General features: G+C 45.3%; 1 protein-coding gene across 1 annotated transcript; it reads right to left on the reverse strand.

Annotated features, from left to right (window-relative positions):
• Positions 1 to 20,739: 20,739 nt before the first annotated feature.
• OPRL1 (opioid related nociceptin receptor 1) lies at positions 20,740 to 59,221 on the reverse strand. The gene is made up of 3 exons (XM_054980805.1): positions 59,001 to 59,221; positions 26,520 to 26,875; positions 20,740 to 21,263 (listed from the first exon to the last, which is right to left on the reverse strand). Exons 1-3 carry the CDS (start codon positions 59,219 to 59,221, stop codon positions 20,740 to 20,742), a joined length of 1,101 nt encoding a protein of 366 aa, XP_054836780.1.
• Positions 59,222 to 72,089: the final 12,868 nt, after the last annotated feature.

Raw genomic sequence — 72,089 nt, forward strand, 5'->3', positions numbered from 1 at the left:
ACTCTGACCGTGAAAAAGTTCTTCCTAATATCCAGCCGGTACCTTTGTGCATGTAATTTAAGCCCATTGTTTCGGGTCCTACCCTGTGCTGCCAACTGGAACAGCTCCTTGTCGTCCTCCAAATGACAGCCTTTCAAATGGGTGGTAGCAAAAGGCCTTTTATATATATATATATATATATATATACTCTAGTCTTTGTTGATAAGTAGCTAAAAGATCTGTCCTGGTTCCATTCCTCAGTTCCTCTTGCTTGAAGATTTTCACCAGGGGCTATTAGAAATGTAGTGACCAGGATGCTGTCCAAATATACTGAATAATTCTCCAATATACTGAATAATTCTCCAATTGGAATTTAACAGTCTTAAGTTGGTGGGACAATACGAAATGAGCCAGATATTCTGACCTCTCTTCCATAATCTCTCTAACGTTCTGTGGTGCTCAGAGGTGGCAGCTGGACACCCAATGAACCCTGCTGAGAACTGATATCTTTTGAAATGGTTTCTTAAATAAATAATTTCCATGTCAGTTACTTTGAGTGATATATACATGTTTTATGCAGACCGGCTTTGATTTTGTTCTTCAAGGAACATTCCGCGGACTTTTAGATACTTTATACTTTTTGATGCATATTTTATTAGGAAAACGAGATTTTTTTTCACTCATTAAGAATTTTTCAGGGTGATTATATGAATATATCAGTATATGCACTTGAACGGATTTTTTTAAAAAATGGGAGGTGAGTGCTGAGCTTTTGAAAAATTAAATGCTGTTTGTGTTGACTCATTTGCACATTTGTTTGTACATTCTTTTATTGATCTCCTGATGAAAAGCAATAAAATAAGGAGATGGATAATCTTCTGCTAAGTATAAAGCTGTATTGTATTGCTTTTGCTTTTTGTATTTTGCTCTTGCCCTGGCAACAGGAATGAATCAATTCCATTGCAAGGAAGTTTTCATAACATGTTTTCAGCTGGCGTAGGTTTGCAGTCCTCATGCTTTGGAAACCAACTCCTTTGGCACTCCAGACAGAATAAAGCAACAGACAAGTTACTCGGGAAATAAAGGGCCGTTTTATTCAGCAACGATATTAACAGCAACATTAATCCAAACACTGCAAGGGCCTAACTAGAAGTACAGGTCAAGCCCTGGGGTCACCTCTGGACCTCTGCTTTGACCGGTCTGGGCGAGCCCCACTGCCCTGGCCACAAGCCATCCATAGGCATGACTGGGACCTGGCCGGCCAGGCAAAATGGTTCCCTCCTACATGCTCCTACCACCCCCTCCCCCCCCACCATCAAGCCTGGGGAAGGACTTGTACAGGGGGTCCCACCCAGCAGTCTGCCCTCATAGCTAGCAGCCGAAAACATGCCAGCTGATCCTGACAGATTCCAATTTCCCCCACAATGGGGATGTGCCAAGGGTGCCCATCTGCCCATTCACTTAATCCATACTCTATCCTTCCAAGTGAGAACCTATTTAAGGCTCCACCGAAAGCCACAACCCATGTACACAGTGCAAGGTAGCTGAAAAACCACTTCTCCCTATCAGTTGGGGGAAAGGGGGGGAAATTCCTACCTGGCCCTGATAATCAGTCAACAGCTAGACCTGCACTATTACAGGGCGGACGGGTGGGCTGAGCCCGAGGTGACCTGCGGAGTCTTGGAGGCAGAGCTGCCTTTTAAGGCTCAAAGGCCCAGATGGCCGGGAAGAGGCGTCCTGCCTCTTCCTCCACCGGGCTGGCAAAGGTGGACTCCAGCTGAGACTGCTGACACTGCTGGCTGGGATGGGGCAAATTATCTTACCATTGCAAGACATTTCGATCACCCTCCACCCTACTACATGTGATTCCAATCCCGAGCAAATGGGTTCAAAGGTGGTTGAAGCTTGGCTGAAATAGCAGCATGATGGGTAACTCTAGGAGGAACTCTGCGGACCAGTTATTATTCTGGGAGAGCTCCAGTCCCTACCTAGACATGGGTAACCCTAATTTATGTGGGAACCAGCACAGAAAAGGCCATGTTTCTGCTTCCCACGTGTACTGTTTCAAAAGGTGTGGGAACATTCAGCAGGGCGTCTGTAACTGAGAGCCAAGCTACAAGTGATGCCTGACACAGGTTGGACACTTGTCAGCTTCCCTCAAGTTTTGATGGGAAATGTAGGCATCCTGGTCTTGCAGCTGTAATGGAGAGCCAAGCTGTAAAACCAGGACGCCTACATTTCCCATCAAAACTTGAGGGAAGCTGACAAGTGTCCAACCTGTGTCAGGCGTCACTTGTAGCTCGGCTCTGAGTGTCCCCATCAACAAAGATTAGGTGAGTGTTGATTGGCAAGAGGGGCCTTTTTACTGGTGGTGCCATTTCTGCAACATTTTTCACATCCTGGTCTTGCAGCTGTAATGGAGAGCCAGAAACAAGAAAAAGTCACAGAGCTAAGGGAAGAGGTGATTCCAGTCCAATCCAAGTTACAGTAATATCCAAGAATGTGCCAACGGGATTATGCAGGCATCCTATACAATTCCCGTTTCGTGTATAGCACACTTCTTCTGGGCACAATTAAAGCTGGAAAATCACCATTTTACTAGTTGCTCTAAAGTGACTGCCATCAATGCTCCTTTTTATCAATCCATAACGAACATATATCAAATGACATGTCATCACTGGAATCACCTCTTCCCTTAGCTCTGTGACTTTTAGGAGTGAGCCCATTGCGGCGTTCACTACAGTTTTGCTGGATATAAGTGTTTACCATAACGACTTGGACATAGGAAAAGGACTTTGATTAATTGTATTTATTGAAACTGTATATTTATTAAGACACTTTTTGCACTTTTGCACCTTGCACTTACTTAAAAAAGAATATTATACAATTTATTTGCTGGCTAATGGTTTATTCCCGGACTTGTTGTTTCTAGCCATCACTATCCGGGTTTCTCCCTGCTGTTTTTGCGTAATGGAGAGCCAAGCTGTAAAACAAGGACGCCTACATTTCCCATCAGAACTTGAGGGAAGCTGACAAGTGCCCAACCTGTGTAAGGCGTCACTTGTAGCTTGGCTCTGATTTTGACAGTTGGGCAGGGTCATATGGGAGCAGGCAGTCTTTTGCTCAGTAGAATGATTCAATGCATGCTGCTGTGTATATTTCAGCCCTGAAAGTGTTGTGAAAGCATCATCACAAAGCTTTTCAGCTGCGTTTTTTTTCCGGACAGAAATGTATAGAGGTAAAGCAGCATTCTCGAAGTCGGGCTATTCACCTTTTCCCTAATCTCTCAGGGACAACAATTATCTCGTGAAACCCATTCTTCGTTTACCCAAGGCAAATAAGTTTGAAACAGCAAGATCAAAGGAAATCCAAAATGTCCAACAAATCAGTTGTATTAAATCCCCGGGAGGTTCCAGTTTTAATATAAAGCTCAATGTTAAGCAAGCTTCCAGGTAGCAAAGTCTATGAGTCATGCTGCAACACAGGAATTTTTCTTTCTTTTTATTTTTTGCAGGGCTGACAATAAAACAAAGAAGCTGTGAGCCTTGCTTTGGCTGCGGGCACAATTTATGCATGGGCTGAACGGCTCTCCTCTGCCAATTGTTGACTGTGGCGCTGAGCTAGGATAATATGTATTTCCAAAAATCTATCAGGAGAAAATCAGAGAAGGTAAGAAATCTCTTGCAGGATGAGATCAAACGTCCATCTCGTCTGGCATCCTGATTCAAACAGCCTCCGGCCAGATGCTCCACAAAGCTCACGAGCCAGGCAAGAAAACAAGAACCTTCTGATTTGTTGTTCCCGGCATGTGATTCTCAGAGGTACATTGCCTTTAAACACAGAGAATGCGAACCTGTCAGATCAACAGGAAGCTAATCCTGTGAGCTGGCACTGAACATCAGCCAGCTCCCAACCATCCCCAAGCCGTCACTTCTTCAAATTGGGGATTAACTCCTCCAAATAACAGAAACAGCACCTGCAGCTTTAAGAAGCGAATGCTCTCAATGGCCGTTGCTAGGCAACCACAACAGTATTGCCAGCCTTCAGCCTGGAACTTTGGTTGTCACCAGTGGTATTCATTCTGTGGGTTGCCAAGAACCACATTTATTTATTTATCTATTTATGTAATTTATAGTCTGCCTTTCTCACTGAGACTCAAGGCGGATTACATAGCGTGAGATTAGTACAATCAGTATCGAGGACGTTTCCATACAGTGTCAAGGACATTTCCACAACAATGTCATAGGATTTTACAAAGACACAGCATTAGCAAGGATCCAATACAGAGTTGAAGAATTGCTGAAATAGAACATATTCAATTCTAGGACTGACATTCGATAACATGAAGCACAGGTAGTATAAGAGTACATATTCGAGCAACAGATAATATGCAAGGCAACATAGTGGTGAAGTCTATGGTCCCTAACTCATTAGCGAAGCATTTGAGACCCCCTACCAACAATACTTCCCTCCCTCGCCCAAAAAAGCCACGTTTATTCCCCTTCTCGGTGTGAGGCCTGCACCTCTTCAAGGAGCCCCACAGCCTTTACTGGTTCCTCTGATAGCAGCTCTGTTCCAAGGTGGGACCCAACCGCTAATCACAAGCCCTACCTGGCAAGAGCCGTGTCCACTTTCCTGAAACATGTGGCAGGCACCACACCAGGGACCAGTGCTCAGAAGAGCCACAGGTGACCGCTGAGTCACCGAATATCACTGGCTTACACCATCAACTGTCAGGGGCCAGAAGAGTGTGCAGGCCAATGGTGAGTTTCCTCTTTTGTATTAGCTGGCCCTTGAGTCTGCTTTTCTTCTTCTTCTGGCTACTGCTGGATCCTCACCTTTCCCAGTTTCCTTCTCTTCTTTCCACCCACCTTTTATCTTCTCCTAAAGGTAAAGAACATCCTCTTGCAAGCACCAAGTCATTACTGATCCATGGGGGGTGGGGAGATGTTGCATCATCACGACGTTTTCTTGGCAGACTTTTTGTAACGGGGTGGTTTGCCATTGCGTTCCCCAGACATCTGCACTTAACCCCCAGGAAACTGGGTACTCATTTTACCGACCTCGGAAGGATGGAAGGCTGAGTCAACCTTGAGCTGGCTACCTGAACCCCGCTTCTGCCAGGATCAAACTCAGGTTGTGAGCAGAGCTTAGGCTGCAGTACTGCAGCTTACCACTCTGTGCCACGGGGCTCTTTATCTACTCCTATCTTCTGCTATATTTATTATTTATTGCATTTATACCCAACCTTATTCAATTTTATCAATGAGCTGTTGCTGTAGCATAGTGGTTAAGTGGTTGGGTTGCGAATCAGCACTCTACTGGTTTGAATCCCACTCCTGACATGAGCTCAGCAGATAGCCTTGGGTAAGCCACTCCCATTATCCTCAGCTCCCCAGCTATATTGTGGGGATAATAATAACACTGAGTTTGTTCACCGCTCTGAGTTGAACTCTCATTTGTCTAGAAGGGTGGTATATAAGTACACTGTTGTTCTAATTATTGTCAGGAGTCATTTTGTAGAAAAAGAGCTGGAGGAACTCATTAGCATAACTCATTAGCATAACTCATTAGCATATGCCACACCTTTTGCCATCACTGGAAGTGTGTCATTAGTGTAACTGCTTTGCATATGCCACACCCCCTGACATCACTTATTCTGGCTGTTTTGGACCCAATCCTGGCCATTCAGGGCCAAAATTGGGGCCAAAATGGCAAAAGGGGGCTGAAAATGTCTGAAAAGGGTCCCAAAATGGTCAGGATCAAGCTCCTGCTGAGCGGGAGAGTGATCCACCACCCATCAGAGGCCCGATCCAGGCCATTTCAGCCCCAATCCAGGCCAAAACGGGCCCAAAATGGCCGAGAGTCAGGTGGGTGGGGCCACCTGACATGTGACCTCTTTGGGGAACTGCTGGAATTGCATTCCTGTGCGTTCCCCTCAAAATGAGCCCTAATTACTATTAATTTGATGCTTGCTAAAATAAGGATGTCTTTGCCTTGCACTGACAAATAGTCGGGGGATGGGGATGGAGGAAGGGTTTTCAGTAGCTGGAAAGCTACCACTGAAAAAGCCATATCCGGTCTGACCACTCATCGTATCTCTGAAGTCAGGGGAACATGAAGAAGAGCCTGAGATGATAAGTGTAATGTCTCAGCATGTGTCTAGCAGAATAGGTAACCCTTCAAATACTCAGGACTTAGGCTTTATGGGGACCTGACCTGGATTGCCCAAGTGAGTGTGATCTTGTCAGATCTCAGAAGCTAAGCAGGGTCGGCCTTGGTTAGCAATTGGATGGGAGGCCTTCAATGAAGACCAGGGTTGCAGAGACAGACAATGGCAAACCATGTCTGTTAGTCTCCTGCCATGAAAACCCCTCTAGAGGTCACCGTAAGTCAACTCTAATTTGAGAGCACCACACATACACTTGAAAGGTCAAAAGCAGCCTCTTCATCTGAACTGAGATGCCAGAAGATCCATGAGGAAGTTACTAACATTTTACCCCCTCTAATAATTGCAGGACCCAACAAAGATCAAGACTGTGACGTGAGGGGAAGGGAAACAGTGTGGTTGTGAGTGACCCCCTCTTCCCACGCACCAATCTGATGTGGGCCCCTGCATGCCTGACTTAAAAAAAAAACAACGGAGCATTTCATTCATGACATTCAGAGAGCCTGATCCGTTTGGACTGAAAACTGTTTTCCTATTCTGAGTCCACCACTTTGTGACTCTAGAGGTGAAATTAAGCAGCTTCATGCTCCTGGGAGGGCAGGAGGAGCATTTCTTGCTCATAAGAGGGGGTGCTTTCTGAGACATCTTCTTATAGATGAAAATCTTGTTTGTCTCTGAGGTGCCACTGAACTCAAATCCTGCTGTTCTACTGTTCTTCCAACATGAATACCCTCCTAAACTTTCATTTCTAAGGTGCCACTGGGCTGAAATCCTGCTGATTTTATAAATTAAGACAAGGTTGCCAAATGCCAGCTAGAAGCAGGGCATCCTCCATCTTCCACCAGTGCTTAATGGAGTGGTGATGGTGAAGAGTGCCCTCAAGTCATAGCTGACTTATGGCGACCCCTGGTGGGGTTTTCACAGCAAGAGACTAACAGAGGTGAGTTGCCATTGCCTGCCTCTGCGACCCTGATCTTTGTTGGAGGTCTCCCATCCAATTGCTAACCAAGACCGCCCCTGCTTAGCTTCTGGGATCTGACGAGATCAGGCTCACCTGGGCTATCCAGGTCAAGGCTCCTGGCAGGTGGTTTACCATTGTTTGCCTCTTGCAACCGTGGTCTTCGTTGGAGGTCTCCCATCCAATTATTAACCAATGCCAATCCTGCTTAGCTTCTGAGATCTGACCAGCTCACCTGGGCTATCCAGGTCAGGGCTGCTCAATGGAGAGGCAGGGAGACAAACAAGGAAATGGAGTTGTTTAATGCTGTGATGTCACTTCCAGCTACAAGCCTTCAAGTGACCTCACCACAATCCCAATTTCTATGGTTTTGGAGAAATTCTAGAGCATCGTGTGATATGGTGACATCACTTCTGGTTATGCAGTCAGAACTGGCATCATGCAATGCCATTGCACCAGGTCTCTGCCCCTCTCCTAGTCTCCTGCCCATTGCCTGCTCTGGGCTGGCAATCCCAGATGAAGAACCAATAACCCACAATGCCAGTGGCATAGCGTGGGTTTGGAGTGCCCAGGGTAATTCTCAGGCTCCACTCCCAGGACTGTGCAATGATGTAACTGGAAGTGACATCATCACACAGGGCAGGGGAGTGCTCCCATGATTAGGGCCACTTGCCTCCCCGTGCCCATCAGGCAGCCCTCCAAGGGAGCCACCCATGCCACCGCCACTGGGTCGGCGTGCTCCTCAGATGCAGTATGGCTACCCTGTCGTCGTGGCAGGTGGCCAGGGCGCAGCAGGTAGCCTCTCATGGAGCACAGGCTGTCCTTGGCATGGCGCCCCATGGCACCCCCAAAAAATTATGCACCCGTCCTTCTTGCCCCTCCACGCTACGCCACTGCACGATGCAGATTGCCAGCACTGCAAAATGAACAGTGGCTCTTTCTCATAGACCAGTGAATTATTTGTTAGCTTGAGGAGGGGGGGGTGCTGCAGGAAGAGTAGTTTCTCAGTTGCTCTCTGGATGCAAAGGAAGGTCATGGAAAGCCCTATGAATCCTTTAATTAATACCGAGGGTGTGCAAACTGGGTCAACACTAATTCATTTGCCACAAATATTTTATGTAGATCATTGGCCTTTCCGGGGCTCAGTGCTTAGAGGAGGATCCTCTTATAGAACCCTAAAATAATAGCTCAACACATTTTAATGTAAAAGGCCCCTTTTTAGTCTTTTCACTTCAAAGGAGCAAGGCTGTGGTCATGTGGCCATCATATGGATGAATCAGTTTGATTTAGATAATCACACAATTGTTATGAGAGGCATTTACATTAGTGTACGGAAGCATCTTTCTGCATAATGCTATACTCTTACATGCTGTTGATGTGCTGTAATTTTTGTTATTTTATCTCCCCTTTTGTAGCTGATGGCACTGGGATAATTCCAATGCACTTTCGAAGGAAAACAACCTCCACATTTTTGCACCTTTTATGGGTTTCCTTTACCAATGGGTAAAGGCTTCAAAATTGGGCCCAACTAACCAAATGATTTCCCCTTCCAAATCAGAAAGTAGCTCATATTTTCCCCACAAGCCTGTTCTGAAACTGAGGATCAAACTCCGTGTTTGTTTTTCTTCCATATTCATTTTAACATACTGTCTTTTTGCCTTTTTCAAATGCAGGAGAAGAGAAAGACAGAGGGGGAAATAGCTCAAGGAGAAAGACAGAGGGGGGAAATAGTTCTTCAATAGATATGGGCACGAACCAGAAAAAAAACGAACCATGCAGTTCGTGGTTCATCACGTTTCACCAACCATGAACTTTCATGAACCTGCTCCGGTTCATGAACCGGTTCTTTCAGTTCGTGAAAACGTCACTTCCGGGCCAGCAAATCACCACTTCTGGGTCAGCAGAAGGTCTGCAGAAAGCCCATCCCTCGTTGCCTAGGAAACTGATTGATCGGCGCCAAGCTATCTGCAGTGACAAACTGAAAAATGAACGAAACGATCCACCGTAAAGTTCGTGACAGCTCATCAGAAATGGGCTCTGATGAACTGCCAGTTCACGAAGCATGAACCAGCCTGGTTCGTGATGAACTTTGGTTCGTATTTCAGTTTGTGCCCATTTCTACTCTTCAACCTTTTGGATTCAAAGGACCTACCCATCACGATTGATGCTTAGGTTGAATTACTGTAACGCTCTCTACCTGAGCCACCCTTTGAAGGTATCTGACATGGAAGCAGGGGGCACCTGGAGTTGGGGGGGGGATAAGCTGAAGAGCCTTTTTTTAGGTGGCAGACTAGCCTGCCCCTTACCCCTCTGTGCTTCCTTGCCACCCACCCTGATGAACCCTGGATGATGGTGGTTGGAAAACACTGCTACCTCCTGGCTTTGAGGGTTATTTCTCTGGAGGTAAGCTGTTCCCATTTTAATTCCCTTGGCAGCACCCCTTTTATTGCAGGGGGGAGCTGCAGGGATCAGCCACTGAGTCTGCAACATACTGGGGGGGGGGAAACAGAAAAAAAATGTCTTCCTGGGAGGTTTATAGATTTTCCAAAGTCTTTGCCTTTGTATGTGAAAACAGGCACGTATGTTCAACTGGTCAGGCAAAGAGTCAATCTAGAAAAACCTCTGGCGCTCTCCTCCCTATGTTCTTTTACCTCCTGCTTAGCTGGGTGGCAGGGGAGAAATACTGTGTAGTGGTTAAGAGCAGCAGGACTCTAATCTCGAGAACCAGGTTTGATTCCCAACTCCTTTGCTTGAAGCCAACTGGGTGATCTTGGGTCAGTCACAGCTCTCTCAGAACACTCTCAGCCCCACCCACCTCACAGGGTGATTGTTGTGAGGATAATAATAACACACTTTGTAAACTGCTCTGTGTGGGTGTTAAGTTGTCCTGAAGGGCTACATATAAATGGAATGTTGTTGTTGTTGTTGTTGTTGTTATGTGTCACTCTCATTGCAACCCAGGAATGACATCATTATGTTGGGCAACACTCATGCAAACCAAAGCATTTTAGGCAAATCCTAGAGTGTCACCCAAGTGTGGCCAAGTTGCTTTCAGGTCATGCTGGAAGTGACATGGTGTAATAGACACGACCATACTTGACTAAAAGGTTCATGGAGGATGTTTTTGTGCACCACAAACAGAACTGGTCTAGCTTCCCAGCTAAACATGCCAAAAGGGAATTTAGAGACCCAGAATAGAGCAGCCGTGGACAAAGTCAAGAAACAAAGAGGTAACACAAAGTTCTGTGAACCTGGGCAGATCACAAGAGGGAGGGCAGAATGGGTACATCAGTGCTTAGTTCTTGTGGCCTTCTTATATGCTCAGGGTAAGGCCTTGTATAAATTTGTGTAAATTTGAAGCTGTCTAACCCATATCAGTGGATATTATGTGTTGAGGCCTAGGTGCAAAAGTATCTGAGAATAGCAAGAATGTCCAACTCCGCAGAAGCTAACATGAGATGCACTGGGTTGAGAGCCAAAAGCTATCCATATTTATGAGAAAGTTGTAGTCACTATTTTTAAATAGACATCGTTATGATAAAAAGCAGCAAGGAAGAACTAACTTCTTTTCTATATTTTAAGAAGATATTCAAGTATACAGAAGTTTGTATGGAGTTTGAAATTAGCTAACCAAGAAATTGCACCCTTATCAAGTAAATTGCAAGATTTGAGTCCAGTGACGTCATCATGCAGGCGTGGGAGTGCACACGTGCAAAGCACCCACCGGGAGGGGAAGGGTACCTGTCAGCCCTATGTACATGCGATCACTCTGTGGTGGCCCCCACTTTATGGAAGAAATATCTCATAAGAAATAGCTCAGAAAGATGCCTTGATAAGGACAGGGGTACTAATCATAATAACAGTCCTTCTGGACAGGCTGGGCTCTCCTTCTTTGGAGGTTTTTAAGCAGAGGCAAGATGGCCATCTGACAGCAATGCTGATTCTGTGAACTTGGGCAGATCACGAGAGGGAGGGCAGGAAAGGTTACATCAGTGCTTAGTTCTTGTGGCCTTCTTATATGCTCAGGGTAAGGCCAATCGCCACCTTGGAGTCAGGTAGCAATTTTCCCTGGGCCAGTTTGGCTAGGGGTCCTGGAGGTGTTTTGCCATCTTCTGGGCATCTTCTGGGCATGAAGCAGGGGTCACTGGGCAGTTGGTGGCGGTCATTGTGAATTTCCTGCATTGTGCAGGGGGTGGACTAGATGACCCTAGAGATCCCTTCCAACCCTATGATTCTATGATATTAGGTGAGTGCCCCCTCAAAGTGGTGAACTAAGTCAGTGTTTTCGTTATCCCCACAATGCATCTGGGGAGCTGTGGCTGAGAGGAGTGGCTTCCCCAAGGCCACCTGCAGAGCTCATGGCAGGAGAGGGAGTCAAACCAGCAGAGTGCTGATTCACAGCCCAATCGCTTAACCACTGTGCTACAGCAGCTCTTCTAGACAGGTGAGTTCCCTACTCAGAGAGGTGATCTAAGTCAGTGTTATCATTATCCCCACAATACATCTGGGAACTGCTGCTGAGAGGAGTGGCTTCCCCACGGCCACCTGTTGAGCTCATGGCAGGAGCGGATGTCAAACCAGCAGAGTGCTAATTAGCAGCCCAACCACTTAACCACTATAATACTGTATTGTCTACGGATGTAGATATGATCCTCCGGGGTAGTTTCCATGTTGCTCATAGACATCATGTAATTACATACACTTTGCATCAGAAAGGTTTCATCTCTGTGTTTTGGCTTTATGCTAGTTTTCAAATTTTCTGCAACCATACTCTATTGTATCTGTCCACTGAATGTCCGGACTGTCGATCATATTGTATTTTGTATTGTCGAAGGCTTTCACAGCCGGAGAACGATGGTTGTTGTGGGTTTTCCAGGCTGTATTGCTGTGGTCTTGGCTAAGACCACGGCAATACAGCCCGGAAAACCCACAACAACCATCATATTGTATTTTGCTCCATGAATGCCGTAGCTGTTGATCATATTGTATTCACTTGCACTGTGTAATCCACCTTGGGTTGCAACAGTAAAAACAGAATATAAATAAACAAAACCATAAATAAATATTCTCCAGGGAAACTGATTTTTGCTGTCTAGCGGTCAGCTGTAATTCCAGGAGATCTCCAGGGCACAACCAGAGGCTGGCAATCCTAGCTTCCTCCCAAAGAATCCTGGAATTTTGTATTTCACTGAGTGTGTTGAGAATCCCTTTGTTCTCTCCACATTAAAGCCAGTTAAGTTTATGCATTGTAGCTTTAGAGCTGGTATAATGATACTTGTTAATGATAATAATGCCGCTATTGTAATAATCCATAATACCACCGCTTTCCAAGTACAGAATTTTATTTCTCTTAAAGCACAAGTATCTGCCTAGGAAAACGGCCATTTTGCACAGCAACAGGCACAAAGCTCAATCATATCAATGTCACAAACATTTTGGTAAGTAAGAAGATTGCATTTCTACCAGCCAGCCAGCCGTGGCCCTTTTCATTTCATAGGCACAGAGCAATAAAGCTATATAATTATTCTCATCTTCTTTATATTCCTTCTCTAAAAACATCCGGAGCTCAGCAGTCCTTCCCGCTTGTCCATGGTAAATACAACCTAAAAGCCACTAAAGCTGTGGATAGAAATTCAAATGGAGCATTTGAACATTCAAGCAGTATGAATTGAAACATACATATTACCAAATGCTCCCATCTCTGTTTTGTGTGTGTGTGTGTGTGTGTGTGTGTGTGTGTGTATACAGGGCTTTTTTTCTGGGGAAAGAGGTGGTGGAACTCAGTGGGTTGCCGTCAGTGAAAATAGTCACTTGGCTGGTGGCCCCGCCCCTGATCTCCAGGCAGAGGGGAGTTTAGATTGCCCTCCGCACCACTGGCGCGGAGGGCAATGTAAACTCCCCACTGTCTGGAGATCAGGGGGCGGGGCCACCAGCCATGTGACCATTCTCAAGAGGTTTCGGAGATTTGGACTCGAACTCACATCTCACTAATCGAAGTCCATCTCTGAGTTCAACATCAGTATAGTATTCCAGCTCTCTAAAGGTTTAAAGCAAGACTGAGAGTCTCTCTACACAAGACTTCTTACACATGTTCTTCACATGTTGGGAGATGTAATGTTAGCCGATAAATGATAGAGCTGGCAGAGATCACTCCGGAGGGAATGGATTCTCTCACAGCCCTCCATTGCCTCTGGCATGCCAAACTCTCTGCCCTTCTGGAGCCTTTGCCCTGCTGAGGTTCAGTTAATTCAAAGTTTTAAGCAGCAAGAGAGGTAAGGCAAAGGCTCCGGAAGGGAAGACAGTATGTCATGCCAGAGGCAATGGAGGGTTGTGAGAGAATCTGTCCTCTCTGGAGCAATCTCCGCCGGCTCTGTCTTTCAAAACTACACTTCCCAGCTAACATTGCATCTCCCGGCACTTGACGAATACGCACCCAGGTGTCTTGTGTAGAGAGTCTGAATTAGTTGTTTCTATAGCTCAGGTCCTCTTCATTAGACTTAGAATACATTTACGTGTAAAGTACATCATTGAATTCTCCTAAAATCAAATCTATACTGCTTCCAATCCTGCCAAAGCTTGGCGACATTAATTACTAAATCTAGTGCCTAACTTTCTCAATGAACTCATAGGGATCTGAAAGCACTTAACTTTGAACTAAAAACTACCTTGATTTTGAGATCCTCATAGGTTTAGAAGCTTGAGAAAGAGGTGAAAAAAATTGATTTGACAAGTTATTGCTTATTATTGACTTTAGACCACATCTACAGGATCAGAATTCGGTATTTTTAGAAGCGGGCCTCAATATTAAAAGGCAAAATTAAAAATAAAAAGTTTTGAAAGTGAAATACCTTCACATCCTGTGAAAGCATGAACCGATGTGTCCCACGGATTGTTGTCATGAGGAAAGCAGTTTTAGGTTACACCCTGTGGGAAAAACCTAAAGCAGCAGCCATTTTTCAAATTGTGCAGAGTTACAGATTACCATCGCTTGAGCTGTGAAATTCCTGGAAGTTTGGTGTGGAAGCTGGGGAGGGCAGGTTTTTGGGCAGGGAAGAGTGACTTAGATAGGGTATAACCAGGGCTTTTTTTCTGGGAAAAGAGGTGGTGGAACTCAGTGGGTTGCCCTTTGAGAAAATGGTCACATGGCTGGTGGCCCCGCCCCCTGATCTCCAGACAGAGGGGAGTTTAGATTGCCCTGCTGCCAAGCAGCGCATAGGGCAATCTAAACTCCCCTCTGTCTGGAGATCAGGGGGCGGGGCCACCAGCCATGTGACCATTTTCAAGAGGTGCCAGAACTCCGTTCCCCCGCGTTCCCCCTGAAAAAAAGCCCTGGATATAATACGGTAGAGTCTACCCTCAGGTTGGCAGCCCTAGTTAAGAATAAAATTCCTTTGTTCGGTCCAGGGCTTCTCTATCAGATCATTTTCTAGACCCGTTTATTTTCATTTGGCCTTTCGATAATAGAGTTATGCTTGCTAGCACAATAAGGATGAGAATGTTGTTGCCATTTTAGAAATTTTAGAAATTCATAAACAACTGTGAAGTTTACTAGGTTTACAGATGTGATGGAGAGCATGGATCTCTACTAAACAGTATAAGGTAACTTATGGATCTAAGTATCTGTGATTTGGATTAGAAATCCATGGGGGGCTAGAGGGGGCCAAACTTTTCAACCCACATTCAGTTTTGCTAATCAGCACCAGAACTTTATGCACAGCTATTAGCATTTTCAAGGGAGGGGAGAAGAGAGACATTAGAAGTGCACATTTCTTTTTCTTTTAAAGCTGATTATTCCAATGGAGAATGTAGTTTGCATTAACAAAGCAAAGCAGGCTTGTAGGGTTAAATCCCCTCATCCCGTCCTGCAAGGCCCCAATCAAAATTGTTTGCTTAAAAATATACTTTGCTATTAGGTGGGTACCTGAATGGCAGAGCAATTGCATGCATGATAAGTAATTTCTACACAGTAGGGCTGATGGGTAGATGATTTTGCATGTCTTTCTTTCCATCTGCCTGAGAGATAGGGCTCCCAGGTACCCTCTACTAATCAGTGGATGTTGCGGAGGTCACTCTCCTATCTTCTCCTTGCACACGCTCATCACTGCATGATGTACTAGTGAGAACCCACCCAAGACTCAGGGCCAAGCTACACATGACAAATGACACTTGAATGGCAAGTGGATTGAGTGGAGGGCAAGTGAACAGAGAGAAATACAATTGCTGTTCAAGTGTCATTCGTCATGTGTAGCTTGGCCCTCAGTCCTGGTGTGATACTGCTGTTTCTGGGTCGCCCTGGAAGTGGTGCCATCAGCTGAGGGCACGTTTGAAGCCACTTTCAAAGCCTCTTTGCCAGGTTCCCACTAATGGCATGCAATAGCTTGGCTGCTCCCTCCAGTTGGTCGCAAGCGATCGGTGGGCAGAAGCTACAATCACTGAGAGATGGCCCACCATCAGCAGGAACTTGGCAAGCCTATAATCAAGAATCTGTTATCAGTAATGATAAGGTAACGCAGCACATTTCCAGACTTTCTACCAATCGCTTTTTTGAAAATTTTGGCAACTTTTGAAAGACTTTCGAAGCTTCCATGGGTATGTTGTGCTGGCATATGGATGGAGTGTTATATTATGTTTTCCTCTGGAACAGAGATTAGAGATGGGCACAAACAGTCTGGCACCTGCAATCAATTCCCTTGGCAACTTAGGCAGGGTTTGTCTGAACTCTGAACTCCTGCTGTTGCCCTGGAAACCCCAATCTAAGCCCAATTTAGCTTGATAGGCAGGTCTTCCTTTCAAGTGTAGCGCTCCAAATTTGTTACAACAAGGGAGCAAAGAGCTGGGGGGAGGGGGGCTCCCAGCTCTGACTTTGCAGACAGTAGAGAGTGAGAGACAGTTGCTCTTGGCATTTTGATAGAGTGCATTGGAGCTTGAATTTTCTTTGTGTGTGGCAGGATAGGCATCTACCCCTTCAAGTTCCAGGGCTGCTGCCAGGCTCTGGGCCAAGCTATTATTTATTATTGGTACTTTTCCTGGTGCCTGCTCAGGTCAGGTTTCTGGGAGTGGTGCAGTAGGGATCTTGACCAAACTTGGATGATGGCTGGAGGAGAGCCTGCTGGCCCCCACAAACAGCCAACCACAAACATGTTCGTGAACAGGGCTATGTTCATGGTTGTTCGTGAGTCCCTGTTTGTGGATGGCAACAAACAATGAACATCATGTTAATTTTTTTTTCTGTCCATGCCCATCTCTAACATAGATCCAAACAACTTATGCAGACATCCACCCACCGGGCCAGTAAGGAGTGGGTCCACAAACAGTCTGATTTTCAATTCTGGAGATTTGCAGCACAGAACAATTCTGGTCTAAATCCACTGATTTCAAAAAAATCAAAGACAAGCATTTTGGTTAGGACTAGGGGTGTGCACTTCAGGTTTCCAATTTGAGTTAAAAACTCGATTAGGAATGATTCGGTATTTCCGATCGGCTACAGCATTGTTGAGCCAATTTGTAAATACCGAAGCAAAGCTTTCCGAAAGCTTCAGAATATTTTAGAAAGCTTCGGAGAAAGTGGCAGCAGCCACAGCACTTTTCTTGCTATTTGCAAACATCAAGGAAAGTGCTACTTTGTGCTTCTCGCTGCCTTTTTTAACCAATGGGATGAGGAGGAGGGGCAGGAGGGGATTGTAGTGAGCTGCTTCAGGATTCGGGTTTTTGCTGAATCTTTTTCCCACTTCGGTAAACCCAAACTGGGAAAACCAAATCTTTTTGGGGTGCAGACCCCTAGTTAGGACTACTCAAGCAGGGTCTTAAATTTGAAGCAGTATGACAGTTGATAATATCAATGATGGGATTCTTGGGGTTGTTATGAGAACCATTGAGAAAGGAGAGCCAGAAATGCATTCAAATCCCTATTGAGCCATGAATCTTGAGAGCCAGTTGCTGCCTTTCCAACTTCACAAGGTTGTTGCGAGGGGGGAAGTAAGATTGCCCTATGAAGGCTGTTTGGACAGAAAGCCCATTGGCAGGGCTGAACCTATTTTTAATAGCCGTATAGCATCTAGCAGTTTTAAGTGTGTTGTTGTAGATGTTACACAGCTGATCCATTCCACTAAGTGTGGTATATTACTCCGACACAAAAAGCCTTAAGACTCTTGCCATTACTAGCAAAACAAATTGATGGGCTCCAATCTAGATGATGATGATGATTATGATGATGTTGATGATAATAATGTTGTTGATGATGATGGTGGTGGTAGTGGTGGTGGTGGTGATTATGGTGATGATGTTTTTGAGGTTGATGATGATGTCGGTGATGATGTTGATGATGATGTTAATGATGATGTTGATGATGATTATGATGATATTGATGTGCTGAAGTTGATGGTGGTGGTGGCAGTGGTGGTGATTATGATGATGATGTTTCTGAGGTTGATGATGGTGATGGTGATGATGATGATGATGTTAATGATGAGGTTGATGATAATGGTGATGATGATTATGATGATAATGATGGTGTTGAAGTTGATGAGGTTGATGATGGTGGCAGTGGTGGTGATTATGATGATGTTTTTGAGGTTGATGATGATGATGTTGGTGATGATGATGATGTTGGTGATGATGTTAATGATGAGGTTGATGATGATTATGATAATAATGATGGTGTTGAAGTTGATGAGGTTGATGATGATGCAAATGATGATGCGACTGATGTTGCTGATGATTATGATGATAATGATGGTGTTGGTGTTGATGAGGTCGATGATGATCGTGTTGATGTTGTTGGTGGTGGTGGTGATGTTGCTCTGAGCTCCCAGGAGAAAGAACAAGAAATAAACAATTATTATCATTAATTTTGAGTCTATTCTCTAGGAAGGAAATTGCTCAGTTGCAGTTTGTTACCACATGTTTGTTACAGCTTTGCCTTTTGCTTCACAAATTAACAAGGAAACATAACAGTTTACTGGCAGCATGCCGATTCAGCCATTCTCAAAACAAGCTATTCCTTCCTTTTCTCAGCATATCTCACATAAACATCAAGGATTTAGCATCTGTGGCACAGTCACCACTTCCGAAGCCCCACCGGAAGAGACAAGGTCTACAAAACATAGCAAGATAGCAGCTTAGACTGTCACATGGCAGGTAAGAAAGTGCTTCAACAACCAGAAGGCCAACACATGAAGTAAGTTACATCATCTCATTGCACCAGTGATCAGAAAGTTTTCTACAAGGAGTCTGTACAATCGCTGTAGGAGGAAAACGAAGAGTCATTGTTCCTTTGGGACCCAATTCCTCAGGATCGGCTTCTTTTAAAAAAGACTGATCCAACGGCTCCTTTGCTACTGCAATTAAAAGAAAGAAAAGGTCCCATTTTCTCAGGCACAATAACGAAAGATCCCGTGGCCTCAGGCACACCTCGTACACAAGAATGCATGTCAAAAAACCACTTTTCATAAAAGAACAATACGGAGAGGGGGCAACTTCACCTTTCTTTCACCTGCTGTTCTTCTCCTGAAACTTCCTCGGGTGAACTTGTGGTAAAAGGTCATGAAGCTGAGTGAGGGATTCACGGCAGAGAAGTGGGGGGTGGGGAAAGAGGTTAGGTGTGGCTACCTCCAGCAGGTGTAACGGGGAGGGAAGTGTCAGATAGGTTGGGTCCCATTAATCAGCTCCTCAAAGATCTTTGTGCCAAAGGAAAGAACCACCCAAAGAGGGAACTAATCTGTGGAATTCGGCCCACTAAGCTGCAATCCAGAGGTTAGGGTCATGTGCCCTTACCAAGGGGTGCTATTGGCTGGAGCGGGTGTGTTGCTGGTGAATGACCTCTACATAAGGCATAGTTGCCAACTCACCAGGAGATTACCTTGCCTGCCTCCCCCAAACATTTGTCTGTAAGGTTGTGAGTTTCCTATACCTCTCATTTGTAGCAGCGTCATCGGGCTGCTTTCCGCCTCTGCTACCCAGAACACAAATGCCCCCCTCCTGCAAAGAAAGCAAAGCAAATGAATAGGCTACCATCATAAATCATTATCTTTCCCGATGATTTTTAAAAAAATGCATGTTGCATAATCTCACTCGAGGCTCTTCTGACCGCCCCCCCTCCCATAAATCTATTTAACTGTACGTCCATATATAAACTGTTTTTCATTGGGGTTTTCCTTTGAACTCTTGGTGGAAAAGCAAACCACTTCACTCGCGATTCCTTCTTTAACATTATTAAAACAACACACACACCCCCCAAGCGCACAATATATTCATTACAGCAAGCTAGCAGGGTATCTACTGTATCTCGGAATATTTGAAGTTGGGGAGAAACAGCAGGAGAAAGCCGCCAGGTTCGTATTCCTTAATGAACAGATTGGTTTCTGTTAAAAGCAAACACTGGCCGGATCAAATGGAATCAAGTCTCATTCACCAAAGCAACGCTCCTTCCGCAGGAGCGCAAGACCTTTGGATCCCCTGTCGCAACCTGCCCGCGATAAAAACAGAAACATTTGTTCTGTGCATATTAAGACATTTGAATTGGCTTAATTGACTAAATATTTCATGTCAGGTTTCCGTGAGCAAACCTGCTTGGTTTCTGCATTGCAATATGAAACAGCAATTAGACTTAAATGGCGATCCACAGCCCTCTCCTTGGAGACACATTAATCAAGCGCACATCTGCCACAGTTTGTCGTAGGAGAGAACAGAAAAAGTAACACTCGACTCTCCGTTTCTCATTCTTGCTGTAGCCACTGAAGAAATGCAGTTTCGTCGCCCGGATTTGATCCCTTTGTTTTATTCTGGTCATGTTCACCCACGACTGTCCCTGCTGCATTGCGTAAAAACCTTCCAATGAGCATTAATCAAAGGGTTCATATTTGTCACTCTGGTCTCTGCAGATGCTCTGGGTAAACCTTTGCATCACTGAAGTGAGGATGCGTTGGCACACGTGCATGTTTTTTTTTAACGCAACAGGAGATTATGTTCCCCAACCCCCGTTGCCGCCTTCTGGTTCACCCATCCAACAAAGGACGCACACTTTGAAGAGTCGAAAGCATGAAAGAACGTTTTCAGGCCTCATTGTTGGTAGGAAGAAACATAGTTGATTTCTTCTCCTCCTCATGAATAATTTGGGGGATTGTTCTCTCTTACTGCCATTCTCTCCTTCAGATCCAATGATGCTCAGTTTTGGAGCGCATCTCCAATTCCCAAGCAGCTACTTGTCAACCAGCAGCGTCTGAAGTAACTCGGGCTGCACGGAGCGATTAATGTTCTCTTCTCTCTGCCTCTTCCCCCCTGCCACAGCAGTGGCAACAAAACCCAGAAACAGCCAAGCTTGGCATTAACTCTTTCATTTCAAGTGCTTTGTAAACAAGAAGAAAGCGCACAGCTTCCCCGGCGCTATAGAATCCAAGAGTCACACGGCGGCACAGTATTTAAAGAGAAGGAAACCTGTCATTTTTTAATGTCTATTGGCTCCCTTCTCTGTACCGCAAGAGTGAAGCTTTAATGGGTTCTTCTCCCCAAGTGCCTGTAAGTCTCCATTTCGTGGTCAAATGCTCTGGTTTCAGAGAGCCGTTATCTGGGTTAGCTCCGACGTGGGCGTCGTCGGGCTCTGCTGACTGACAGGCACCATGGGGATTTCCACGCCTAGTCATGCCGGATTGTTAGTCCCGTCTGAATTCTTGCAGGCATAAGCCACATCCTTGGCAATGCTGCACATCCTGTTAGACATCTGGAGCTCTTTCCTGAAGGCCGACGGGAAGCAGAACTTCTTAAAGCATGTCTTAAAGTTCTCATCCAGGAAAGCGTAGAGAACTGGGTTCAGGCTGCTGTTGGCATAACCCAGCGCAGTGCAGAAGCACAAGATGGCCAACTTGACCTCGTTGTCGGCCTTGGCTCCAAGGCATCGAACCAGGACAAAAATCTGAACCGGTGTCCAGCAGATAATGAAGACGGCCACAACCACGAGCACCATCCGAGTGATGCGTCGGAGATTCCTGTCTTTCTCTTTGGATCCGGAGAGGACACGGACGTTCTTCAGGCGCCGGATCATAAGGCTGTAGCAAACTGTGATGATCGTAACGGGGATCATAAAGGAGAACAGGAAGATACAGATTCCGAACACTGGATCCCAATAATCCACTGGGTCCGGGAGCCTTATCAGGCAGTCGATCTCTGCAGAAGCAAGAAATACAGAAAACATTTGGCCTCAGAAAGGATGTTGCTGTTTTTCAAGCATGTAACATACCTCCCTTTCTGGCCGTAGCAAAGATTCAAGACTCTCTATGATAATATACGTCTTTATCATTTAGCATGAGGGTGTCAGTGACTGCAAAGATTATCATTCCAATGTATGATACAGAATTATTTGTGGCACTCGTGGAAGCTTTTAATTTGGGGGGAGTTTCTTTTCCCCTTAAAGAGCAAGATTCTAACTCACATAGTTGTGAAAGTAAGCAAGAAACGGGAATCTTCAAAAGAGTTCAGAGCTTTTAAGAAATGGCGATGCAGTTTCTAGTGGTCTAACAACATGACCTTTCCACCCTCTCTAACTCCCTTCCACATCTAATTCCTCCCTGCCACTTTTCTATACATATTCCCAGTGACATTGGGAGACAGTGTTATACAGTGGTTAGAGTGTGTCCAGGGGGGGGGAGGGGGTAGAACCTAGAGACCCGGCCTCAGGAGCCTAAGACTATCCTGTTGAAAAGTCTATCCTAAAAATCAGCACTAAAAATCCTCCTTCCATAAGTGGCTCACGGTTTTTCTGGAAATCCAACATGTTCACACCAATATATTTAATTCTCAACCATAGCTCCATCTGCAGATAATTATATCCATGGATTGGACCATGGAGACAGAAGAGAGATATATCAACAACCTTGGAGGAACCCTTCAAGTTTGCAGGGAAAAAACTGAAATGATTTTAAAAGGTTGTGTGTGTGGGGGGGGGGGGTTACAAACTCTCAAAACAGAGGGACGTGATCTGCACAAGCACACATGCCAATTTAGCCCAGGTGAGCCTGATCTCGTCAGATCTCAGAAGCTAAGTAGGGTCAGCTCTGGTTAGTAATTGGATGGGAGACCTCTAATGAAGATCAGGGCTGCAGAGGCAAGCAACGGCAAACCACTTCTGTTACTCTCTTGCCATGAAAACCCAGCAAAGGGACACCATATGTCAGCTATGACTTGAAGACACTCCATATCAGTCCTGATCTTATTGCATTGCTCACCGGATGGCTTAAGCTGTCTGATTCTGTTGTTATTATATTATGTCAACCACCCTGAATCTCAGCAAGTAAGGCGGGCTACGGATTACAAAATTAAATGAAGTTATTCTCACTCGGCCATGAAGTTCACTGTGTTACCTTGGGCTAGTCTTTCTCTGTCTTGCTCACTGGTTCTCTTTTTGCAACCTAACCAGTTCCACAAGGTTGTTGCAACAATAAACCCATATATCCTGTCCTGAGCAACTAGGTTTGCTATAAATGTGCTAGATACATAGACTGTAACATCTCTGTGCGTGTGTGTGCACATGTGCGTGCTCCCATGTGTGTATTTCAGTCTATGTGAAACACTCACTCACATATGTATATGTGGGAGAGACAGACAAATAGCTATTCATGCTTATGAATGAATTTTAGCCATCAGATTGATAAAATTGTACTTGCCCTAATCCCCTGGCAGGCTGTGGTAAATGAATCATTGGGCTTCACAGCACCACAGAGAGTCTTCCTTTTCTCTTTAATTCCCCAGATTGTTTGGGAAGCTTGAGTCATATGTCAGCATTCGTATTAAACCCAGCCAAACCCATGTAAGCCCAAGATTAGCCAGAGTTATTTCACACTTGGCAAGCAGTCAGGAAAGAAAACATGGGGCCCTGGAGTCTTGTAGGGAAGCACTGAAAGCATGCTGGAGGTAATTCTGCTATTGTCACTCGTGTAGTGACAAGAGTTGGGGGATGTGGGCTGGGAGGGTTTTTTCCCTTTGCTGTGGCATGGTGGAGGTAGTTAATAATAATTATGTGGCCTGATGTTTTATGGTTCAGCTAGGGTTGCCAGGCCAAGCCTGCAAATTTGCAGGATGGTTGGGGGCCAGGACATGGTAGAAGGGATGATGTTGTGAGTATGACAACTTCTCTTCTGGGGGAAATCTGGAAGTGACAATGGGTAGCTCTAGGAAACACCAGAAGCTCTATGGTAAAACCATAGACTTTCTGACAATTCCTAGAGCTACCCATTCTCATGTATGGGCTTTCCCTGGAAGCGATGTTGTCATGCTTGCATCACCACCATTAAAAAAAATCCCCCCTCCACCACCACTTGGAGCGGTAGTGGGCAGCAAGAGCTTGGGGTACAGAATCCCCCACCCCACTGGTAGCTTGGCAGCCCTAGCCCAAGCTGCAGGCTACATGGAGTGGTTTACACTACTGATCTGAGATGAAATTAGAGAAAGTTCCAAATTGAGACAGATTCTCCTCCAGCTCAGCTCATATAATCAGCTAACTTTTAGGAAGGCCAGGACTCCAGGTTTGTCAGGAAACATCTTGCTCACTGCGGGCTTTCCTACCAGCAGGGAAATGGGGGGGGGGGGGAATCAGCATCAGCAGCAACACTGTGATGTGATTTCTGGCCCAACCCAGACGTGATGTCATCATGTTGGGCAATACTGTAGCATTCATCTAAACCTCTATGGTTAAACCACAGAGTTTGGAACAAAAGATAGAGCATCTCTCCCTATGCAATACTATCACTTCCAGGTCACGCAAGAAGTGACATCATGATATCACCAGCTAGGCCTCCCCATGGAAGTCTCCCACCCCATTAACTTTCTAGTACTTTCCATGATAACATGGAGGCTTCTGAACATGCTCAGAAGACTCAATCAGTGCCAGAAATGCCTAGAAGGGATTAAAACTTCTTAGCAGGGTTGCCAGATACTGACAGTCACTGTCCCCATTGCCACCTGGTAGGCCAGCAGGGGGAAAACTAAAGTGGCATCCTGTTGCTCTAGGATTCAGCAGAATCACTATAGTAAAAGCATAGAATTTCCACTGAATCCTAGAGTGACATGATGTCATTTCTGGATTTGCCCCAGAAGTGACATCATAACGATGCAACACCCCCACCCATATTCTAAGCGCCTGGCCACTCAACAGAGGCTTCTGAGCATGCTTGGTGGACTCTATTTTAAAGGAGCCTTGTGCTGTGCCAGCTGTCCTTGCCAGCAGTTTTCTTCCTCTTCACTGCTGATATAAGTTTGAAAAAAGAAGGAGAGGAAAGAAACTGGAAACAGAGGAGGGAAGGACTGGGAAGGACTGGAAGGGAGAAAAGGTAAGGTTGCCAAAACTAGCTTGGAAAATTCCTGATGAACTAGGATGGAGTTTGGGGAGGAGAGGTAGGTCAGCATGGACATGATGTGATGTGATGCCATAGAGTCTACCCTCCAATGCTGCTATTTCCTCCAGGGGAACTGATCTCAGTAGGCTGTAATGCTAAGTTGTAATTCAGTTGTAATTCCAGGAGAACTCTAGCTCCTGCCTGAAGCTTAGTAACTATAAGCAAAGGGCCTGGTTATCATCTCCAGCTTGGGAAATTCCTGGTGATTTGGAGTAGTTCATGGAGAAGATAGGGTTTGGGGACGAGAGGGAACTCAGCTGGGATGTGATGCCATAAAGTTTGCTTTCTGATGGAGCCATTTCCTCTTGGGGAACAAATTAATATGGATATATTGTCAAAAGCTTTCACGGCCGGAGAACAATGGTTGTTGTGGATTTTCTGGGCTGTATAGCCATGGTCTTGGCATTGTAGTTCCTGATGTTTTGCCAGCAGCTGTGACTGGCATCTTAAGAGGCGTAGCACCAAAAGACAAGAGATCTCTCAGTATCACAATGTGGAGAAGATGTTGGCAGGTAATTTATATCTACTCAGGAAGGTGGGTTTGGGCTGAGTCATCCTGTAAGTTTCCCAGGGTGTGGAATGCTAATGGAGGAAGGCTTCACTGTATCCTGAGGAGGTTCTTTTGCATATGGATTGGCGCTTGATATGCAAAAGAACCTTGCCAGGTTTACTAATTTTGCACAACAGGTCATATATTTATTGAGGACATTTTCATCTGGCCCTTTCTCCAAGGAGCTCAGGAAAATGTATGCGGATCTTTCCTCCCTCATTTTCTCCTCATGGCAACCTTTTGAGGTGGATCGGCCAAAAGAGTGTAATTGGCTCAAGGTCACCCAGCCAGCTTCATGGATCTCCTAAATCCTAATCCAGCACTCCACATCATACCGGTTCTATTCTGCTTTTGCCAATCAAGTTCTATGGTGTGTTTCGAAGTGCCATTTCTATTACTAGAAATAATATTCCTTATCTTTTCATTTCTGGATAGAACCCTGCTTAGCGTTATATCTTCTCTGACATTTATATGTAACAGGGTTAGCCCAAAACCTGGTATGTTTCCTACTGTGAATTTAAACCACAGTGTTACCCTGTGTGTAGCAAAAATGATGGTTCAGGCACCATACTTGACCTTCATTAAGCCTCGATTTGATTTCTTAACCATTTTCTTTAAGTAGCACCTATTAAATTATCCAGATTCTTTAATCATGGCTTTCATTTTGCTTCCTGTATAACAGCTCTTCACCAAAATCTCTCTTTCTTACGAGAATTTTTAAAAATTAATTGCTTATTCTAAAATAGTCCAAAATTCAACAACCACATAAAGTGTAAGACTTTATACATAGATATATAGATTGTGTCTGTAGCAGATTACAAATTATTTATTTAATAGTTTTTGTTCTCCTGTCCTTCCTCCAAGGTACCCAGAGCAGCACACACTGGTCTCCCCTCCTTAGCGTTTACAGGCCAGAGCGTCAAATCCTTGGGAGAAATTGAGGGATGGGACCTGACACACCAGCACACTTACGTAACTTCGGATAAAAATGGTGAAATGACATAGTGGACCTTCTAGCATTTTGCAAAAACTCTATGGTTTTACCATTGAGTTTTTGTGAAATGCTAGAGAGTCTGCTATGTAACATCTGTTTTTTTACCTGAAGTAATGTGAGTGTGCTGGTGCAACACTAGCACACATTTATTGCCCCCTTCCATTTCAAAAAAAAATCATTTGTGATAAGTTAGGTTGAGCTACAAAGTGACTGGCACAAGGCCACCCAGCACATTTAATGGCTGAGTGGTGATTTAAAACTGGGTCTCCAAAGTCCTAATCAGACAATTTAATTGCTACTGCATCCCACTTTACTCCCTATGCTGTCCCAAGGAATAGAATTTTGGAGAGATCAGTAGCTACAGCTGCTGTAGCGCTCTGCTTAGAAATTATCCTGCAGTCAGGTTTTTAAAGGAGATAACTGTAGACCAAGTTAAGAACAAAGTTTGTGTTCCGCCAAGAAGTCTTGGTTAATTGCATCACACTAACCATCATTTTCATTCTCGGTAGATCCCATCACCATCACGGGGATACCAAAGACCGAAGCCAACGCCCAGATGCAGACATTGACTACTTTGGCCTTGTGTGGGGTACGGATGTCCAGTGCTTTGATGGGGTGGCATATGGCGATATACCGGTCCACACTCATCATTGTCAGGGTGAAGGTACTAGTGAACATGTTATAGTAGTCGATGGCAATGGCGATCTTGCAGAGCACATTCCCGAACGGCCAAGACCCCAAGAAGGTGTCAGTCCCTTGGAAAGGCAATGTCATCAGGCACAGAGTATCAGCCAAGGCCAAGTTGAAGATGTAAATGTTGGTGGCAGTCTTCATCTTGGTGAATCTAAAACAAAGGGAAAGCAAGAAAGTAGGGCTAGATGAAAAGGCAGCATTGATCTGATATACCAATTATCTTTCTGGTTTTCTGTGATTGTCTCCAACAGGGATGTCAGATCAACGGGAGCAACGATTCCCTTGGTTCCTGATGTCCTCAACGCTGCCATGCATGGTCAAAACAACTTCTGGACAATGCTATTCATCTTCCCTGCTGACATTACCAAGTAAGACCTGAGCTTCACATGAAGCAGAAGGAGTGGGAAGAATTCTGACATGGTAGACTGGGCAGTACCACTTCTGGCTCAAGGTTGAGGATGACATTTTGGAATTCCACCCCACACATACAAAACTGCCTGAAAACGAAAATGCAAACAAAATGAAAATGCAAACGGAAGTACAAATAAAACGAAAACGAAAATGAAATGAAATTAAAACGAAACAAACCCCCCCCCAAACTAGAAACAAAATGAAAAACAGAAAAATGAAAACAAAACCAAAAACCCAACCTAGTACAGTAGATAGAACCCTTAGTCCAAGCCATTCCTTACTCTGCTAATTTTCTATAAGCAGTGAGCTTTTCCTATACAGCAACTTACAAACTGTGAGTCTCCACCTGGAAGGGGATTATCCCTCTCAGAAACCCTATCCACTAATTCCCATCTCACTGTGCTGTATGGGTAGACCAGGCTGACTGTGTGTCAACGGGAAGGGAAGGGGGGTCATAATGGTAGTCAAAAAGGGTTTGCATGAAGGCCGACCAACTTCATGTTGAGTCTAAACTGGGAGAGATGTGGGTCCAGTTTATGGAACTGAACTGGGGTAGTTCATTTTCAGACACACAATTTTGACCTTCACTAAGATCATGGTTAGCCATTCCATTAGCCTTCTAATTTGTTTCCATCCCTCTGATAAAAGTTGGCAGGGAAGCAGATTCCAGGGGATTTCAATTTCAGTATGATGCGAGGAATTCTGTGTGAATCTGTCCCAGAACCTCAGACCACAAGGTTCCTTAAAAAAAGAGGGAAGATTGATTGTTTTTAATGGCATTTCTTCCTACTCAAGATAATTATCTGGTAGGTAGCCATGTTAGTCTGCAGTATCTGAAGGAGGGAGTTTTAATGCTCAAAAGCTTATATCCTGAAAATCTTGTTAGTCTCTAAGGGCCACTCTAAATGTTACATCTTTCACGAATTCTCCATGAAGCTCTGCACAGTCACACAGCAGCTTTGGGGAATGTTTTAAATTTAAAAAAAGGAAACCCCAAATGAGATCAGAAAGCTGCCACTGGGGGAGGGAGAACTTCTGCGTTTCTCTCAATCTTTCTTCTCGGTGCAAAACCAGTGTGGGGGAGGGGGAGGGTTTTCCCATTTCTACGGCCACACATGCACAAAAGACCTTCATATGGAGCAGACAAAATGGGAACCGCCCCTCTGAGGGAAAAAGGTTGGGAGAAAGGCAGGAACTCTTCCTCCCGCAGCAGGAGCTTTGGACTCTCCTTTTTTAATATAAACCATCCCCCAAAGTCACTATACGAATGCACAGAGCAAGGGTTGGCTTCATGGAGAACTCTTGAAAGAAGAGTCAGTTTGGTGTAGTGGTTAAGAGCAACGGGACTCTTATCTGGAGAACCGGGTTAGATTCCCCACTCCTCCACTTGTAGCCAGCTGGGTGACCTTGGGTCAGTCACAGCTCTGTCAGAGCTCTCTCAGCCCCACCCACCCACAGGGTGATTGTTGTGGGAATAACAACATACTTTGTAAACCGCTCTGAGTGGGTGTTAAATTGTCCTGAAGGGCGGTATATAAATCGAATATTGTTATTGTTGTTGTTGTTGCTACTATTGTTATTGTTATTATTATTAAGTAATGTTTAGTGACCCAAAGATGCCACAGGAATCAAATAATGCTCTTCCCTCTCAATGCAATGTTTCCAAGCATTACAGGAACATAACACAGCCAATGCATTACAATAAAATATTGTAGTTATTGAAGAAAGGCAGGATACACTTCTTCAAATTCAGTAAATAAGGATGCTCTTGGCTGGCTCGTTTTCACCAGCTCTCTGTTCAAACATACCCAATATACTACACAGGATGCAGATATGAGGTCTTATGAGAGTCATTTTGGTGTAGTGGTGAAGAGCGGCAGGACTCTAATCTGGAGAGCCAGGTTTGATTCCCCACTCCTCCGCTTGAAGCCAGCTGAGTGACCTTGGGTCAGTCACAGCTCTCTCAGAGCTCTCTCAGCCCCACCCACCTCACAGGGTGATTGTTGTGAGGGTAATAATAGCATACTTTGTAAACCGCTGAGTGGGAATTAAGTTGTCCTGAAAGGTGGTGTTTCCAAGCATTACAAGCATTACAGGAAAATAACACAACCAATACATTGCAATAAAATAATGTTACAGAACAATCAATGAAATACTAAAACCAGTGGAAAATATAGAACAGTGAGGAATACTGTATGCTGAACACACCATTACCTGTACATGAGTCAAGAGAGCAAGGAAACTGGGGGAGGGGGTGTTACCAATTTACAGCTTAATACCAACCTAGCTTCTTTCACCAAGTTATGCCTCACCAGATAGTGTTCATCTGGCACTTAAAACTCAAAAGTGCAGCTCTGGAGCAAGCAAAAATGGTGAAAGAACTCCTATTATTAATGCTGTATGACTTTAATCTAACCATCAGCACAATGCTAGAGTATTCTGTCTGCATTTCCCTTCAATCACCATTCCCTTTCAGCTTCCAGAAAACAATATCTAGATATCTCAGAGCCAAGCTACAAGTGATGCCTGATAGCGGTTGGACACAGCTTCCCTCAAGTTTTGATGGTAAATGTAGGCATCCTGGTCTTGCAGCTTGGCTCTCCATTTAATTGAAGTTTACAGAGTGGCAGTCTATGTGAGGGAGAACATGCGGTTGGGAGGGGATTGCAGGCATCGGGCTCTCACCAGGCGCCCCCCTTCCCCTCTGCTGGGTGTGTGTGTGGGGGGGGGAGTTCTGTAAACTTCAGTTAAATGGAGAGCCAAGCTGTAAGACCAGGATGCCTACATTTCCCATCAAAACTTGAGGGAAGCTGACAAGTGTCCAACCTGTGTAAGGCGTCGCTTGTTGCTTGGCTCTCAGTGTTCATGTGGACAAAATAGGAATGAGTCCAGTAGCACCTTAAGATTAACCAACTTTATTGAAGAGAGCTGTGGATCTCGAAAGCTCATGCTACAATAAAGTTGGTTAGCCTTAAAGGTGCTACTGGACTCTTTGCTATTTTGCTACTGCAGAGTAACACGGCTAACTCCTCTGAACCTATGACCATGCAGACAAAACCCCCCACATGAATAGAAAGGGAGGATGAAGAGAGAGAAGAGAGCCCAAACCCTCCTTCTTCCCTTTTCCTTGGGGGTTGCTAAAGGGGGTGAGGAGACTTTATCCAGGAATCACCATTCTGAGGGTTGAGGGGACTGCAATGGGGAAGAGGAAAACGGGGGCAGAGCTGAATATCCTCCAGCTCCTTCAGTTGGTGATTAGTTGGATCCAGCTCATAGTTTAGATATTCCAATAAAATTCACCTGCCCTACATTTCCTTTTGTGACATTGCTATGAAGGCCTGGAGGCTTCAGTGGGGAACTTTAATTTTGTCTGCCAAGATGATCTGGGTAAAAAAAAGAAAAGAAATCCCTTTGTGGATATCTGTGCAATCTCATAGCTGAATAAATAAAGAACCTGAGTTTGCATCAAAAACCTACAGAAAGTGTAGAAGAACATAGATTTAAAAAAAACAAAAAATCTCGTTTCATGTCTTAGGACAAAAAAAGGGGAGAAACTGTTCCAGGTTGGAAACAGAAGCAGGCTGAATCCAAAATAAGAGCCAGCCTCTTCACTCTAACATCAGGGCACGGAGAACAGGATGAGTCATGAAGCAAATTTCACAATCTCAACAGGTCAGCTGTATTTGGCTGGGAGAAAAGTACACTTCAGCGGTAACGAACATGTTCTGCATGTACAAGACCCCAGGTTTAGATGCCAGTGCCTCCAGTTAAAAGGATGTCAGGTAGCAGGGCTGGCTGGATGTTTACGTGCAGCTCTGTGTATTCATTTGCAAGAGTCTTTACGCCTTATTTCTTTAGCAGAACCTTTATTAACATGCCAGGTACCCAGATCTTAACTACTCATCTTCCACACCCATTCATTGGCCATCCCTCACCTTTGCACTCTGCACTTTGCACAAACTTTTGCAAACCAAAAAAGGCAGGGAGTTTCAAGGCTGGGAGGAATTGCTACAAATGCATCATCAAATCCGATCCACAGCTTCCAAAAGTAAAGATAAAAGGTTTTTATATCTTCATTCTCATGACCTACTGCAAAGTGACACGTGCAACAAACCAGAATAATGATAAACACATAAAGTCATAAGTATTCAAAAGCTCAAGTCAACATTGATCAAGGTGATGTACACTCAAAGAATCCACACTCCACACAACGATTCCAAAATCAAAAAGTTGAAATAGCCAACAATTAAAAGTCCATTGTAAACAAGCCAGTCATAGTCAGGAGTCATTTTGAAGAAAAAGAGCTGGAGGAACTCATTAGCATAACTCATTAGCATAATTCATTAGCATTAGCATATGCCACACCTCTTGCCATCACCGGAAGTGTGTCATAGGTATAGATTATTTGCACCCCCCCCGACATCACCTATTCTGCCTGTTTTGGACCCAATCCTGGCCATTCAGGGCCGAAATTGGGCCCAAAATGGCAAAAAGGGGCTAAAAATGGCTGAAAAGGGTCTCAAAATGGTCAGGATCAAGCTGTTGCTGAGTGGGAGAGTGATCCACCACCCATCAGAGGCCCGATCTAGGCTGTTTTGGTCCCAATCCAGGCCGAAACGGGCCCAAAATGGCTGAGAGTCAGGTGGGTGGGGCCACCTGACATGTGACCTCTTTGGGGAACTGCTGGAACTGCATTCCTGTGCGTCCCCCCTCGAAATGAGCCCTGGTCATAGTCCATAAAGTGTTGTACGCAGAAGGAAGCTTTTTTTTTTTAAAAAAAAAAATCTTTTTCATTTTTCTTTTTGCAAAAAACCTTCCAGTACTGCAGATGGTGTTTCTATGGTTCACCAAATGAGGGGGCCAGCTTGTTCGAAACCTTGTTTCAACCATCTTCCTCAGGAACGTACCGCACCAGTACCACTTCAAAGGATGTACGGTTCCGTTCGGAAGTATTTTCTGCAAAGTGCATATCTCAAGGACCACCTGGGGCATCCCTTTTAGACATCATGTAGATTATATAAAAAAGGCTTGTTTGGGTACAATTGGGCCGACAATCATGTCACAGCTGTTTTGTGGTACTTTGTTCATGTGTTTGTGCACATCAATAATTGAGAGGGGAGGGGAGATAGGCAAACAAAGGGAAGGGATGAATGCTTTAGCAATCCAAATAGGCAAGGTGGTTCGTGCAACGTTTGGAAATAAACAGAATTGCAGCACCTGGTTTTGCTCCGGAAATGAGGGTTTTGATTCTGGAGGTTCTGGTGAACGTACTTTCCTCTGGTCCAAAGAGGCTTCTGAGGTTGCAAGAGATTCTGAAGAGCCATTAGACAGTGAGACTAGGACCCTCTCTACACAAGACGTCTGACACGTGAAGAACATGTGTTGGGAGATGCAATGGTAGCTGGGAAGGGTAGTTTCAAAAGACAGAGCCGGCAGCAGGGCAAAGGCTTTGCTATATACTGGAGCTGCGTGAAGGGGCTGTGAAATGCCAGAAGGGAAACTTCAGCCCATGAGAACCTCTCCAGGTTCAAGTCTGGCTCTGGAAGGCAGCTCCAGCCCATTCCCATTCCTCGTGGCCCTCTGGTTGAGAACCCACACTGTTTTAGATGGGAGAGATGAAATTGACAGAGCCTTGGGAGAGGCGAAGATTAAATTGACAAACCCTCTGAGGAGCGATCTCTGCCAGCTCTGTCCTTTAAAACTACGCTTCCCAGATAACGTTGCATCTCCCTACACTTGATGAACAAAAGTCGAGGCGTCTTGTGTAGAGAGACTCATTGTCTTGGAGGCAGGGTCGACAATTTTGGGTTGGAAAATTCCTGGAGATTGGGCGGAGGGGGGGGGAGCCTGGGGAAGGCATGGTTTGAGAAGGAGAGGAACCTCAGCATGGCATAATGGTATCAAGTTCATCCTCCAAAGCAGCCATTTTCTCCAGGGGAACAGATCTCTGCTATTCCCTTCTAGCTTTACCTATTGACAACTCAGTCTTTTTCCAACAGCTGCAGCCCAAACAATAGCAGAGTCTATTTCCAACCAACCTTGCCTAGACACGTGTGCGCATGCTGACTTCTCACTTAGCGATTAGTGTAAACCTGCTCCATTGTGCAGGGGGAGTCTGAAGGAGTTAAGACTGCCTGAATAGAACAGGCATGGTATAAAGCACAGCTTGGACCACTGACTATAACATTAACCACGTACATTAATGTTATCTGCCAGGAGAAACATTTGGAAAACAAACACTCCTTCTCCCCCAACGAACTCTCACGGGGAAGCAAGCTCATAAAACCAGAGCTGAGGTTGAATTGGAAATGTGGTTAAATTTTCTTCAGCTCACTTCGTAACTAGGCTAAGCAAATTGAGCGGTTGTATCGCTGTGCCTGTAAAAATACATATTCTCCAGTTCTGAAATGTGGACCTCCCTCCAGGTTGCCAGGTCTAGGATGGGAAATTCTTGGGCGTGAGCTAGCTGATGCGACGGAGGCTGTATAAAACTCCTTCTTCACAGCCTTCACCACCATCTCATAGGCGTTCATAAATGTCCTATAAGATGATCTTGCCTCTTCGTCGCGAGATCGCCGCCACACTCGCTCAAGCCGTCTTAGCCCCCGCTTCTTTTCTCGAAGCTCCTCTGTATACCAGGGAGCCCGTCTTACATGGGGGCAAAGAGGGTGACGGAGCGATTTCGTCGATGGCTTCAGAGAGCCGGCATTGCCAGTCCTCCACCAGCTCATCTAACAAACCGCCGTGGAGCATAGGATCCCGCAGAGCATTCTGCAAACCAATTGGATCCATAAGTCTCCGCGGGCGAGCATAAATCAGCTCACCACCCTTGCAAGGGGGGGGTGGCATCTCCAATCGAGCCCTCAAAACCAAGTGGTCTGAACATGGCACTGGTTCTATTGCCTCTAGATCCACATCAAGCCCCATCCCGAAGATCGAGTCTAGCACGTGGCCCGCTCTGTGTGTGGGGGTCGATACAAATTGGGAGAGTCCCAGTGCTGCCATGGAAGCTACCAGGTCCGCAGCCTGCGCAGAGGCGGCGTCTTCAGTGTGGACGTTGAAGTCCCCCAAGACCAACACTCTGGAGAACTCCAAGGCCCACCTCGCCGCCACCTCTAGCAGGCGCAACAGGGTATCTGCTGGTGTGCTAGGCGGACGGTACACCAGACAGATGGCCAAACTCTCCTCGGCACCCCACACCAGGCCTACACATTCAATGCCAGAGATCTAAGGGGTGGGGAGCGGCTTGAAGAAGAAAGACTCTCGAGCGAGGATTGCCACACACACACACCCTCCTATTCGGGACTGACGAAGGACCGAATACCCTGAGGAGGGGGGGTCAGTTCCCCCAGGGCAACCGTTTTGCCCTCTCTCACCCAGGTCTCAGTCTATCTAGATAAATGGGGAGGGGCTTTGCATAAATCAGGCAGAGCTTGGGGAAGCTAATTTGGGATTTGATCATTTATCGCCAGCTGCCATCGCGCCCTTGAAAGCTTTATAAGCTGATCTATCTGTAAGGCATCCAGGTGCTAAACTGTTTGACCACATCTCATTATTGCGTTCAGCAGTATTAGATCCAGTCTGTGATGAATGCCAGGAGAAATCGAAACATCTTTTATCCTGATAGGGAAGAAAGATCTGGGTTATGGGCCAGCAGTCGAACGTTTTCTTTGCATGAGACAGGCGGGGGGGGGGGGGGGCGGGATTTTTCATGAAATAATTAAGGAGTCGAATACAGCTTACTCATCCCCTCATTTATTTTAAATAATGATTTTTTTTCCTTTCCCAAATTTCACTGACCACTTTGCTTTATTATTAAGCGCAACAGGATTGGGAGAGAAGGAAAGGTTTACGGTTTTCTGCTTAGCTGGGAAAAAACTCCACTCGTGTTTTTATGGCTGCTGGGGGGGGGGGGGAATTATGTGTACCTCTAAGCTTTCCGTGGCGCAGAGTGGTAAGCTGCAGTATTGCAGTCCAAGCTCTGCTCATGACTTGAGTTCGATTCTGGCGGAAGCTGGGTTCAGGTAGCCGGCTCAAGGTTGACTCAAGTGACGCCTTACACAGGTTGCACCCTTGTCAGCTTACCTCAAGTTTTGATGGGAAATGTAGGCATCCTGGTTTTACAGCTTGGCTCTCCATTAAAGCTGCAAGACCACGATGCCTACATTTCCCATCAAAACTTGAAGGAAGCTGACAAGTATCCAACCTGTGTCATGTGTCACTTGTAGCTTGACTCTCAGCCTTCCATCCTTCCGAGGTCGGTAAAATGAGGACCCAGTTTCCTGGGGGTAAAGTGTAGATGACTGGGGAAGGCAATGGCAAACCACCCTGTAAAAAGTCTGCCAAGAAAATGTTGTGATGCGACGTCCCCCCCATGGGTCAGTAATGACTCGGTACTTGCACAGGGGACTATGTTTATCTTTTTTTAAAGCTTTCTGTATCAGCCATAAAAGCAACTTTGGAGTGGCTTTTTCTGGCAAGAATGTAACAGAGGAGAAAGCTTGTGTTTCCATCTCTCACCTCATATCATTTTCTTCCTTGATAAATCCGTCCTGTAAGCTAAAATTGTCTCCTCCCCTCCTGCCTCCCCATAATTTAAAATAAACTTGAAAGGAAGCATAATACATAGTTGGAGTGCAGCTGCCAATCTGAGTGGACAATACCGGTCTTGATGGACCCAAAGGTCTGGTTCAGACGAAAATAGCATTTTCTGTGTTCATCTCTCTGTTCAAGGGTATTGGGGGGGGGATCCACTGAAACCTCACCTTTCATGGCACAGGACAAGCCTCCCTCTCTCTCAGCCTCGGTCCCTATCAAGTTTCAAATTTATTTATTTATTTATAGTCTGCCTTTCTCACTGAGACTCATGGTGGATTACATGCTGTGAGCCAGTACAATCAACCACAAAGACATTTCAATAAACAATGTAATAGGGTATATAAATGCAAATATGGAAAGATTTGAAAACGAGCAGAAATCCAATATAGAGCTGAGGAAATGCTGAAACAGAGCATAAGCAAATTCTGAGCCTGACATATTAAACACAGAATCTATCTAGTAGGATCAAAGTTACTGTAATAGAAAGTATGTAGGAGTATAGTCTATAGTTCCTAACTCTTTACTAATGCATCTCTTTGTGATTACCTCCTTACAGTATAGTTCTTCTATCTTGGAAAAAGCCCTCTTGAATAATTTGCTTTTGCATATTTTGTGGAAAGTTAAATGAGAATCATATTGTCCTACCTTACAGGGCTGTTGTGAAGACTAATAGAAGAGAATGCCCATGAAGATCGGGAATACAGATGATATCCTCAGTTATTCTACTTTGCAGATGTCAGTAGGCAAAGCTGCCACTGAGAAAGAGTTTCTGTCCCTTGGTCAACGGTTGTTTGTTTCAAGAAATTATTTCTTGGCAAGGTCGCCTCTTTTGCTTTCTCTATTGAGCAATGCTGCCCTAACTCCTTTCTTTCTTATGAAGGATTTTACATGGCTGAAACTCATAGGTAGAGTTGCCAGACCCTCAGTCAGAATATGGGCCTACCAAGGGTAGTGTTGCCTACTCTGACTGGTACCTGGGGACTGATTCTGGCATTTCTGCTATGTTTTCATCAAGTGCAGGCCAGCATAGTTTAATATAGTTGAGCCAGAATAAGCATAGAAACACAGAGCGGGAATGCATCCCCAAAGATCATCTAGTCCAACCCCCTGCACATATGCAGGAAATTCACAGCTATCTCCTCACCTCCCCCAGTAACCCCCAGTAACCTCCCCTGAACTATGCACAGAAGAAGGCCAAAAAAAAAGCTTCCAGGATCCCCAACTGATCTAGCTTGGAGGAAAATTCCTTCCTGACCCCAAAGGGGCGATCAGCAATAATGTAAGAAAGGGCCATGAGAGCTTAGCACTGGCAAATTTCTTCATGCCCTCCCTCTTCGGATCTGCATACATTCATACCGAGTCATAGAATCATCATAGCCATGAGGCGGCCATCTAGCTCCTTCTTAAATACGTCCAAAGAAGCAAAGCCCATGACCTCCCAAGGAAGCCTGTTCCGCTGAGGAAACCACTCTGTCAGGAAGTTCTTCCTAATGTTTACATAAAAATTCTTCTGCTTTAATTTTAACAATTTATTTCTGGTCCAGCCCTCCAGGGCAACAGACAACATCTCCTCTCCATCCTCTATGTGACCTGAAGAGGGCTATCCTATCACCTCTAAGATGAGCAGCCATGTTAGTCTACCACTAATTTTGTTAGTCTTATAGAGGCTACTGGACTCTTGCTCTTTTCCATAGCACCTCTCAGTCACCTCCTTTCCAGGCTAAACATACCCAGCTCTTTCAACCTTGCCTTGTAGGACGTGGTCTTCAGAAATTTCACCATCTTTGTTGGCCTCCTTTGGACACATTTCAAGTTGTCCTTCTTAAACTGTGGTGCCCAAAACTGTACACAGTACTCCAAGTGAGGTCTAACCAGAGCAGAGTAGAGTGATACCATCACTTCGCATGATCTGGACACTACATGTCTGTTGATATAGCCTAAAATCACATATGCCTTGGCTACTGCATCACACTGCTGACTCATTTTCAGTGTATAATCTCCTATGACCCCTGGATCCTTTTTGCACATACTACTGCTAAGACACATTTCCCCCATCCTATAATTACTGCTGTGAGAAGACAGTGGAAAATACAATAACGTTAGGAAAAGTTAATCAGTAGGAAAAGAGGAATGAGATGGCTTGACTCAAGATCTGAACAAGACTGCGCATGATAGGATATTTTGGAGGCCGTTAATGTATAAGTTGGAAGCAACTTGACGGCGCATGACATGCACACACCAAGTCTCTAGTGATGATTGACTCAGTTGCTGCTGTCCTTATAGACAGCTCTCTGAGCCCAATGGAAATACCTCCTGTGCTGCCAAGCAGATGAGCGCCTGCACAGTTCTCCATTTAGTGAGGTTGGCGCAGCCAAGGTTATCAAATTACAGTCACCTTTGAAACATCAGCGAAACTCCAACAAATGTACATCTTTTTATAGAAAGTTCTGAGCAACTGTTTTGAAACCTGAAGCAAAGCCAGGATTCAGAAAGAACATGGGTAAAGACTGGGAATCTTTGCAGGGCTTTTTTTCAGCGGGGACGTGGTGGAACGGAGTTCCGGCACCTCTTAAAAATGGTCACATGGCTGGTGGCCCCGCCCCCTGATCTCCGGACAGAGGGGAGTTTAGATTGTCCTCCGCACCACCGAGTGGCACGGAGGGCAATCTAAAGTCCCCTTTGTCTGGAGATCAAGGGGCGGGGCCACTGGCCATGCGACCATTTTTGCCGAGGGCAATTTAAACTTTAAAAAATTCCCCCCTTTTCCCAGCTGACCCAAAGTGACATCATTGTGCGGTCTTGAGTTCCACCACCTCTTTTCATAGAAAAAAGCCCTGTTTGTATGTATCTTCTGTCAAACAATATATGTAAGAGTCTCTCATACCTTCACTGAATCGTGGCCTGGGCAGCTGTTTGGTTGCTGCAGATTTCTCTCTTCTGCCAGTGTTCCTCATTACAAAATGGCTTTTGATTACTTTTCATAGAGATGACAGCTCAATGTTAATTGCATTTGAATCGGATTTGCTCCAATTGCAAATGCAAAAGAAGATACGAACATGGGACAAGTTCAGGGCGGGTGGACAGGCTTCTCCTAGTCCCTGCATTTGCCTTGCATTAAAATCAAATTTAATTTAATTTAATCCCTGAAACACACATCTTGTTAAGCCATTTTTTACCATTAGTGAGCCTCTTATTGAGCATCAGATTATTACAAGAATATTAACTTCATTTGTCTGTGTCTTTCGGCTGCCTGCATCCCTCAACCTCTATCCTCAAAGGGTCAATGAATAAGGAAGAAAGAAAAAAAACTATGACACAATAATGGAATAAGGTCACAGTCCAATATTCTCCTTTGTGCAGCAGCCAGGGCCACATTAAGTATTATGCCAAGTGCTTTACAGAGGGAGACACATCCAAACCGGAGTGCTGGCTGTGGTCTAATTATCTGAAATCTATTGTGGGGAGAAAAAAAAACTTTTAAAGATCTTGCTTCCAGTACTGGTCTATGCAAAAACTCCCTGCAGTGTACAAAAGTAGGAGACAGATTCTCAGCTGGAAAAAAATGATAGAATAGCGGTAGTCTGTTTAACCAGAGAAACAGAATACTGCAGAGGAATTTCAGTGCAGAAATATTTTTTACATTTCTTCTGGCTGGTATCGTGACCTGAAAAATTCCAATTGGATTTTGGCAACATGAACATGTAGACATGGACCCCAGTAGTAATATTTATCTATAGAAAAGGTCCTTAAAGACAGGGGTCATTTCGTAGAAAAAGAGCTGAAGGAACTCATTAGCACAACTCATTAGCATATGCCACACCCCTTGCCATTACTGGACATGTGTCATTAGTATAACTGATTTGCATATGCCACACCCCCTGACATCACCTATCCTGGCTGTTTTGGACCCAATGCTGGCCATTCAGGGCCGAAATTGGGCCCAAAATGGCAAAAAGGGGCAGAAAATGGCTGAAAGGGGGCCCAAAATGGTCAGGATCAGGCCGCTGCTGAGTGGGAGAGTGATCCACCCCCCCCCAATCCAGGCTGAAATGGGCCCAAAATGGCCGAGAGTCAGGTGGGCGGGGCCACCTGACATGTGACTTCTTTGGAGAACTGCCGGAACTGTGTTCCTGTGCATTCCCCCTCGAAATGAGCCCTGCTTAAAGATAAAGATGTCTCTCTGGGAACCGAGATCAAGATAATCCAAACAATGGTATTCCCCATTGCTATGTATGGACGAGAAAGCTGGACAGTGAAGAAAGCTGACGGGAAGAAAATGGATTCATTTGAAATGTGGTGCTGGAGGAGAGTTTTGCGGATACCGTGGACAGCCAAAAAGACAAATAAGTGTGTACTAGATCAAATCAAGTCTGAATTCTCCCTAGAAGCTAAACTGACAAAACTGAGGCTATCGTACTTTGGACACATCATGAGAAGACAAGATCCTCTGGAAAGGTCAATAATGATAGGAGAAGTGGAAGGCAGTAGGAAAAGAGGAAGACCTAAAACAAGATGGCTCGACTCAATCAAAGAAGCCCTGTCCTCCAGTCTGCAGGATCTGAGCAAGTCTGTTAATGATAGGACATTTTGGAGGTCTTTCATTCTTAGGGTCGCCATAGGTCAGAGGCGACTTGATGGCACATAATACACACATAGGGCAGATAATATATGCTTACGCACCATGCAAGTTGCCTATGAAAACCATGCAACATAGGCAATCATATTCATAGCACAAGTACATTGATAAAACTAACAGTGAACTGCAGAGCAGCAACAGATAAATGCACAAAATGGGGGGAATTCTTCCCAATTTTAATGGTACAGTGAGGACGGATAGAGATCTAGTTTAAACAAACAACAGATATGAAGACAACAGTAGTATAGATAGGATGGGGCCATTTGGGGCCCTTCCATTGGTGCATCCTGGAGAGGAACAGGAAGTAAATTGCTTCAAAGGCCATTCAAAATCCATTGGTGGGTCTTAAATGAACTTAACATGGTGTGATGTTTTCTTTTCAGTATGTAATAAGAACAGGTATAACTGTTGCACAGGTATAACTGTCCTTGGTCTATATCTTCTGATTAATGAAAGCGCTGCTCAGCCACCGTCTGATTTTTGAGATTTCATTCAACTCTACTCCCATGTTCCAAACTGTTTCCTACCACCATCAGGTTTAGAAACATGCTTCTTCATATAAAAGCCGGCCTTCGCAGAACTCATCCCGTATAAATGCCTGCATCCCAGCAAGCGGCAAACTTGTCATTCTGCTCAAAGTCGAAAGAGAGGAATGAGATTGCTTAATTTCAACATTTCATGTACAAAGATTGCAGGATTCTTTCTTCCTTGTGCCAGATGAAACTCCCTAAAACTAGCCAACAGTCTTGCCCAAGCATCAAGTTTAAATGGCAGCAAGGAAACAGTGGACAGAATTCTCTGAAGCTACTCAACATGTAACCGCCTCGTCTTGGAGATTCTGATGAAGCTACCTTACATTGAATCAGTCCATTGGTCCATCAAGGTCAGTCTTACCAGAGAACTTTCACATCATCTGCTGCCTGGTCCTTTAACTGGAGATGCCAGGAATTGAACCTGGGACCTTCTGTGTGCCAAGCAGATGCTCTACCCCTGAGCCACAGCCTGCTGAACATTGTTTCATCCCCTGCAAACTGGCCAATAAAGGATGAAAGTGAATGATGGATGACCTACCATTAGAGATGGGGAAAATTCTTCCCAATTTCAATGGCACAGCGAGGACGGATAGAAATCTAGTTTAAACAAACAACAGATATGAAGACAACAGTAGTCTAGCTGGGATGTGGCCATTCAAGGTGCTTCCTTTAGTGCATCCTTGAGAGAAGTAGTAAGTAATTTGCTTCAAAGGCCATTCAAAATCCATTGGTGGGTCTTAAATGAGCTTAACATGGTGTGATGTTTTCTTTTCAGTATGTAATAAGAAGACGCAATTTTGAAGGCTGCAGAGGAATTATGATGGAATAAATGTGTGTCTAATTGCACTTATCTATCAGCATTGGCAAGGCATGTGAGTGCATCTGGGAATCTTTTGCTGGGTCAGGAGGGATTCGCTATAAAAGCTAGACCACAGCTGAACAGCTTCTCAGCTTGCAGAACTTCTTTTGTTCTGTTCTGGTCCATAGGGCAGGGAGATAGTGCAGCAGAAGCAAACATAAGTGAAGCATTCAACCCTCTTACCAATGGCACAAGACCTGACAGGGGCAACAATTATATCCCCCACCATTGCAGGGCACCGTTTTTTTCCTTTGGCAACACCACATCAAAGTAAGGTCCAAAAGCAATGCCCTCGCTCTGGTTTGGCTTCATGATGACTAGACAGCCAATCAGATTACGCCAGAATGATAACAACACTAGAGATGGGCACGAACCGGGTAAAAACCGAACTGTGCGGTTCGTGGTTCGTCACATTTCATGAACCACGAATCACAAACTTTCACAAACCTGCCCCAGTTCATGAATCGGTTTGTTTTGGTTCATGAAAATGTGACTTCCGGGCCAGCAAACCACCACTTCCAGGTCAGCAGAAGGTCTGCAGGAAGTCCATCCCCTGTTGCCTAGGAAACTGATTGATCAGCGCCAGGCTGTCTGCAGTGACGAACAGAAAAATGAACCAAACGAACCGCCCTAAAGTTCATGGTGGTAACTCAGAAATGGGCTCTGATGAACCGCTGGTTCGCAAACCATGAGCCGGCCTGGTTTGTGCTAAATTTTGGTTCGTATTTCGGTTCGTGCCCATCTCTAAGCAACACATGGCTTCCTGTTCTCACTCAAGGTAGCTGATAGAGAGAAAAAATGCACATAGCACAGCCTGTGTCTCTGTCAGGGCTACAAACAAGTGGCAGGAAGGGGATCAGCAAGATGGGCCGAGGGATTTTTTTTTTTTTTTGCAACCTTTCAAACGCTCCCTCTCCTATGCATAATGTATGCTCATTATAAAACAGATGGTTCGAACCTAGTAAATACAGAAAACTGATGTCGAAACTATAAACAAAGAGAAATCTTAACCAGACATCAAAAGCTAAGCGGTTGGGTCGCCAGGTGGGCCTTCCTGGGGAAGTTGTTCTAGACACAATTGAAAATTTTGGTTTTATATTTTAAAGCCCCCAAAGGGAACCAGGCTGCTTTAAGGGCCAACTTCTCTACGGTGAACCAGTCTGCATATTGAGCTCCTCATCTGAGTGTGGAAATACACATTACAAAGTACCTAAGGACCCTCAGGTGAAGCTCATTCTGTGTGTCCCCCTCCAATTTCCCATGCCCTTGCTCACACAGTCACACTTCAATTTGCTCCGTATGAATACATTCAAGTGTTCAATATCAGTTCCTCCTTAACTGCTAAAAGAATCCAAGTCCCCCCCCCCACCTCCCACATCCATTCATTGAAATGCTGACTCTTCTTGACTCTTTCTCACACCTTAAAGAAATGCAAATTGGCAAGTCAACTGATCCTACAGTAATTGTTCTCGACAGCGAAAACAGAGCTGAATTGGTGCTTTGCTGAATTGGTGCTCTGCCCTCCAGACAGAGGGCCAAGCTACAAGTGACGAATGACACAGGTTGGACACTTGTCAGCTTCCCTCAAGTTTTGATGGGGAATGTAGGCGTCCTGGTCTTGCAGCGTGGCTCCCCGACTGCTGTCCAATGGATTTTTCAACTGTCACTTGTCCAACATTCTGCCAAGCTGCCTACATTTCCCATCAAAACGTGAGGGAAGCTGACAAGTGTCCAACCTGTGCCAGGCGTCACTTTAAGTTTGGCTCTCACTTGCAGATGCAACCGTACAAAGGGAGCTCCTGTGAAAGCAGCATGCACATGTGCCCAGCAAGAGACAGGCTGCACGTGAATTGAGGATCACACATAAAATCCTGCACTTGAGCATCCCGAGGTAATTTGCAATGTGTATTTTCACTGTGTGAGAAGGCCTTTTTGGGGATGGCACCCCAAATTTGTCAAATGCCATTCCCAGGTATATCTCTGAATCATATGCGAGCCAGTTTGGTGTAGGGGTTAAGAGCGTGGGACTCTAATCTGGAGAACTGAATTTGATTCCCCACTCCTCCACTTGAAGCCAGCTGAGTGACCTTGGGTCAGTCACAGCTCTCTCAGAGCTCTCTCAGCCCCACCCACCTCACAGGGTGATTGTTGTGGGGATAATAATAGCATACTTTGTAAACTGCTCTGAGTGGGTGCCACACCATCATGAAGGGTGGTATATAAATCGATGACGATGATGATGATGATGATGATGATGATGATGATATTGACATCATTCTGGTACCAAATTAAGATTTTAAAACCTATCCCTCTAGTATTTTAATGATGATGTCTGCTGTCTTTCCACCAATGAACATTGCATCGGTTTTGTTTTAAATTATTGCATTGTTTTGTTTTAAATTATTTTTGAATGCCTTTTGGGAGGCTCATAAAGCAGAAAGGCTTTATACTGAAGAGGTCCAGTAGATCAGATCGGCATCTCGTTCCGCCTCCTCTTTCCCCCAGAGACCAAGCAGATGTCCTCAGAAGGGGGGCAGAGGACAACGTTTATTATTTTTTAAATCTTCAGCCACTATCACACAGAGGCATTGCTACCTCTGAACATGGAGGTTCCCCATTTAAAAATGAAGTCTAATAGCCACTGCTGGACCTAAACAACACACACCGTCTAATTCCTTGTAAAAAAACATCTAAACTAGCCATCTAGCCTCTGCTTAAATACCTCCAAAGAAGGAGAGCCCACCACCTCCCGAGGAAGCCTGTTCCACTGAGAGACTGCTCTAACATTCAGGAGGTTAATATCTTCCTAAATCTTGGAACCTTCTACAAGGATGACTCAATTTTTAGCCAGGAATCTAGAGCACAGTATTAATCAAATGGGAGGGGGGGTTACAATTATGGCGCTAGTTTCTTCTTCTCTTTGAATCCTGGGAAGAGGATATTAGCTCAAGTCCTTTGCTTCATCGGCTCAAACATCGTCTGATTCCACACACGTTGGATAATGCACTTTCGATGCACTTTATCCATCGTTTGAGGTGGATTTTTTGTTCCGCACACAAAAAAATCCGTTCCAAATGATCTATAAAGAGGATTGGAAGTGCATTATCCAACGTGTGCGGAATCACTCATCCAGTTGTCCCCAGAGCAGAGCCCCCCTCACCTACATTCTCCAACCAAAAGATTTTACACATGAAGCTGCCATATGCTGAATCAGACCTTGGGCTTAGCTTCCAAGAGCTGATGAAATTGGGCTATACCACGGACCCACTTTTGCCATGTGGGTCCAACAAGCTACTTGGGACAAAGGGTGCAGTAGGGAAAGGAATTCAGCAAGTGAAGAAACTGTCAGGATACAACCCACAATTGTTTTAGATAAGTAGGTAAATTGATTGTATGTGGCCACTGGCCTTTACAAAACAAAACATATAACTCACAATTATTTTTAAAATACTCACAGAAAAGGGATCGAGAACTATGGCTCCTTTATTCAGTACAAAGCCTCCTCTCTTCCTCTGTAGAAGATTTCCCTGATTCTAGCAAATGTTTTCTTCAATGCCAAAAGCTTCTCCCCCTTTTTCAGTTTTTCAGCACCCCGTTAGTTATATTCTCCTAGTCTAATTCCTTGTATAAACCATCTAAACTAGTGGCCACTGCTGCATCCTGTGGCATTGAGTTCCACATGTATCTGAAGTACTTCTTTTTTTCTCTCTCTCCTTAATTTACATCTCAGCAACCCCACTGGATGTCCCTGACTTTTAGCACAATGAGAGCAGAACAAAATGTTTGGCGTTGACACATCATTGTTAGGACAGCCCTGCCTCAGAAATCATACGTTTAATTCTAAAGCTTCCTCAGGGGAATTCATATAGGAGATATACTGAGGAACAGATGCATTGCAATCCACAATGTAAAACAATTAACTCAATTGCCAACACACAGCTGTACGTACTACAAACCCACCCAATTATCTTTCATTTTGACGCGCTTCGAGTTAAAAGAGGATGGGACTGGGCTGTATTCCATTGCAGGAGGCAGAGGAAAACGGTTTATGCATCCATCCGTCCAAATTCCGTTACCTAATGGGCCAGCTGAGAAATGAGGGTAGTAGCGAAGACGCAAGCCATTGCCTAGTTACCCAGCACGTCATTGCAGAATCGTTTCTGAACTGCCCTTCGGAGCAGGAAGCATTCGTCTAGATGGCTGCTTTTATGGCCCGTCTCAAATAAAGATATGAAACAGAAAACACCGGGAGAAAATGAAACCAGGAACCTCAGCGATGCAGATGAACGGATAATGGTTTGTGAGAAGTTGAAACCATTTTTTAAAATCCCCCCCCCCGATATGAATTTTACCTTTTCGATTTAAGAATACACTTCTCCCCCCCCCCCATTAGATGACTGCATTTAAGTCTCTTGGATGAATGGCACAACCCGTATGGAGCTCAACCACGAGATAATAAGATGTATTGTCGAAGGCTTTCACGGCCGGAGAACGATGGTTGTTGTGGGTTTTCCGGGCTGTATTGCCGTGGTCTTGGCATTGTAGTTCCTGACGTTTCGCCAGCAGCTGTGGCTGGCATCTTCAGAGGTGTAGCACCAAAAGACAGAGATCTCTCAGTGTCACAGTGTGGAAAAGATGTAGGTCATTTGTATCTACTCAGGAGGGGTGGGGCTGAGCTGAGTCATCCTGTAAGAGTTTCCCAGGGTGTGGAATGCTAATGGCGGGAGGCTTCACTGTATCCTGAGGAGGTTCTTTTGCATATGGATTGGTACTTGATGTGCTAATCTTCTCTGCAGGGCTATTGTCGGGGATAGAATGTTTTGTTAGCCTGGTGTTGCAGATCCTGCAAACTGGAGAATGTGGCTTCTTTTACTGAGCGAAGCCATCTCATTTTAGGTCTTCCTCTTTTCCTACTGCCTTCCACTTTTCCTAGCGTTCTTGCCTATATAGTTACTGCAAGATGTTTGCTGGTGATGGAAACTCAGATGTGCAAATCAGTTATTAATTAATTAAACATTAATATCAGTCATCAGTGGACTTTTAAGATTGCTCCCAGTTTACGAACCTTTTGCATTTTATTAATTTCATTAATACCTGTCAACAGAAAATTAGTTTTAAATAATTTATGGTATGTATCCCCTGTTCAGTCCAAACGATCTCTTTTCCTTCTCTTCAATACAGGGCCAAGCTACAAGTGACAAATGACACTTTAACGGCAAGTGTATTTCTCCCTGTTCACTTGCCCTCCACTCAATCCACTTGCCAGGCAAGTGTCTTTCGTCATGTGTAGCTTGGCCCAGTCTTTGGCAATTCCAGATCATTTGCAGAAGTTTATCTCATTAAAAACCGCCATTTTGGGACCAGCCTGTTAACACATGCTACCAGCTTTCTGACTTTACAACAAACAATAGAAAGTCCTTACAAGAAAAAAAAGAGATGGTAGAGAAAAAAAGAAAAGTGAGAAAGCGGCACAGAGAGAATAAACTAAAGGAGAGAATCATAGAATAGACTGATAGAATCATAGGGTTGGAAGGGAACTCCAGGGTTATCTAGCCCAACCCCCTGCACAATGGAGGAAATTCACAACTACCTCCCCTCCCCACCCCCCCACCCCACACAGTGACCCCTGCCCAGAAGAGAGCAGAACATCATAGGATCCCTAGCTGAACTGGCCTGGGGGAAAATGCTACCTTACCCCAAGGTGGTGATTGGCATTACGCAGGGCATGTAAGAAGGGCCATGAGAACTAAGAATTAATGTAACCCTTCCTGCCCTCCCTTTCATGATCTGCCTAGGTTCACAGCATTGCCATCTTGCCTCTGCTTAAAAACCTGCAAAGAAAGAGAGGCCGCCATCTCCCGAGAAAGCCTGTTCCACTGAGGGCCAAACAACAAGTGACAAATGACCCTTGAACGGCAAGTGTATTCCTCCCTGTTCACTTGCCCTCCACTTGCTCTCTGTTCAAGTGTCATTTGTCACTTTTAGCTTGGCCCTAATTTGTCCCTGAGGGACCGGTCTAACTGTCAGGAAGTTCTTCCTAATTTTCGCCTGAAAACGCTTTTGATTTAATTTCAACCCAACCTTCCGACCTTCTGGTCCAACCTTCTAAGGCAGCAGAAAACAACTCTGCGCCATCCTCTACACGATTGCCCTTCAAGTACTTGAAGATGGTTATCAAATCACCTCTCAGTCGTCTCCTCTCCAGGCCAAATATCCCAAGCTCCTTCAACCTTTCCTTATAGGAAATATCAGAATTATGAAGATGAAGGTAAGGAAGGGAAGATCCACCATAATTCATCTTGCTTACTCGGTGGCAAGCAACTCAACGTCTCTTGTTGGTGGCACCCGTCTTTGAGGCGGTGTATTTAGCTTTAGTAAGATCTCAAAAAGAGTCCAGTACTGGACTCTTTTTGATTTTGCTACTACAGACTAACACGGCTAACTCCTCTGGATCTATGACCATAGTAAGATCTCAGACCTTCTCAATGGGGAGTGGCCTGCTTGCGTTCTCTGGCACGGTTTCAAAAACCGTGTGAGGCTATTGTATTTCAACAAACCTTTAGGTGTGAAATTATATTGTCAATGAACTCAACTGCAGCTAATTCTGTAGGGCTCTGAAGCCTGCAGCTGTTAGGCACGTAGTTTTTTCAGGCTTTGGGCTGTGTTATTGGATTGCTGGAGTTGATATATGCCTGGGAAAAGGAGGGGCTGCTTTCCCAGCATTTGGTTGTATTCTTTTCTGTCCACGCAAGCCTTTATTGGCATATAGATAATATAGTAATCTGTCAATCAGATGAAGAAAATTTTAGAAACAGAAACAAGTCCATACAGAGTAAGATTAAAATTACAGATAAGAACAGAGCAACAATGTAGCAAAACCTAATATAGGATATTACTTGTCAAGGCGTATAGCCATAACGCTGTAGAGAAACTTTGCTATTATTTCAGTTATTTCCACATCTGGGTTGACAAGCAAAAAAAGAACCTTAAACTCATCAGAAAACTGTGAGAGTTGGGCTAATATAGGATGTAGAAGATCCCGGCGTGGCGCCAAATAAAAAGGACACTGGAGAAGGACGTGGGAAACAGTTTCAACACAGGGCCAAGCTACAAGTGACGAATGACACTTGAACGGCAAGTGTATTTCTCCCTGTTCACTTGCCCTCCACTCAATCCACTTGCCGTTCAAGTGTCATTCGTCATGTGTAGCTTGGCCCACAGTCTATCGAACAGGGACAATATCTGCTAGAATAAGGAATCCCATGGAATCTACCAGATAAAATGGCTGAAGGAAGAACATTAAATCTGGCCAGAAAAAAGTCTCTACACATGTTGGGAGCCAGAAGTTGGTAAAGGTATACTGCTGAGAAGCTTACATAAGGACAATCCCCAAATTTAGGAGAGAACAAGTTCTATTAGCAGAACTATAGAGAGTTTGTAACTCTAATCCCAAAAGACTGGATTTTATTTTGGAGAAGGCCCCAGACTCAGATAGCAGGGATAAAGATTCTATAGATAAGTTCAAGGAACTTATTTTAGCTTCAACACAAGCTGACTAACTAGAGTTGACAGATTCAGATAATAAATGATACATATAACTAGGGAGGTCAGAATTAAAATGAAGTCTCAACCAACATTTGATAGTGTAAAGCCATGCCTTAGTGGCCAACAGATTGACCACACTCTAAGCATAAGGCAGCATATAGGACACACATAGGAACCCCCGTGATCTTACGCAGAAAGTTAGAATGAACACGTTCAACTGAATTATTAATTGCATCGATCTTTTCTGTTATTTTAACTATGGTTATAGATTCCTTGTTTTCACGTGTTATGTTGCAATAATGTTCAATATTATTGGAAGCTGATCCGTGCGCAGCAGAAATGGGGTGTTCATTCGTTTGTGTGTTTTGGAAAACGTATCTGTCATCTGCTGACTGAATCATTGACAAATCTGCCACAGATCTGAAGAGAGTTGGATGGGACCTTAATATCTTTTTACAGGATTTACCCTCGCTTTGTACTTCCTGCTGCAGAATCTAAAAAGGAAGTCCCAGTGCAGTGTTTTCTGCATGCATGCAGAAAATAGATTATGCAAACAGCATGGGTGAACATATGATTTGGGCAAAGCAAGCTCACTGGCTGAAAAACTGCACTGCATTCAGACATCACATCAAGCTGACATTAAGGGACCTTGCTAGACATAGGATCATAGGATCATAGGGTTGGAAGGTATCTCCAGGGTCATCTAGTCCAACCCCCTGCACAATGCAGGAAATTCACAACTACCTCCCCCCCTACACACCCCCAAGGACGCCTGCTCTATGCCCAGAAGATGGCAAAACACTGCCAGGATCCTTAGCCAAACTGTACTTCTGTTGATACAGCCCCAAATCACATTTGCCTTTTTAGCTACCGCATCACACTGGTTTACTAAGAGCCAAGCTACAAGTGACGCCTTACACAGGTTGGACACTTGTCAGCTTCCCTCAAGTTTTGATGGGAAATGTAGGTGTCCTGGTTTTACAGCTTGGCTCTCCATTACAGCTGCAAGACCAGGATGCCTACATTTCCCATCAAAACTTGAGGGAAGCTGACAAGTGTCCAACCTGTGTCAGGCGTCACTTGTAGCTTGGCTCTGAGACCCCTAGATCCTTTTCCCGTATATTACTGCCAAGATAAGTCTCTCCCATTCTATACTTACGCATTTGATTTTTCTCACCTATATGCAGAACTTTACATTTATCTTTGTTGAAATTCATTTCATCTGTTTTAGCCCAGTTTTTCCATCTCTTAAGATCATCCTGTATCCTGACTCTGGGCCAAGCTACAAGTGACGAATGACGCATGAATGGCAAGTGAACAGGGAGGAATACATGTGAGTCTGTTCACTTGCCGTTCAAGTGTCATTCGTCACTTGTAGCTTGGCCCTCTGTCTTCTACTGTATTTGCTACCTCTCCCAATTTAGTATCATCTGAAAATTTAATAAGCATTGAATAAGACGGCCACGGGCACCTGTCTTCCGCTGAGCACAATAAAGGAATCCTGCTACAAATAATGTATGAATGAAGGTGGATGGCTTAACCAGGGCTGCATCATTGGATGTGGCCCTACTGTTGTGCTATAGCAATAATTTGCAACTAAATTGCCTTGTCCACATAGGAAAATACAGCTGTGAATTACTACATCCCCCCATGATGCTTGAATGTAGCTCAGAGTTAGTTCCCCCACACATACAAGGTGAGAGTCTAAACCTGGATTAAGCCTGGCTTTAGAATCCCAAGACTAACCCCAATAAAACTGCACATTTGTGCTCATACCAGTAATCAGGGTTAGTCTGAAACCAGATTTCCTGCGCCATGTGAAAACAAGGGGGAAGAGGAAGAATTACTTTCAACCCCCTGAAATAACATTGGCTTGAAGTGATATCTGAATGTCACCCTAGATACCTGGAAATTAACAGACAAAAACACTCTCTCAATATTCTGGGTAAAGTGAATGATCAACAGCCACAGAGTCTGGAAAAAGTTTCTATGGTTCTTTAAATCACAGAATCATCATATCATAGAATTGGGATCTCCAGGGTCATTTAGTCCAACCCCTGTGCAATGCTGGAAATTCAAAATTACCCACCCCTCTCCAGTGACCCCTGCTCCATACCCAGAAGATGGTAAAATACCATCAGGATCCCTAACCAAATTGGCCAGGGGAAAATTACTACCTGACTCTAAGTGGTGATCGTCCTTACCCTGGGTATGGAAGAAGGGGCCACGTGAACTAAGCCCTGATGTAACCCTTCCTGCCCTCCTTCTCGTGATCTGCCCAAGTTCACAGAATCAGCACTGCTGTCAGATGGCCATCTAGCCTCTTCCTTAAAAACCTCCAAAGGAAAGCCCATCACCTCCCAAGGAAGCCTGTTCCACTGAAGGACTGCTCTAACATTCAGGTTCTTCCTAATAGCTTCCTAAATCTTGGCACCTTCTACAAAGATGACTCCATTCTTAGCCAGGAATCTAGAGCACAGTGTTAATCAAATGGGAGGGGGATTAAAATTATAACACTAGTTTCTTCTTCTCGTTGAATCCTGGGAAGAGCACATTCTCGTGTGAAACCTACATGCAGAAAAGGGTAATGTTGATAGGAAAGGAACGAATAGACAATGGAGAACTGAAGATTGGAGACTATGGTACAAGACAGGCAGATAGTACCAAGGGCTCACATTAATTTGAACAAGCATTCTTCTCTAATGGTAGGTCATCCATCATTCACTTTCATTCTTTATTGGCCAGTTTACAGGAGATGAAACAATGTTCAGCAAGCTATGGCTCAGGGGTAGAGCATCTGCTTGGCACACAAAAGGTCCCAGGTTCAATTCTCGGCATCTCCAGTTAGAAGGACCAGGCAGCAGGTGATGTGAAAGACCTCTAGCTAAGAACCGGGAGAGCAGCTACCAGTTTACGAAGACAATACTGACCTTGATGGACCAATGGACTGATTCAACATAAGGTAGCTTCATCAGAATCTCCAAGACGAGGCAGTTACATGTTGAGTAGCTTCAGAGAATTCTGCCCACTGTTTCCTTGCTGCCATTTAAACATGATGCATGGGCAAAACTTTAAAGGTGAGCTGTTGGCTAGTTTTAGGGACTTTCATCTGGCACAAAAAGAAAGAATCCTGCAATCTTTGTACATGAAATGTTGAAATTAAGCAATCTCATCCCTCTCTTTCAACCGTGAGCAGAATGACAAGTTTGTGCTTGCTGGGATCCAGGCATTTATACGGGATGAATGCTGCAAAGGCCAGCGAAGGCCATGAATAAGCATGTTTCTAGACCTGATGGTGGTAGCAAACAATTTGTTATATGAGAGTAGAGTTGAATGAAATCTCAAAAATCGAACAGTGGCTGAGCAGCGCTTTCATTAGTCAGAGGATATAGACTAGGGACAGTTATACCTGTACAAAATTCAGAGAGGAACATTATCATCTGGGGTGTTCTATCTCCTTTGCATGCTTACCGTTTTGCATTGGACAATTCTCCACCTTTTCCAGTTTCCAACCCTTCCCTCCTCCCATTTCTCTTTCCCAGCTTTTCGCCACTACAGTCTCTCTCTCCCCACTCTAGTTTTTAGTAGTCTGAATTTTAGAAGCTGCAAAGGTATAAAATGCAATTAACTCTACGCAAAGGCCTTTGGTTTCATTTTCCTTGTGAGAATTCACAGCTTGTTGGCTAACCCTATTCCTTTCTCTATCGAAGGCATACTTCAACCCCCACAGTCAGATGCTGGGCACCCCTCTGATTTCATTTTCTTTAGATTGTGAGAGAATTCTTGTGGCACCTGGTAGATTAACAGACTTATTGACACATACACAGTCATAAGCTAAAGACCACTTCTTCAGATATAGGAAGCGAAGGCTCAGTCAGAAGAATCTCATATATATTCACAAGAGGAGGGAGAAAGCCCAGAAGGAGGCGGAAGTTATGCTTAAAAAGCTATGAGATACAATGGGTACAGCTTATTTTAAAGCAAGCTGCAATGGTTCACAAAATAAGCAGAGTAACCCTTCACAATACTTCAGGTAGGTAGCCATGTTGGTCTGCAGTAGAACAGCAGGATTTGAGTCCAATGACACCTTAGAAACCAACAAGATTTTCAGGGTGTAAGCTTTCGAGAGTCATAGCTCCCTTCTTCAGACACAAAGAAGGAAGAAGGGAGTGCTGATTCTCAAAAGCTTATACCTGAAAATCTTGTTGGTTTCTAAGGTGTCATTGGACTCGAATTCTGCTGTTCACAACAGCTGTAATTGTCGATGATAGCCCAGAGTTACATTAAGTTGTTTAACAGCTATGGAAGATAAGAAAAGTGTCAGATCTGTTATACCCCTGGTTAATACAATCAAACTTATTGATAAATTCGAATCCAGCAATTTCTCATTGGAGCCTCCCTTTGATTAATTTCATTTCCTTTAGGAGGCACCAGAGGGCTTTTTTACCATCCACCTATATCCTTAATCATCTCTGACAGCTGTGAGGAAGGGAAAGAAACAAGCCTCCTTTACCCTATTTGTGAAAAACTAGGGCAAGGTTTTCCAAATTCTTGGCCATTTTAAAACTTTTTTTTAAAGGCACCCTGTCCTCCCAGTTCTTCTGCATCGCAGGATGACTCACAATCACATATAAGAGGAAAAAAATGCAGTAAAAAGCCAGAACGTTTAAAATTAAAACCACAACAGTAACAAGCTCTTGTAAGAACAGTCAGTTCTGCCCCAAAGTATCCATAGGACCCAATAATTTTCAGCCACTTTAATCAAACGCTGTGAAATAGACCTAGATGGGTGGGTAGCCGTGTTAATCTGTCTGCAGCAATAGAAAAGAACAAGAGTCCAGTAGCACCTATAAGACTAACAAAATTTGTGGTAGGGTATGAGGTTTTGTGAGTCACCGTTCACTTCTTCAGATATAGCTAGCTGTCAGATACAGCTAGCTTTCGTGAGTCACAGCTGTCCTCTTCAGATACTGAAGAAGTGAGCTGTGGCTCACGGAAGCTCATACCCTACCGCAAATTTTGTTAGTCTTACAGGTGCTACTGGACTCATGCTCTTTTCAAATGCTGTGAAGTGGGGGTAGATAGAGAAGGGGACACAACAGTAGAAAACACCCGTCCTAGGGCCCCAAAGGCATTCCTTTCTTAGAGGCCCCTGGGCAGGGCCTTCCGAGACACACTTCCCTTTCCTTTTGTTTCTTTATATTAATTGGATTGAGTGTGTGTAAAGTGTCATCAAGTCACAACTGAATTATAGGGACCCCTGCTGAGGCTTTCAAGGCTAATGAGAAGCAGGGGGGGGGTTGGCCATTGCTTTTCTCTGAAGAGTCTTCCTTGGTGGTCTCCCATCCAAGTCCTGACCCTGCTAAGCGTCCGAGATCTGATGAGATCGGGCTATACCATGTGGTCTTCCCTCTCATATTAATTTGATTATTTTATTAAAATATTTATACTCCACCTTTCCTCTTGGCTCAAGGAGGTTTTGGTTATTTTTGCAGATCTAAGACACGGTTGAGTACCCAGGCAAATGTCTTGAACCCATGGGAGATTCTGGGGGCAGGGTATGATGGACAAAGATGTTGTTGACATATCAACATCTCTTCAAGCTAAACCCCAGAATTGATGTCAATTGCCAAATTCCCGACTGTCAGGGCCAAGCTACCAGTGACAAATGACACTTGAATGGCTAGTGAACAGACATAGGGCCAAGCTACAAGTGACGAATGACACTTGAATGGCAAGTGTATTTGTCCCTGTTCACTTGCCCTCCACTCAATCCACTTGCCATTCAAGTGTCATTTGTCACTTGTAGCTTGGCCCTCACATGTATTCCTCCCTGTTCACTTGCACTCCACTTGAACGGCAAGTGAACAGACTCACATGTATTCCTCCCTATTCACTTGCACTCCACTTGTACTCCACTTGAACGGCAAGTGAACAGACTCAGGGCCAAGCTACACATGACGAATGACACTTGAACGGCAAGTGTATTTCTCCCTGTTCACTTGCCCTCCACTCAATCCACTTGCCATTCAAGTGTCATTTGTCACTTGTAGCTTGGCCCTCACATGTATTCCTCCCTGTTCACTTGCACTCCACTTGCACTCCACTTGAACAGCAAGTGAACGGACTCACATGTATTCCTCCCTGTTCACTTGCGCTCCACTTGTATTCCACTTGATCACTGTTCACTTGCCGTTCAAGTGTCATTCTTCACTTGTAGCTTAGGCCTCAGTGGTATCACTTCTGGTGTTTAGCCGGAAGTGATATTGACACACCAAAATCTTCCCTCATCCCTTACCTCCTGCCTCTCATTTGAGCAGTGGCAGGTGCCAAGAAATGGGGACAGGAGATCACCCACGATAGAGGGCAAGATGTCAAATGTACATGTTGGGATGGAGCCTACGTCTATCTCACCACTTTACTGAGCAGTTTGAAGCTTTCCTCCAGCCCATAGTACCTTCTTTCAACTTTAGTGGCTCTTCCATCGAAGATAAGATTCTCTGGAAAAGTCACTAATGCTAGGAAAAGTGGAAGGCGGTAGGAAAAGAGGAAGACCTAAAACGAGATGGCTTGGCTCTATATAAGAAGCCCCGTCCTCCAGTTTGCAAGATCTGAGCAAGTCTATCAATGATAAGATGTTTTGGAGGTCTTTCATTCATAGGGTCGCCATAGGTTGGAGGTGACTTGATGGCACATTACATACACCATTGGAAGAGGAGCAACTTAAGTTGGGGCAAGGCTTCTTCATTTCAGTGCCACCCCCCCCCCTCTCTCTTCCTTTTTCAAATCCCTCTTCAAATACTTCCTATTCAAATCCTTTGGCCTAACACTATTTATTTACTTATTTTATTACATTTCTATTCCACCCTCCCCGCAAGCGGGCTCAGGGCAGATCACATCGTTAAATCCAATAAATATACTTTCACAATATCTATAAAATTCCATTGAAAACATTTTCAAAATCTCACTGTATTTATACATTGATAAAATAGACTCCCTGCTCTTCCCCCTCTCTTTCCATTATTTGTCCTGTGTGTTTGATCTCCGCTGCTCTCCTCTGCCTTCCATCTTAATTTAGGGATTGTGTGTGTTTTCCTACTGCTTTCCACTTTTCCTAGCATTATTGACTTTTCCGAAGAATCTTGTCTTCTCATGATGTGACCAAAGTACGATCGCTTTAGAAGTGAGGGGTTCTGAAATTCATTTGGAATTGACCTGTGCTTTTCCCTCCAGTATTCGGGGTTACCAAATGCATTAAATATGGACCCTGGGCGTGGTTAGAAGTGACTGGATGTAGCCTCTTTGCTAAAGCTGCCTTAGGTGTCCATAAAATCCTGATATGAAAGTAATAAATAACTACGTGTTGCAATCAAATTGCAAGACAGGAAGAATCATGTTTAATCTTGTCATGCAATCACGTCAAGGTTACATTGCATTTGTGATTTAATCAAGGTCTATATTGATAGTGTTCATTAGTATCTTGGAAAAGATGCAGGAAACCTGTGGCTAACCTCGAATGTGGAGCTGTTTGCAATAAGGGCATAAATCAAAAGAAGAAGGCAGTATGGTGTAGTGGTTAGAATCTCAGACTAAGCTCTGGGTGGCATTAAAAAGCTTCCTGTGCCATAACATTTGCTGGGTGAGTTTGGGCTGGTCATTCTATCATACTCTAACCTACCCAAGAGGGCTGTTGTAGGAATAAAACAGGGAAGGAAAATCACATACGGCACCCTCGGTTCCCTGGAGGAATGGAGGGACAAAAACGTACAAGACAGATGGCAAGGTGCTATTGCATCAGGCCTGCTCTAGAAACAAGACCAGGTCCAAAGAGGAGTTTGGGCGGAGAGAAGTTGCTCTTCCTTGGGTCTTCTCTTTCCGGGGTCTTATTACCCAAATATTGAAGAGAAGCCCCACGGGGCAGGGAGTTCTCTTTTTGGTTTCCAAAAACCATGTACAATTGCAGCTGCCCATCATCTGTGCAATAAGAATAATCTCTCTCATGACAGCCAATGTACATGGCTATTGGCATATGAATAGTTATGCAGAATAACAGCGGTCGTCTTTGAAAACGTAACTGACAAAGGACACGGACTAGGAAGACAAGCGTGGACAAATCCAAGCGGTGTGTTTGAATCCTTTGCCATTTAGACCAGCCAGTTCATGAGGCCAAGAACGGAAGCAAGTCAGGCTGATGGAGTTTCTTCTATTGCTCTTCTCACTGCGTCTCTTTTATCCTCACAACAACCCAGCGAGGTAGGTGCAGACGGCCCACGAGGCTCACAGCCGATCGTCCGTTTGCACTTGGGTTTCCCAGGTCTACCCACGGGTATCCCACTGGCTGCCACACGTGGTCAATTCCGAATAACTCTAATATATGACAAGCAGTTTTAGCCCGCCAGAAGTGTTGAGGATCAAGCCAGCTTGAAACTGCCGCATTGTTCTTTACAAAGCTGGTGACAAAGAGAACACGTTGCTGGCCTGGAAGCTCCCCGCTGAAAACTCATCTCAGCCATGACTGCATTAGGCAGTCCCAGGTAAAGTTCTGGTCACTTTGCTTTCCTATCTGCCATACTAGGATACCAACAGTGAACAACACTGCAAGACTGTTGTAAAGATTGCAGAGAGGATACGATGCAAGCACTTCAAACCCTCTGAAGTGCTACAGAAATACCAATCAATGTAATCTTCATCATTGTCGTCATCACCATCGTAAAAAAATTGTTCTTTCATGCCAGATCTCAGATCTGTCTGTCCATCCGCCCATTCATCTATCCATCCACCCACCCACCTGCCCAACTGCCCAATAATAATAATAACAATAACAACAACAACATTTGATTTATATACCGCCCTTCAGGATGACTTAACACCCACTCAGAGAGATTTACAAAGTATGTCATTTACAAAGTATGTCAGCGGGGCTGAGAGAGCTAGAAGCTGTGACTAACCCAAGGCCACCCAGCTGGTTTCAAGTGGAGGAGTGAGAAATCAAACCCATTTCTCCAGATTAAAGTCCCGCACTCTTAACCACTACACTAAACTGCCCATCCGTCCGTCCGTCCGTCCATCCATCCATCCATCCATCCATCCATCCATCCATCCATCCATCCATCCATCCATCCATTTGTCCGTCCGTCCATCCATCCCCCATCCATCCATCCATCCATCCATCCATCCATCCATCCATCCATCCATCCATCCGTCCATCTGTCCATCCCCCATCCCCCATCCGCCCATCCGCCCATCCATCCATCCATCCATCCATCCATCCATCCATCCATCCATCCATCCATCCATCCATCCATCCATCCATCCATCCATCCATCCATCCATCCATCTCATGCTTCCTCCAAGGACGTTAGGATGGTTCTCCCTCCTCTTTTTCATCTTCACCACCACCCTTGGAGGAAACGTTGGGCTGAGACAGAATGCCTGGCTCAAGCATTGCCCATGGTGCTTCTTGGCTGAGTGGAAACGTGTTGGATGGCACTTATGGAGGACTAAGAGAAAAGCTTCCTGCACAGAGTTGCTCTGTTCAGAGTTGCTCTCATCATACCAAGCCTGAATCTTAAGACTGAAAGGAGGGTCCCCGAGATAAGGTTCTAGGAATCATCGTAGGAATCCCTTCTGATGTTTCATACCTTCCGAAGAAGGTTGCTGACCACGGGGAACTGCTATCCACATGGGTGCTTACCTGATGATCACATACATGACCGAGCAGTTGCCAACCAGCCCGATGATGCAGACAATAGAGTAGACGACCACGATGGTGACCTTGATGCCCAGGGGCAAGAAACCATCAGCCGTCCCATTGTGGAACCAGTTGTCCAAGCTGAGGTTCCACAGGGATGAGTCATTGACCAATTTCTTCCAGTCGAGCACTTCCCCGGCCTGGTTGAGAAACAGCGGGTCCATCCTGTCTGCTGCAAGACGGTAGCGAGGATGCACTGGAATAGCAAGGGGTGGGGTGGGTAGGAGAAAACACAGAGTTAAGGAGAACCCAGTCTCCTGGCACCGTTCTGCACAAGGGGGCAAGTCTCTAGAAATGCAGCATTTCTGCATAGGAAAACGCTTGCGCGTTACCATCACGCAGCCCCATGCACTTCTCAGAGAGACAGGAGACAGCCTCACTTGGGCTGGCTTCCACTTTCTACAGGCACTTACAGCCTGATTTCATGCGGCCATCACACGCCCCTTCGCACAAAGGATGAGACTGCAAATGCCTTCGTGTGGCATCCTTTCCAAACCCGTTATTAGCAAGAACCCTGCCTTCCTCTTGTCTCTTCGCCCGCCTGTTTTCTGCTGCACAGACCTCCCCTTCACACAGCACTTCCAAAATCATGCAGTTGAGGGTAGGGTGGGGGCTTTTATGAACAGCAAGTATTGGAGGTGGGAAGGATCCTGCATCGTGTGCTAATGTTGCATTCAGTCTTTGTCTCCTGCCTCCATCCATCAGACAGAATCTCGCACAGGCTAAACTTAAGAAGGGCAAAGCAAGCTTCCTTACCTTGGTCGGCACTTCGTTTAGGAAAGCAGGTCTTGGAGCCCCCGGGTGTTCTTTCCAGCAATGTGGCAGTCCATGCATGAAATTCTGAAGCCAAACAGGAGAGAGAAAGAAAGAGAGAGAGAGAGAGAGAGAGAAATCTCAGACTGCTTCTCTCTGGCTCCGAGGAGGTGATTCTTCAGCAGAGAATTGGCTGTGATGCAGAAGAAAACCCCAACTTGCAGGAGGGGAGAAGAGGTGGGGGGAAGCCAAGAACACACATGCCTGCCTCTCTCTCTCACTCTGTGTCTGACACACACACAACACGTTTCTAACCTAAGTGGGAGGGGAGATTGCTGAGCAGTGGGGGGGCTTGCAAATCAAAAAGAAAAGCCGCTCCGGGGCACGCTGCAGTTCTGATGCAGGCAGCCTGCTCTGCAGTTCCCGAGCCAGCACCACAGGGCTGGGAATTCAACCAAAGCCTACCACACCTGTGGGGGGAGGTTGGAAGGGAGAAAAAGAAGGGGGCGGCTTTGTCTGTGGCTCCCCTCCCCACCCTTGGCTGTTTCCATGCCCTGGATAAACTCAGTGGTGACATCACCTCTTGACCAGTTGAAAAGCAAAGTTGGGAGCATGGTGTGTGTTTGGGAGTGGGTGGGGATGTCATCTCTTATTGACTAACCGGGCAGCCACTGCAGTGCCTGGGCATGCCCCTGCCATTCCTCAAGAGATATGTCTCCGAGCCAGGCTGGGGTGAGAATCCAGACTAGCCATCAGCCTCAGCTGGGCAAGATGGACACATAGGTGGAACGCGGTGTGTCAAGTCTCTTTGGGTGCATTGCACTCACGTTGTGCTCAATTCAGCATAACGGGAGAGGGAGCAGGGGCTGCTCAGCAGAAGGGCTGCAGAATCTGCTCGCTGTCAAGCTTGCTGAGAGCAAAGCAGTTAAAACTAGAGCTGCTCTAAATGTGAGAAACCTGTCGGGAACAGTGTGCCGCCACCCACGTGTTGCTCGTTTGGTGTGCCTATTATACTCCATGTACGTATGTGCCTCGAACCAATAAGAGTTGCGCAGAAGTTGCCCTAGGCAGGAATATCTGGTCTCGGTACACATATATCATTCCAGTGGAATTGCCTTCAACAGAACAGGTTAGATCCAGCGCTCTTTCTCTCCCCGCCCCCTCTCCTGTCTTCCCAAATGGCATGGAAGGACGGGAGACAAGTTTGGCAGGGTTGCACGTTCACAGCCCCCTGTCTGGGGAAACAAATGCTCGGCAGCTGCTGCTGTGTGCATTTCCTCCTACTGGATCAGAGAATAAGTGCTGGGAAGTCACAATTAATCGTCCTTCCCAGGCTATGAACATGCAGCAAAATACATAAAGTACTAGAGTTAGAGGCCTGACCTGGATAGCCCAGGTGAGCCTGATCTTGTCAGATCTCAGAAGCTAAGCAGGGTTGGCCTTGGTTGGTAATTGGATGGGAGACCTCCAGCGAAGACCCGGGTTGCAGAGGCAGGCAATGGCAAACCTCCTCTGCTAGCCTCTCGCCTTGAAAACCCCACCAGCTATGACTTGAGGGCTCAAGAGTTGGAAGGGGCCTTCTAGGATATCTACTCCACCCCCTAACTCGATGCAAGAAATCCAAAACTAGAGCATTCCGGGAAGATGTCTGCCCCATTCAAGGCCTCCATTAAGGGAGACGCCACTCATCCATGGATATGTGAAAAGCCACATGCAATTTTCGCATACCCATGTTGTCCCATTGGGAGCATCTCTCAGAAAGTTTGATGCTAGTCTATGTTTGTGGGACAAAATCAGCATTGATGCAAGGTTTCCTAATTAACTGGTTTGCAGAGTGGGATGTAACTGCTTTAATTAATAAGCTGACTTTACAGACAAGAGGCTCAGCAGTGGATGTGTGGAGTCGTACTAAAGAAGAGAGCATCTCTGATCGTGCACAGAGTGCTTTTTCAGCTGGTCCAGACATGCCTGGGATTGTGAGATAGACTGGAAGGGGTGGTTCAGAAAGGGCCGTAAGCCTTGCCAGGTGGTGGAATGGCATGGTATAGCCTGAGCTCATCAGATGTTGGAAGCAAAGCAGGGTCGGGACTTAAATGACGGAGAATCCAAGAAAAACTCTGCAATGGAAGGTAATTCGAAAACACCTCTGCTCCTCACTTGCCTTTAAAGCCCCTTGCTGGCGTCGCCGTAAGTCGGTTGCCGTTTGATGGCACACAGATACATATAGGAGCACTATTGCTTTTCTTTATGTTCCTCGGAGGCTGCTTTGCTTGGCAGACAAAAATCTACTGGTTGTCCCCAGCCCCGAGGAGGTTCGCCTTGCCTCAACCAAAGCCAGGGTTTTCTTGGCCCTGGCACCAACCTGACGGAACTCAGCAACCCAGGCTAATTTGAATTTTGCCGTCTTTCCGCTGGGCCTGCAAGACAGAGATGTTCCACCAGGCATATGGTGACTGAGGCAGGTGAGCCATCCAAACTGTCCATGCCGGTCTCCTGCCATGGGGGGAAGGTATCCACCCCCCCCCCAACTTTGTATCCTTAAACATAAAAGGCAAACCGTGTTCCTGATGACTCATTTCTTATCCCCACGCAGGTGCAGTACACGGGGGTAAGAAGTGAGTTGGGGGCAAAATGGTTTGCCTCCCTGCCACCTCCTGGGGCCTCCAGAGGCCTGGAAAGCCCTGGCCCAGCAATGGGAAGGCCCTCCACCATGCTGAGCCCTCCCAAGTTCTTGCAGCAGTGGGGGTGGGGCTCCCCGCCACCTCCGCAGGGTCTTGTGAGTGGTGGCCGAGGGGCCAGAGAAGGAAATGAAGGAGGCAGCCCTCTTATCCCTTCCCAACCCCCTCTTTGACTGATCCATAGGGGAAGGCATGAGGGGGGAGAGAACTTCCGGTCCCTGCAGCTGCCCTATTTGGCCTAAATTGGGGCTGAATGGGGCAGCCACAGGGCGCAGGAGCACTCTGGGCACCTTCCACCCTCCCCCGGAAAGGATCCTGGCCCCGTGCTGGGGAGGGGGTAATGCCAAGCCACCCTGTGCTGCTCCCACCCAGATGGGGCGCAGGGAGGGGACCATGCCAGGCCTGGCCGCCCTGCGCTGCTCCTGCCCAGATCTGGGCACTGCTGAGGGGGCAATGCCTGCCCAGTCACTCTGTCCTGGCCCACCAAGACAGGGCACGGGGGAGGGGGCCATGCCAGGCCCGGCTGCCCTTCCCCACCCAGATCTTGGCATTGCAGAGGTGGCAACGCCCACCTGGCCACCCTGCCCTCTCCTCACCCAGATGTGGGTGCTACGGAGGGGGAAGTGCCCGGCCAGCCTGCCCTGCCCTTTCTGGAGCCCATTGTACTTTTTCCTCAATGGGCTTTGTTGCTGGTACGTTAATAAATAATATGCCATATATGGCGCACAACATAACAGAAGCCCAAAAATAAAAAGTTAGGTGTCTTCCTCAAACAGAGCTTGCAATAGAGAGACTGAAGCGAAAAGATAAATTCAGAGAAAAAGAACCTGAGCTTGTACAGAGTTCTCTGCAAAGATGATTTGCTCCTGCTTCAGCCTCTTTCCTTCTCCTTATGGTAATAAAACAACACAATATAGCCAGGTGACCGTAGATAGGATTGCACTGAGATCTTTTGCTGTGCCATGATTTCACCAATGTGCAGGGATGCGGAATCTGGAACCAGCCATCCGTATGATCACATCCAGAGGAGTTTCTCGAGTAGTGCTTTATCCATGCACATGTGCATCAAAGAGTGTGGAGGGAGAGATGTGTGTGCTAGAAGGAACTGAAAGCTGCAGCCAGCAGCTCATGTGCCAATTCCAGAATGAGTTTTAAACATTGTCCTAGAAGGGGGTAGGTAACCCCAGGCACATATCACTTTGCTTGGCATGCAGGGTTGGTTCTATGCCCAAGCAGCCTAGGCACACTCTTGGTGGGGCAGCTGAGCGGGCAGCCTCCCATTCAGTAGCTCTGCGGGCCAAGCGCAGCCCGCAGCCAGGGCAGCCAGCTGTGCCTGGCCCACAGAGCAAGTGAATGGGAGGGCTGGAAGGGCCCCTGTGCGTGCGCCAACCCTGTGTGATGATGTCACAGTGGCAGCCTTAAGCTGGCCCTGATTGGAGAACAGGAGTAAACTCAGAATAAACAAAGATACACAAAGAAACGCAGAGCCAAGCTACAAGTGATGCCTGACACAGGTTGGACACTTGTCAGCTTCCCTCAAGTTTTGATGGGAAATGTAGGTGTCCTGGTCTTGCAGCTTGGCTCTCCGACTGCGGTCCAATGGACTTTTCAACTGTCACTTGTCCAACATTCCGCCAAGCCGCCTACATTTCCCATCAAAACTTGAGGGAAGCTGACAAGTGTCCAACCTGTGTCAGGCATCACTTGTAGTTTGGCTCAAAGACACAGAGATAAGGTAACACAAATGTGGACCTCACAGAGGCCAGGAGGTGCTGAGGTACTATAGGCTATAGCAGCACACATTATTTATCTTTATGCAGACAAACTATTGATGCAAGAGTAGCAATAAATCACATTGTTATTTTATCTCTCGAGCTGAGATCAAGACTGCGAGTCCACTGTTTCTGGTTTTATCTAACCACACTGTTTGATTCACAACTCTGTTTAGGACGGAACATGAGAGTCACAATCTCTGGTTTCATAGGAAATGAGTTTTACAGGACAAAGAACATGTTACAAAGAATGCATTATAATAAGTTGGTCATATCGAGTACTAGCAGCACCACTGGGGCTGGTTTGTTTGTTTGTTTGCTTATGATGTCACTTATAGTCCATCTTTCTCATTGAGACTCAAGACGGATTACACAGTGTGAAATTACCATAGTCAGTATCAAGGATATTTCCTACACAATGCTATAAAGACGTAACATTAGCAAAAATCCGATTGAGAGTTGAAGAAATGCTGAAAGGGAGCATACGCAATTCTAGGACAGATATTAGACAACATAGAACTACTCAGTAGGATCATAGAAGTACATATTTAAAGCAACAGATAGGATGTACTGCAACATTGTGGTGAAGTCTATGGTCCCTAACTCATTAGTAAAGCTTCTCTTTTTTAAATTTTATTTTTTCTTAAAGAATTCTCTAGTGAAGAGTTCAGTAGCACCTTTAAGACTAACCAACTTTACTGTAGCATAAGCTTTAGAGAATCACAGTTCTCTTCATCAGATGCATCTGACGAAGAGAATTGTGGTTGTTGTGGGTTTTCCGGGCTGTATTGCCGTGGTCTTGGCATTGTAGTTCCTGACGTTTCGCCAGCAGCTGTGGCTGGCATCTTCAGAGGTGTAGCACCAAAAGACAGAGATCTCTCAGTGTCACAATGTGGAAAAGATGTTGGCAGGTCATTTGTATCTACTCAGGAGGGGTGGGGTTGAGCTGAGTCATCCTGTAAGAGTTTCCCCGGGTGTGGAATGCTAATGGCAGGAGGCTTCACTGTATCCTGAGGAGGTTCTTTTGCATACGGATTGGTGCTTGATGTGCTAATCTTCTCCACAGGGCTATTGTCGGGTGTAGAGTGTTTTGTTAGCCTGGTGTTTTTCAGAACTGGAAACCATGCTCTGTTCATTCTTAGGGTTTCTTCTTTCCTGTTGAAGTTTTCCTTATGCTTGTGAATTTCAATGGCTTCCCTGTGCAGTCTGACAAAGTAGTTGGAAGTGTTGTCCAGTATTTTGGTGTCCTGGAATAAGATACTGTGCCCTGTTTGAGTTAGGCTATGTTCAGCCACTGCTGATTTTTCAGGTTGTCCAAGTCTGCAGTGTCTTTCATGTTCTTTTATTCTTGTCTGGATGCTACGCTTTGTGGTCCCGATGTAAACTTGTCCACAGCTGCAGGGTATACAGTATACTCCTGCAGAGGTGAGGGGGTCTCTACTGTCTTTTGCTGATCGTAGCATCTGTTGTATTTTTCGGGTGGGTCTGAATACTGCTTGAAGGTTATGCTTTTTCATAAGCTTTCCCATCTGATCAGTAATTCCTTTGATATATGGCAAAAACACTTTTCCTGTAGGAGACTGTTTTTCCTTGGTTGTTTGATTCATCCTGGGTTTGATTGCTCTTCGGATTTCATTTCTGGAGTAGCCATTTGCCTGAAGTGCGTGGTTTAGATGATTAATTTCCTCATTGAGAAATTCGGCTCACATATCCGTCTTGCACGATCCACTAATGTTTTCGTTATGCCTCTTTTCTGTCGGGGGTGGCTAACAAAACACTCTACACCCGACAATAGCCCTGCAGAGAAGATTAGCACATCAAGCACCAATCCATATGCAAAAGAACCTCCTCAGGATACAGTGAAGCCTCCCGCCATTAGCATTCCACACCCTGGGAGACTCTTACAGGATGACTCAGCTCAACCCCACCCCTCCTGAGTAGATATAAATGACCTGCCTACATCTTTTCCACATTGTGACACTGAGAGATCTCTGTCTTTTGGTGCTACACCTCTGAAGATGTCAGCCACAGCTGCTGGCGAAACGTCAGGAACTACAATGCCAAGACCACAGCAATACAGCCTGGAAAACCCACAACAACCATCATTCTCCGGCCGTGAAAGCCTTCGACAATACGAAGAGAATTGTGTTTCTCGAAAGCTTATGCTACAGTAAAGTTGGTTAGACTTAAAGGTGCTACTGGACTCTTTTCTATTTTGCTACTACAAACACGGCTAACTCCTCTGCTTATTTAGTGAAGCATCTGTTTAATAATAATACAAAGAAGATTTGATTTATATACCACTCTTCAGGACAACTTAACTCCCTCTCAGAGCGGTTTACAAAGTCTGTTATTATTATCCTCATGACAATCACCCTGTAAGGTGGCTTGGGCTAAGAGAGCTCTAGAAAAGCTGTGACTGACCCAAGGTCACCCAACTGGCGTCAAGTGAAGGCGTGGGGATTTAAACCCAGTTCTCCAGATTAGAGTCCTGCTGCTCTTAACCACTACACCAAACTGGCTCTCAGTTTGATATCATCTCCTTACAATACAGCCCTCCTATCTGTTGTTGCATGAAAGTAGGTGACCAACACAACCGGTAGCCGGCTTTGAAGTGAGACATTGCTTCTGGGGTTCGGCTTGGTCCTCCCTCCACCATTACTGGATGAGTCTACAACCTTCATAGCTCCTCTCGCCCACAACTGGCTTTGATGGCACACCAGCATCTTCATTGGTAGATGTTGCATGAAGGGGGTTTGGCATGTGGTCAAGGAAGTTGTCTACCCCTTTCCTTTGAGAAGTAAACTGCAAGGCAGAGAAAGCCTTTAGAACAATGAGAGAAGAGCTTGGGGAAATCATTAGGTCGGAACTTTCAGGCATAATTGTAAGTCCTGGAAGCCCCAAACAGCTTGGAAAGATTTTTGTCAGTGTTCAATGGAGGAAACAAAAACAAGATAGCCCGCGATATACTGACTAAGATGTAATAAGACACAGTCAATAGATCAATAAAGCAAAGAAGACAATAAATCCTTCTGTGGAAAATATTCAAATATAGAAATGTATAGTTCTACGTCTGTCATATAAGGTCTCTGTATCCAAAGTGAGTAAATTCTTAAAGTGCTATTGCAAATTGGTGAAGGATATACACACTGGAAACGCAGGATGCAAGTAGTTAAGGTGCTAGTCCTCAAAGAGTAATCGCATTGCACATGGAAATATTAAAGTGCATGAATAGCAGCATATAACAGAATTTGACTAAAGAGTACATCCAACAATCAAACATGAGTCCAACAGTGAAGAAAGTCCAAAAAGCACTTGTATCATGATGGTATTAGAGGACTTGACATGAAGGTTCTTCATTAGGTGGCTGTGGAGCGTGTGAAGAGTCTCATAAATACCCTAACGGGATATCTAGATCCTCATTGGCCCATTTCAATATTAATCTTTTTCAAAGAGTCACAGTCAAAGCAATCATGATGCAAGAACACAGAAGCAACAACATAGGAAATTAGTTAATTAGCTGCAAAGTGGCCCGAAGAACAAGAAGTTAAGAACAGGCTGTCAAAATTGTGGAATGTCAAGCATTATATACCGCCTGAAGGACAGGATGGACTGCTGAACACAGTCATGGTTTAAGTCAGGAGGTTGGATTCAGCACCCATTTCCAAATTCAACTCTCATGCAATATGTTTACATGGAATAAATCCTGGTGTCTCCTCTTCTGTTGCTGAGCAGCTACTTTTAATGTCATCCTACCTTGTAAGACTGCCCTGACCTGGATAGCCCAGGTGAGCCTGATCTCATCAGATCTCGGAAGCTAAGCAGGGTTGGTCTTGGTTAGTAATTGGAAGGGAGACCTCCGACGAAGATGGGGGCTGCAGAGACAGGCAATGGCAAACCACCTCTGTTAGTCTCTTCCCGTGAAAACTGTTGGAAATTGCAATGTCTGGTGTACTGCAGCAGCAAGAAGGGAAGAAGAGCCTTCTATGAAGCGGGCAGCAAGGATCACTTAGTTAGGACAGTGAGAGCAGCATCTCTCTTGTTTCCTGGGGGTCATTTCCTTGTCTTGTCTCCTATTGGGCTAAACAGGGCAATATCCTGCTTCTTCTCTCTCCTGCCTTCTTCACTCTTCTACAAGACGTAGTCAGATAGCAAGGACCCGATCTCTCTCTCTCCACTTCACTCTCAAGTACGTATTTCTTAAATAAACTTTTTAGCCTCTTTAATCAGCACAGCATAACTTCTCTGCTCTGTTTGCACTCTGCTAACAAAATCCCCACTAGGGGTCGCCGTAAGTCAGCTATGACTTGATGGCACTCTCCACCCATATGTAGTCCAGGTGAGCCTGATCTCGTCAGATCTTAGAAGCTAAGCAGGGTTGGCCTCGGGTAGTAATTGGATGGGAGACCTCCAATGAAGACCAGAGTTGCAGAGGCAGGCAATGGCAAACCACCTCTGTTAGTCTCTTGCCAGGAAAATCCGAGCAGGGCTTACTTTGTCAACTATGACTTGACGACACTTTCACTACCACCTTGTAAGAGCACTAAAAGTTTTGTTCCCCAAAAAAGCTTGAAGCTGCCTTATGCTGAGTCTGACCATTGGCCTATCAAGGTCAGCATTGCCTGTTTGGACCAGCAGCAGGGTCTCAGGCACAGGGGTTTTTTTTCACCTGGAATGTGGTGGAATGGCGTTCTGGCACCTCTTGGAAATGGTCACATGGCCGGTGGCCCCACCCCCTGATCTCCAGACAGAGGGGAGTTTAGATTGCAATCTAAACTCCTCTCTGTCTGGAGATCGGGGGCAGGGCCACTGGCCATGTGACCATTTTTGCAGAGGACGATTTAAACTTTAAAAAATTCCCCCCTTGTTCCAGCTGACCCAAAGTGACGTCATTGTGCGGTCCTGAGCTCCACCACTGAGGGCCATGCTACAAGTGACGAATGACACTTGAATGGCAAGTGGATCGAGTGGAGGGCAAGTGAACAGGGAGGAATACACTTGCTGTTCAAGTGTCATTCGTCACTTGTAGTTTGGCCCTGAGTTCCATCACCTCATTTCCCAGAAAAAAGCCACATCTTTCATACCATCTCTATCCTGATCTTTTTAACCGGATATGCTGGGGATTGAATCTGGAATCTTGTGCCTGCAAAACAGACACTGAACCACAGAGCCGTAGCCCTTTGGGGGTGAGATTATTCAACTAAGCTTCAGCCACAAGATGTCTTTCCTTTAATGCAAATATAGGTCAAGGTTATTCAATTCAGCCCGGAAGTTTCCCAGTGTGCGCCATAGTTCAGATTAAAGCTCCCTCCATGCTCCTAAGGCAATCTTCTCTCCGACATGCGCTGTCACATGCTTTCCCCTGTGACATCGAAGCAGTTAATCTAAAGTGGCAGCCACCGTGGCCAGCATGCCTTGGGCTGGTGTCAGGCACTTGGATGTCAAAGAGGCCATGCATGCCTTGGGCCAAGCGGCTGAGCCGCACATTCAGAGCAGATCAGCCCAGAAAAAGTGTAAGCAGAAGCAGAAATGAAAACACTGACAGCTTCCACTTACTATACTGATAGGCATGCTTGTTTCCTCCTAACCCCAAAGGTGTCTTCTGAAGGAGGAAAACAGAGGCAAATTGATTCTTACAGTTTGACACAGGGAATTATGTCCCTGCCCCGTTTGCGGTTTCTGAATTGAGACAGGACGTGGTTTCCACCCTTTTCATAGAATCATAAGGTTGGAAGGGATCGCTAGGGTCATCTAGTCCAACCCCTTGCACAATGCAGGAAATTCACAATTATCCTCCCCCAGGGTCATTTCGTAGAAAAAGAGCTGGAGGAACACATTAGCATAGCTCTGTAGCATAACTCATTAGCACATGCCACACCCCCTGACATCACCTATCCTGGCTGTTTTGGACCCAATCCTGGCCATTCAGGGCCAAAATTGGGCCCAAAACAGCAAAAGGGGGCTAAAAAAGACCCCAAAGGGGCCCAAAATGGTCAGGATTCAGCCACTGCTGAGTGGGAGAGTCATCCACCACCCCGATCTGGGCAGTTTCGGCCCCAATCCAGGCCAAAATGGGTCCAAAATGGCCAAGAATCAGGTGGGTGGAGCCACCTGACATGTGACCTCTTTGGGGAACTGCCAGAACTGCGTTCCTCCATGTTACCCCTCAAAATGAGCCCTGCCCTCCCCCTGACTGCGCCAGTGACCCCTGCTCCATGCCCAGAAGATGGCAAAACACCTCCAGGATTGCTAGGCAAACCAACCTGTGGAAAACTGCCACCCGACCCCAAGGTGGTGATCAACACCACCCTGGGCATGTAAGAAGGGCCATAAAAACCAGGCACTGATGCAACCCCTTCGGCCCTCTCTCTCGTGATCTGCCCAGGTTCACAGAATCAGCATTGCTGTCCGATGGCCATCTAGCCTCTGCTTAAAAATCTCCAAAGAAGGGAGAGCCCACCACCTCTCGATGAAGCCTGTTCCACCGAGGGACCGTTCTGTCAGGAAGTTCTTCCTAATGTTTAGCCAAAAAATCTTTTGATTTAATTTCAAGCCGTTGGTTCTGGTCCGAGCTTCTGGAGCAGTGGAAAACAACTCTGCACCATCTTCTATATTTTTAAGCAAAGAAACATTCCTTGGCAGTGGCAATCAGTGCATGAACTCATGCTCTAATGGGGTCAAACCAGGAAGAGACTGCTGGCAATTGATGAGCAGATCTAGTGGTGCCTTTAGGCTTCATCTGTTTTACGATGCTGCTTGGCTTGCTTAGGAGAGGTGGGGTGGTGTAGTGGTTAGAGCCTCTGAACAGGATCTGGGTGACCCATGCTGAACAACAACCCCCCACCACCACCATCATGAAATATATAAGGCAACTTTAGACCAGCTACTCCATCTCAGCCCAACCTCCCTTACAGGGTTGTTGCGCAGATGATAGGAGAGGAAGAGAACTGTGTATGCTGCTCTGAGCTCTTTGTGGGAAGGGTGAGATTTTTTAAAAAATGACTTGATCAAAAAGAGGGGAAGGGAAATATATATGCTGCCCTGAGCTCCCCCAGAAAGGATTAGATTAAAAAAGAACGTGCCTTGATCAATTAGGCCTGCTTACGAAACTCTCCTTTTTATTTTTTTTAAATCTTTTTCAACATTTATCATATAGAAATACAAGAGTAAATTCAGCTGTTTTAAGGTACAATAATAGTGTTAGTAACATTATATGTAAGCAGTCAGCATGAACTTCGCCAAGTTTAATAGCTACTTAATAGCTATCTCTGATATAAGAATCACAAGGCCCCTGGATTAAATGCAATTTGATTTACAAATGGGAATTCCAGCTAGCAGTTGCTGAGTTCCACCCAGGAGATTGAAGCATGAATGGAATGCCGAATGTAAATGCAGAGTGACCAGCAGTGATTAACTTTCGTCTCAGCTCCTGGTGGAGCCAAAGCAAGAAAGGTCTTGCAATGTCATCCCACTTAGCACATTCCTTTCCCTCCTTCCATGATGAAATCCCCAGCCTGAGACTGAGGAGAAATCAATTAGCACCCATAAGTTTTTGTAATTCATTCCTGGGAAAGGTACATTCCCCATCTAAATTCATCAACTCAACTCCAGGAACATAGATTTGTAACCATTTCTTTATAATTCAACAGGAGAGCAAAACTTTACTCTTTTGACCCAGCCCGGCAGCAAGCAATCAAGGTAATCAAAACTTTGTTACTCCCAGGAACTAACTGTTGGGGTCTTTGTTCCCAGGGTTGAGAGAGCTCTCTCGCCTCAGGACATGTTTTCCTCTATAAAAATAGAGACTCTTGCCCCATTCAAACTGAGCA

Source organism: Eublepharis macularius, chromosome 5 (assembly GCF_028583425.1).
Source record: "Eublepharis macularius isolate TG4126 chromosome 5, MPM_Emac_v1.0, whole genome shotgun sequence".
Taxonomy (NCBI): domain Eukaryota; kingdom Metazoa; phylum Chordata; class Lepidosauria; order Squamata; family Eublepharidae; genus Eublepharis; species Eublepharis macularius.

Coding starts and splice junctions, on each gene's coding strand:
- OPRL1 (XM_054980805.1), bottom strand. CDS start 59,221: ATGGACCCGCTGTTTCTCAACCAGGCCGGGGAAGTGCTCGACTGGAAG. Junction 26,876..59,000: donor GTCATGTATGTGATCATCAG/GTAAGCACCCAT, acceptor CCTTTGTTTTAG/ATTCACCAAGATGAAGACTG. Junction 21,264..26,519: donor TACCGAGAATGAAAATGATG/GTTAGTGTGATG, acceptor TTGCTTCTGCAG/AGATCGACTGCCTGATAAGG.